We start from the raw sequence: 72,089 nt of genomic DNA on the forward strand, positions 1-72,089 counted from the left end.
AGATATTAATTTTCCATATTAATTTGGAATAGCTAGCTGCCCAACTATGTTTACATCCCTTTCACAAGGGTAATAACAATTAATGAAACATTCGCTGCATTCAATTTGATGTCGTTATTTTTAGTTCATAGTACCAAATTTTCATTTGTTATGTATATGTACTTGTATGAAAATCTATTGTCTTTCCATTCCCATGACAATTTTATGATTATTAATCCTCCTACTCAGTGAACTTATCAAACCTACTCTTTTTTTTCTTGATTCTAAAAATATTTACAAAAAATGAAATGAAATAGTCTATAATTTTCACGTTGACTATTAGAGTTATCATAACATATCTAAATTCTTATCCACAATGTTTCGATACAATCTTCACAAAGTTGGTTCTGACACCTTGCATTCACACATCAGCATATCACAATTCGTCCATATGTTTGAGCTATATTATTTCTACAGTTCTGTGGAGTTCTAAACTATCAAGATCTCTACATGCATATCACCTTATTTGCAGAGCCTTCACCTATATGATTGTTCATTCCTTTTCAAGCTGCTTTCTTCCCCATTTATGTACAATTCAAGAGGATGCTAGTAATAATCTTTATCCTACATGAATAAACAGATTCTCATCATAGAATGATGATTGTCCACTTAAGTATTGTTTTTCTTATTTGACCATTGGAGTTACTATACCTTTGACCTTGATTTTCTCGTTGACAGGTTTTTATTTTTATCTTTTATCTTTTATCTCCTCACCTTGAAAAATATTACTAATCCTCAAGTTTAATTATCTCAAATTTCTTTTGTGAACATGGAAATTGTTTACTGAATTCTCTGAAATTATGTGTAATAATCAACGGGAGAGAATTTATACTGGTTGATACTATTTTTTTTTCTTATCTCTCATTGTATATTTCGCACACCTCATGAGTATATTTTAGGTAGGATGTCTTCATTATTACTGGTAGGTTCCCATTACTTTTCATTGAGCCATACATTGTAGGAAACATGGTTCCAATGTCTTCTCGGCGAACCGACAATGATCCCCATGTATTACCCATACTCATTATTATAAGGGATTACGAATTTCCATTTACCACTTTTTATCCCACTTCAAGTTCTTGGTATTGGCTACTCTTGTTCCTATCCTCCTCTAGCATTAAGGAATGGTAATTCATATTTTTGTTAGAATTGGTTACATATCCATGTCATATTATCAACTTCCCCTCCTATTGCAAAAACGTTTTGGGCATCCTTTCTCTTTGAAGGTGCATACTTTATGTAGAACATTAGTTTAGGTGTCTTTCCTGCTCTCCAGCTTTATCTTTCTTACTTTACTTGTCTGAACCAATCATCTCAACCCCACTAGGAGATGTAAGTATTAATAACTTGGTAACACACCATTCCCTTGCTCTCATAAAAGGTTATAAACCACAGTCCTTAGTTACAGAAATCCTCAGTTATTACCTGTTTGCTTCCGCTTTTGGCTTAATTCTAATTTGCATTTCCTTTTCTTTTAATATTGTTATGTAATATTCAATTGATAGGGAAGGGGTCAGCAATATTATACATTTGGGGGCTAAACTTTGTTGGAAGGAATTTTACTTGATATATCTCCGAATTTCTTCATTTTTTACTACAATATGCTTCAAAGTTTGATATATTCTTTCATAGATGAGTTATTTTACAATTTTAAGAAGCTAATCCACTTTTAACTTTCCCCATGGAAACCATTGTAGGATCATCATTATTTCCCAATGCTTAATTCCCACTGAGTTAGTCTAAGAAATCGGGGCAACTGTTGTGATATTGTTTCTATTGTGGCCCATTTCCTAGAGGCAATTAAGCCGTAATTATCAGAACTAGTGTCCATAAACCAAGTTTGTTTCATATGTACTAGATCATAAGAAATCGGGGCAACTGTTGTGATATTGTTTCTATTGTGGCCCATTTCCTAGAGGCAATTAAGCCGTAATTATCAGAACTAGTGTCCATAAACCAAGTTTGTTTCATATGTACTAGTTCATTGACTCACGCTGAAATCTTCACTTCCTCAAAAATACAACATATCCTTTTTCATTAACGGTATATATTACTTAACCATTCATTCTAATTGAAAATTACTTTGCAGAAAATTTAATTTACACATAATTAAGATTTCTTCCATACCCATATATATACTATCATATTATTTCGTCCTTACCTTGGCCACTTAGGTCCGAGAGTTGAGCATAGGCTCTGATACCCTTGTCACAACTCTCTCTTTGCAAGGAATTTTTTTTGTATGTCACGTCGAAATTTACTTTTGGTAATCTCAAGTGCCTCAATGATAATCATTATATACCTTCACTCCACGTGTAGGGTACTTAATACTTCCAAGTTATATAGAGACATGTGCTTGTTCTTATCTATATTAATTCATTATTCCCCTAGGACATCGAATGCTCAATCTGTATGCCACCATTGCGCATACATGATTCACTATTTTCCTTGCTTCCACATATTTATGACCTGTTGTTTGTGTAGCATGATTTAATTGATCCATAACATATGGTGAGGCCACCTACTACAATATTGTGGGAATAATTCCCAAGAATAGAATCCTGTCATGATGAACATCCATTGCCAATGACTTATTGTTAATGGGGACCGCACATGGACAATGTTTATTAAAATCTCATAAACCTCACAGCGTTTATGGTTTGAAACTGGTCACAATTTGCTAGCTATTGTATTCAATGAACCAGTCATAGTTGTCCAATATCCCTTTTGTATCTAACCCCATCATTCTTTTTCTTCAAGAATATACCTTATATCCCTCGATTGGTATAATCCAGTATATGTGTGATGTGCGACCCTCTCTTCTTCCTATAGCGTGATTAATGTTCTTTCCTTCTTACGGCGTGCTATTATTCGAGGTCATCCACTATATTTGGATGTATAGGTTATAAAATGTTGTTTAATAATGTTAAGCGACATTTACACCTCTGTTTACTTGCTCCCTGGGGAGTCTAACCACCCAATTACCTATCGCCACACTTACCCCTATCACATTTGCCATGTGACTATTGTAACTGTGAATGGACCATTAAATATTATAATTCGGCTGTGGGAATGAGTTATTGCCAACCATGTGGTTATAGTGGCTCTCAAAACCTTTACCCTCTTTTTTCAAAACATGAGGTGATTATCGAGGCACCATTCTTCTATTATTCTATTTGTAGGATGGTATAGTCGTGGCGCTCTTTTCTTGTGACTTAACATATGGCTGTAGGTGCTCCACAATCATGAACCAGTAGTGGATATCCCAGGTATTCATCTGTGATTCTCTCAATATATTAGGTATTATTTTTTTCCTTCTCCTCTGTAGGTTTTTACTCCCCTGCATTTATAACCTTTTTATGATTAACCCTCGAATTCTTTACTGCAAATTTCAATGTGCTGCTCTGAGTCGACAAAGCGAGATTTTCTTACTAGAGTCATGCCTCTCTAGGAAAATCTATTTCACTCTAGCGGTCTCCGTTCAGGTTGATTTTTTTTTTCCATACTATAATGTGCATTTTCTTACGCCTTATCAACCACCTGTACCCTCCTATACAGAGAATTCCAAAGTTAGGAAGGAAGGTAGGGAAATTGAAGACAAGGTCACCATTGGATAAATGGTACTACCATGACTGCCGCCTGCGAAATTTCCAATGACAACTAATAGTATTCAGAAGAGGATGATCCACGAAGTGCTTCAGTACTTCATTTGCCTGACATGGTAGAAAACTTCAGACAAAACTCCCACAGCCGTATTTAATTGACCCTATTCGATACAAGGTCTCTTCAGATATGGAAACTCGTTTGAGGTTAGATGTTTGATGAATTAGGGCAAGCTTACTTCCAAGGACTTGAACACGTGACGTAGTGCACGTCACTACACACCCTCAAATCCATCTCATCTTCATCGATCTACATACCTAAATTCTTGTATCTTTGTCTCACAGGTTACTTCCATGGGTTGGCTTGCAGATAGGAGCGCTCACCGAGGCAGGCTATCTCAGTTATGTTAGCAATAAGTTTCATGGGGTGTTCCCTTTCTTAGTTTCGGTAATACTAGTTATATCCTATGCGGCTCACATTTCCCTTTGCCTCTATTTTGTAGGTCCACATGTCCCCATACTTAGAGTCTCTAACGAAGTCATTCGTACTGATGTGCTCAACGAGCATATATAACCTCCAGAAACTCTAGGTAGATTCAATGACTTCTCTTCCCCATTTGGACTGGTTCGACTTCCCGATGGGGATGTTATGTGTTAGTGTGCGCATACCCTTCGTGAATAGTCCAGAGGATAATTTTATCATGAATTGGGGAACTCTATAGTTAGTTGGTTTTACATCTTTGCAAGGTTGCTTCAGTTCCAGTTACTCCCATTTTTACATTGCCTCCAAGTTATTCCCTATGGAATCCCTTCATCCATTTGGTCACGGAATCCATATCGTTTGATAGTAGGATTTAGATTGAAATATCCATTGGAGTTATGGACGGCTACTTATTTGTATTTTAGATATAATAACACAACCTTCGTTATTTTTCAATTCACATTATATGCTTCTCTGAGGACTATAGTGTCACTTTTATATATATATTTAATTGTTGTCAATTCTAAGTACACATCAAAAGTAAACAGGTCTTCGTCAACAGTTTGAACATATTTAACTACGCTTATAACAAATGTTTAGTGTCGAGTTCTACATTTCGATGGTTTAGTTTTATAATACTTCTTCATCTCGTTAGAAAATACGTATTCACATGTATCCTTCTTAAATTTGTAATTTTCTCAATATGTAACAACTCCTTTGAATTGCCGCTAGGCTCACTCACTTCATTCTGAATTGAATTTGTGGTTTTCATTCCAGGACCTGCAAATACCTAGTCTAGGCGAATTTGTTTTTCTTTCTGATGCTCATTGTTCAAGGTATAACTCTTCCCTAGAAATGTGTTATGTTGTCTGATGTACTCAACTTATTGTTTCCCATAGTTACCCATTTATACAATATAAACGGAAGGATAGCTAACAATAACAAAGGGATTATAAGAGTGGACAGGATGGTGTCCATTTATTGTTGTTAACTATAATAGTTGCATGTTATATTTCACTAGCAACAATTCGTTATATGTTCCGATAAATTTCATTCACCCCTAATCACTAGACAGTAGAACAACCTTTACTCTGCCCCCACTGTTTTTTTTTTTCCTAAAAGGATTCTCATCGCTTTATTCTTGTACTTCCTAGTAAAAGGGGAATTTTAGCGTGATCCTTGCTATTCAACGTAGCTTCTTCCCATGTCTAGATGGGTACAGGTGTTATAGATTTGAATCTAGGTGCTTGGTAGGTGCTACCAACATCTCCTTTACGGCCCTACTCATGTGATGGGCGCCAACATTAATAACATATTGACGAAGTTAGCTATGTCCTAGTAGGGAAGCGACTTCTGAATAAATATACCCACGTACTTTTCTCTAAATAATCCGAAAATATATCTATAACATCTACCAAGTGCCCCACCCAAAACACAACCTGTCACAAAATTTTCTATCATATTTCCATTAATAGGGACAAAATTGCTAATAGGAGTTTGCCTATATTATGGAAAAAAAATAATTGAATTCACATAGGTACTCTTCTCTAGCATACCGTCTATGCATTCCATAAAATTTAATATTTCAATGATGCAACATAATTAGATTTTCGAGTTACTAAAATACCCCATTCCCTTTGGGTTCAGGTACTCGTAGTACCTTTGTACCAATGTTAATACCACAAACTAAAACCTCTTATTATATCCATAATAAGAGTCTACGACCTAGTACTATATTCATGGAGTCTACAAAAATTTATCCACGACGAGCATATTAATAAACTATTGTTTAACATCTAATTGTACAAAACATGTTAATTCCACAAACTAAAACCTCTTATTATATCCATAAAGAGTCTACGACCTAGTACTATATTCATGGAGTCTAGAAAAATTGTATCCACGACGAGCATATTAATAAACTATTGTTTAACATCTAATTGTACAAAACATGTTACTCAAAGATGAAGGAATAACCAACATATTTGTTTACAATTATTAATCGTATAGTAATGCACAACATATTATTTTTCAGTGAATAAACCTGTATCCATCATATGCATTTCAAACTACATCAATTAATGTACCACTCTATGCAACATAATAATCTACAACACTTTGTTAGGATATTCCAACACATAGGATATAGTTAAGTTCAACTTGGTCTAGTATAGAGTTAGGTTAGAGTTACGTAAAGTGTGTTTCTTTACCGTTGTACATTTTGTAACTTACAATCCGACGGTCACGATATGTAGTGATCCAATGGTTCACTCTCACCTCGGTATTACCGACACTTGATCCGTGGCTTGACACCCGATTGGTCCATGAGTTCTATTTAAAGCGCATAGAGGGTCATTGTTCGGGTAGTCCGTGCATGAGAGAAGCTTATGTAAATTTTCATTCTTTGATTAATAAATTGCCTGTAGTACCCACGTTGGGACAAGCCGTGGACTGTTTCCCTCCTTGCACTTTGAGAGTTTTAACCACGTCAAAAATACTGGTGTATTGATTTGAGATCTGGTTGTGAGCGGTGTCCTTTTGGTGTTCTTTCTGAGGAACTTACCCTGTAAATTCCTACATGGTATCAGAGCTATTTGAGGGCCGCGTCCGTTGGTGATCCAAATCTGAAGCCGGTAGAACTGCATGCGGCTGTTGTTTCCTAGATCTGTTGTTTCTGACTGCTTTCGGGCCGAGAGGACTGCTCTGTTGCGTTCGGAGCATCTGTTCCAGTGAGGAACCCCTTTCGTTTCACGCGAAAAGGTTTCCGGTAGCCCTAGCTGCGTCATTTTTCAGATCGGGAGGTATACAATGTTTTTTTTGCAGTTTACTGTTATTTTCTCTCTGCTTATTTCGGTCTCAGTTTATTTAGCCTTTTTTTTTAACTGGATCTATACCTTTCATTTCTGCATATGCTCTTTGCCCTGCGACTCTGTGCGATCTGGGCAAATCAGAAACAGAAATGAAGGATTTTTCTCATGCCTATGCTCTTTTCCCTGCACCTTAGTGTGATCTCGGAAAATCAGAAGCATTGAGAAAAATATTTAGTTTTTCAGCTAAAGCTAACTTTGAGATTTTTTTTTTTAAATTTCTAGTCTTTTGGCTAAAGCTAATTTTGAGCCGCAAGGTTCGTTTTTCTTTGCATATTCGTGTTGGGTTTTTCGTTTTGTGTTTTGTACGGAAAAAGAGCTTTCTCAAGGCAAGCACGCAAACCAAGGCCCTCCCCCCCCCCTCTCTCTCTCTCTCTCTCTCTCTCAAATTTTTTGTATAGATCAATTGGTTCAAAGCTATTTTAAGAGAGTAGAGGTCTTGGGTTCAAGTCTCCATTTTGTGGGGGCGGATTTTTTTCATTCCCGCACATTCGCGCACTTTGCTGGCAACGTCAACAATTTTTTTTCAAACAGCCATAACTTCTTCATCCGGAAGCCTTTTTCAGAGCCGTTTTTTTTAAAACTGCCTATTTTTTCGAGATCTATCCATTGGAACACTTACTTTCAGCATCTTCAGCTTCAGTTTTTTTTTAAAAATGGAAAGTCCATGCCAAGTCATTCTTGACAGCACTAACTACTTCCAATGGGTAGCCTACATGGAAGATTTACTTAGAAGTAAAGGTCTCTTCAGAATAGCCACAGACCAAGAGAAGAAACCAAAAGATGAAGACAAGGTTGCAAAATGGGAAAATAGACAAGATCAAGCACGTGGTTTGATAGGGATGTTTATTTCTCCTGATCTTAGATTCCACATTGCAGACCTTGAGACTCCTCATGAAGCATTAGAAAAACTCGCTAAAGTTTTTGGGATTAAAAATGAAATTAGAGCCCATCAACTTGAAAATGAGCTGCTTACTTTGGATCCTAATAATTTTTCTTACATTGAAGATTTCTTGTCCAAATTCAAGACCCTTAGATATCTCTTGGAAGGTGTTAAAGTTAAGAAAGAAGATGGTAACTTTATTTATTCCGTCCTTACTAAGTTGGGACCAGCCTACTCTGTATTTGTTTCCACTTTCCATTCTACAAGGGAAGCTTTCATTTGTCAAGGAAAAGACTACAAGGCCCCTTCCTTTGACTCCTTTTGTGATTCCTTAATAAGAGAACAAGAAAAACTCTTACACCTTGGTCTTCTTAATCTTGGAAACTCTTCCACGAAAGCGTTAGACGCCCAGCAGCAACCAAATTCAAAGAATCCTAAGAAGTCATATCCTCAAAGGAATGGTCCTAAACCATCTCAGCCTCAAAATGAAAGATCATTTCAGCAAAATGATAAGACCAATAAAAACAAATGGAAGAAGACTGATAGACATTGTAACTTTTGTAATCGAGATGGCCACTTAGAATCTAAATGCTTTAAGAAGATGGAAGCCTTGGAAGCCGCAATGAAGAAACATAACATCCATGTGGAGCCTACTTCAACTTCAACTTCCGGAATGGCACTTTCTGCATGTCATTGTCAATCATCTCAGTCTGGTTATGCATTAAATGTATCTTCTTCTTCTTCTCATTCTCATGAGTGGCTCATTGATTCTGGAGCCTCTTGTCACATGGCCAAAAACCAAGCCATGTTTTCTTCTTTAAATGATTGTAACACCAAAAATATATATGTTGGTGATGATAGATCTCTTAATGTTGTAGGGACTGGAACTGTTCATCTAGACAATGGTCAGTTTAATGATGTATTATGCGTTCCAACCTTATCCTGCAACCTTCTATCTGTCTATCAGATAACTCATTCAGGGGAAGGTAAAATTGTTGAATTTTCACCTCATGATGTTGTAATCAAGGATCTAAAAGATCCTAAACAGATTCTAGCTACTGGTCTTGCTGATGATTCCAAAAGGTTGTATAAGTTTCACAACTTTGGGTCATCAAATCTTCCCTCAGTATTTATTGCTCATAATGATGAAGTGAGCAAACTTTGGCATGAGCGATTTGGTCACTTAAACTATCGCTCCCTTCAGCATCTATGTAAAGAAAATATGGTGACAGGTCTTCCTATGGTATCTTGCAGAGATGGTGTTTGTTCCGGATGTGTACTCGGAAAACATCATCGGGACAGTTTTGACAAACGTGCCTCTTGGCACGCCTCAGCCCCTTTACAGCTTGTGCACAGTGATTTATGTGGTCGTCTTCCTATTGCTTCATTCCTTGGCTGCAAGTACTTCTTAACTTTCATTGAGCGAAGTATTTAACACCTTTTTGGCCTTCAAAGCCTTTGTTGAAAAACAATCTAGACATCAAATTCTTAAGCTAAGAACTGATAATGGTGGAGAATATGTTAAAAACACATTCATCAACTTTTGCACCGAAAATGGAATTCAAATGCAACATACTGTTCCATACACTCCACAACAAAATGGTGTAGCTGAAAGGAAAAATCACACCTTAAAGGAAATGGCTAATTGTATGCTGCAATCTAAAGAACTCAGTCTTAGTTTTTGGGCCGAAGCAATTAATTGTGCAAATTATATAATCAATCACACTCCTACTAAGGTTCTAGAGAATATCACTCCAGAAGAAGCTTGGAGTTCCATTAAACCAGATGTAAGTCACTTTCGTGTATTTGGAAGTGAAGCATGGGCCCATATTCCATATGAAAAGCATAAAGCTTTAGAACCTAAGAGTGAGAAATGTACTTTTGTTGGATATTCTGAAGATGTAAAAGGTTATAGACTTATTCCATTTAAGTCCAAAAATGTTATCATTAGAAGAGATGTAAAGTTTGATGAAAATAAATCGGCCTGCGAGCCTAGTCCGGCTGATGTGCCACCTCTTCCTATCTCTTCTACTTTTGAAAACATTTCTTCATCAGATGATGAAAGCGAGGATGATAATCCTCCCCCACCTTCTCAGGATCCTCAACTTCCACGATGGGTCCGTGCTACTCGGGATGCAGCAGGTGATCTTGCCGGTGATCCTACAGATCAGCGACGTACACGTTCTCAGTTTGAAAGAGCCTCTTCTTTACTGGCTCAAGCTCCAGTAAATCATGATCCTGACACTTTTGCAGAAGCTTCAGGCCATCCACATTGGGAAGCAGCTATGAATGAAGAATATCATTCATTGATGACAAATGATACATGGGATCTTGTTCCTCTACCAAAGGGACGCAAACTTGTTAGATGTAAATGGGTTTACAGAACCAAGTATGGACCAGATGGGAAAGTTGATAAACATAAAGCTCGTCTCGTTGCTAAGGGCTTTTCACAGGTTGAAGGCATTGACTACACTAAAACCTTCTCCCTTGTTGCCAAAATGAACTCTGTCCGCCTTGTTCTTTCCCTTGCTGCCTCTTTAAAATGGGAAGTCCATCAGATGGATGTTAAATCTGCCTTCTTGCATGGGGACTTGCAGGAAGAAATCTATATGGAACAACCCATTGGCTTCATACAAACATACTCCAGCCTTGTTTGTCGACTTAAGAAATCCCTTTATGGCCTCAAGCAAGCTCCTCGGGCTTGGTATGCCAAAATGGATAGCTTTCTTTTAGAATCTGGCTTTTCTAGGTGTCATTCTGACAATACTGTCTACACCAAGAAAGTGGGCAACTCTCTTATCATCCTTGTTCTTTATGTTGATGATCTTATTCTTACTGGTAGTGATCCCAACCTTATAAACCATGTCAAGTCCAGCCTTAAAAAGAAATTTGAAATGACAGACTTAGGACACTTACACTATTTTCTCGGTCTTCAAGTCTTGCAATCCCAGGAGGGTATTTTCCTTTCCCAGTCCAGGTATGCTTGTGATATTCTTCGTCATTTTCACATGGAAGACTGTAAGCCAGCCCCTTCTCCCTTTCAGTCTGGAGTCAAACTTTCAGTCTCTTGTACTTCTCCTGAAGTTGATGCTACCTTATACCGTCAACTTGTCGGAAAACTCTTGTATTTAACCCATACTCGTCCTAATCTTTCCTTTGCTGTTGGCCTTGTTGCTCGTTTTATGCAAAACCCCCGTGAAAGTCATTGGAAAGCAGCTAAAAGAATACTTCGTTATGTTCGAGGTACAGTACAGTTTGGGATTCATTACAGTGCCAAAGCAGCTCCTCTGTTAGTTGGTTTCACTGATTCTGATTGGGCTGGTGACCCTGATGATCGGAAGTCTACTGCTGGTTATGTCTTCACTCTTGGTTCAGGACCTATTACATGGGCTTGTAAGAAACAGGCTGCCATTTCTCTTTCGTCAGCAGAAGCAGAGTATCGTGGTGCCGTGGAAGCTAGTAAGGAAGCCTTGTGGCTTCGTCAGATCCTATCAGAGTTTGGCTTTGAGCAGCAGCATCCAACCACACTTTGGTGTGATAATCAAAGTGCCATTCAGCTATGCAAAGATCCAGTCCAGCATCAGCGCAGCAAACACATTGAACTACACATGCACTTCATCAGAAAGCTCATTCATGACCATGTTCTTGAAGTGCAATATTGTCCAACAGATGATCAGGTTGCAGACATCTTCACAAAGGCTCTCACAAAGGCGAAGTTCACTAAACTTCGATATATGCTTGGAGTTCAGGAAGTTGTCACTAAGGGGGGATAGGCTCTAGTGCCTCCTTCCTTCTCCTATTGTGTCATATTTGTAAATCCTTCAATCCTATCCCAAGTTGTTCTTAAGGGGGGATGTTAGGATATTCCGACACATAGGATATAGTTAAGTTCAACTTGGTCTAGTATAGAGTTAGGTTAGAGTTAGGTAAAGTGTGTTTCTTTACCGTTGTACATTTTGTAACTTACAATTCGACGGTCACGATATGTAGTGATCCGACGGTTCACTCTCACCTCGGTATTACCGACACTTGATCCGTGGCTTGACACCCGATTGGTCCATGAGTTCTATTTAAAGCGCATGGAGGGTCATTGTTCGGGTAATCCGTGCATGAGAGAAGCTTATGTAAATTTTCATTCTTTGATTAATAAATTTCCTTTAGTACCCACGTTGGGACAGGCCGTGGACTGTTTCCCTCCTTGCACTTTGAGGGTTTTAACCACGTCAAAAATACTGGTGTATTGATTTGAGATCTGGTTGTGAGCGGTGTCCTTTTGGTGTTCTTTCTGAGGAACTTGCCCTGTAAATTCCTACACACTTAATGGACATAATTTTTTTTTATCATAAACCAAACGAGAGACTTTAAGATATTGGCTACATGGAAACTTGCCCCAGAAGACATTATTCTCTCCACCATGAACTACCTCCAGTTCTCTCCTGAGTTTTATTGCATGTTCCAAAGAATCAGCGATCTCTTGGTGATCTCCTTAATGGGTATTTAATTCTCTTTTTCCGGATAATGTTTCCAATTCAGTGGTGTCCCGCTTTTGTAGGCTTTATTGCTTTCTTTCTAGGTTTCTGCTTTTAAAACCCGCTTTTCTCACCCATTATACTTTAAAAACAAACCTTTTCTCGAGCAAAATTGTTTTTAAGGGACTTTATCTCCATCCCTTGATCTTATCTAGAATCTTAAAATAATCTAATTATGAAGGCTTTACAATCTTATCTATATTGCTAAGGGACTTTATCTCCATCCCTTAATCTTATCTAGAATCCTTAAAGATTCTAATTATGAAGACTTTATAATCTTATCTCTAATAACTTATGTATATACATAATTTCTTCAATTAATTATTTCTTTTATAAATAGATTATTTAAAATAATCCATTCAATTAATTATTTATTTTATAAATCAATTATTTACAATAATTAATCCAAATGTTTGGCTCTATTGCCATTTATTACGCACATACAGATAGTAACAGCACTTAATAGGGGATGTCACATCTATCCTGCCAAACAGTTTTGGATAACATCGTATAGCCACCCCTTGGCTGACGCTGTTACTGTATAGTCGGTTTTTTTTTTTTTTTTTTTAACTTCATTCTCACTGCAAATCAACCAACTGAATCGCCATTGAGGTTGGGTCTAAATTACAGATGATAGGATTTTTGGTTTCACATCCGCTGAAATCAGAAAAATGAATGTTATGGCCATTGCCAAATATTTTTGTTTTGGGGTTAGGGACATGGAATTTTCCGTTGGTGTTTCGATGTATGGAGTTCTTGCCAGAAGCTGCAACATAATAATCTACAACACTTAATGGACATAATTTTTTTTTATCATAAACCAAACGAGAGACTTTGAGATATTGGCTACATGGAAACTTGCCCCAGAAGACATTATTCTCTCCACCATGAACTACCTCCAGTTCTCTCCTGAGTTTTATTGCATGTTCCAAAGAATCAGCGATCTCTTGGTGATCTCCTTAATGGGTATTTAATTCTCTTTTTCCGGATAATGTTTCCAATTCAGTGGTGTCCCGCTTTTGTAGGCTTTATTGCTTTCTGTCTAGGTTTCTGCTTTTAAAACCCGCTTTTCTCACCCATTATACTTTAAAAACAAACTTTTTCTCCAGTAGAATTGTTTCTAAGGGACTTTATCTCCATCCCTTGATCTTATATAGAATCTTAAAATAATCTAATTATCAAGGCTTTACAATCTTATCTATATTGCTAAGAGACTTTATCTCCATCCCTTAATCTTATCTAGAATCCTTAAAAATTCTAATTAGGAAGACTTTATAATCTTATCTCTAATAGCTTATGTATATGCATAATTTCTTCAATTAATTATTTCTTTTATAAATAGATTATTTAAAATAATCCATTCAATTAATTATTTATTTTATAAATCAATTATTTACAATAATCAATCCAAATGTTTAGCTCTATCGCCATTTATTACGCACATACAGATAGTAACAGCACTTAATAGGGGATGTCACATCTATCCTGCCAAACAGTTTTGGATAACATCGTATAGCCACCCCTTGGCTGAAGCTGTTACTGTATAGTCGGTTTTTTTTTTTTTAACTTCATTCTCACTGCAAATCAACCAACTGAATCACCATTGAGGTTGGGTCTAAATTACGGATGATAGGATTTTTGGTTTCACATCCGCTGAAATCAGAAAAATGAATGTTATGGCCATTGCCAAATATTTTTGTTTTGGGGTTAGGGACATGGAATTTTCCGTTGGTGTTTCGATGTATGGAGTTCTTGCCAGAAGCTGCAAATAATTGTATGCATAAAAATGGTGGTGTATCAGTTGACTGATTTAGACTGGACAAATGTTTATTTCCATGAAGTCATTTAATGAGGTAGAGGAATTGTCTGGACGGTTAAAAGTGGCTGGGCAAAAAAAATTCAAAAATCCTGTAAAGGCAGTGTGTGAATCCTATTTTTGATGGTGAAAATAAATTCAGTATCATCAAAAACGTTTAGGAGACTTAAAATTTTGAAGTTTAACAATTATAACTTGGATTTACAAAAAGACTTCTCAAATTTTCTTTAAATATAACCAGAATTTCCATAACTTTTCGGGCTCTCAAAAAGGCAGCATCATAATTCAGTGGAGTGCCGTTATTCTGTTTTCAAAGGTGAAGTGGATTTTTTAATTTCATAAATCGCATTCAAGTGGACTACGATTTCAATCGCAATTTCTGAGTTTGAACGGGCGGTGGCTTAAATCCGAGAGGCTGCATGATGACTAAAGGAAAGGGAAGGAATAGTCGATGGTTTCAAAGAGATGAATTCTAGGGTGGATTTTTGTTCGATGGTAAAAGCTCAAATTTTAACATAATTATAGATTTTAATATTATATATGAGTGCATTATGTTTAAATTAAATGGCAGAATTATTAAAATGGCCATGTGATCTGGAAAGTGGAATGTATATATTTTTTTAAATGGTCGAAGAAATGCCCCATAAAATATAAACCTTATGGTATTAGTCATGGTGATGTGGGAAAATGTATATATTTTTTTAAATGGTCGAAGAAATGCCCCATAAAATATAAACCTTATGGTATTAGTCATGGTGATGTGGGAAAGTTTAAATTTTTTTTTGGAGTCCAACAAGTTATTATGTTATGTAAAATTACAAAAATGATATCAAATTAAGAAGTTGTGAATGTAATGGAGTTATTAAAATGGTGAAATCTTGCTTTAAAAAAAATAAGAAGAAAAATAGAGAACGAATCTTAATGTTTATGATATAGACTTAATGTTTATGATATAGATTGAATGCCAAATCAAAATTAAGTTAGGGTGAAAGACATTAATGTATTGTATTTTATTAGATGACAATAATAATAATAAATTAATGGTTAATAATAATTTATTAATTAATAATTTATTATTAATTAAAAATAAATAAATTATTAATTATTAATTAATTATTGATAATTAATAATAAATAATTTTTGAAAGAAAATGTGCAAAGGATTTTATATAAAATCTTATACACAATTTCGTCTCAAAAAATTTCCAAATATGAATAGATATAAAATCATTTAGTCTTTCAATAGTTAATATAAATATAATGTAATTTAATATTAATATAATAATTAATGAACAATAATTAATATAATCGCATTCTCTATAATCGCAGGCCCACAATATATATATATATATATATATTCTGAGGCGGCAAATCATATAATCGCAGAGACTCGGTTATATATAATCACATTCATATAATCGCAGAAGTTGGGTTATATATTCGCATTCTCTATAATCACAGATAGGTAGAGAATATTTTGAGGCCCGTAGATCATAAGTAAGTGGTATACAGTCTGAGGCTCGCAGTATTCCAGAAAATTGCAATGATTCTCGAGAATATTACTCCCAATCCAATCAGGTCTACAGGCTGTGGTGGGCACAGGCGATCTTGCAGTCAGGTTTGCTGACATCAAGTGCACACATTCCTTATCTTTTTCTTTTTCTATTCAAGTATGAATATTTTACCACAGCTACCAAAGATTACCAAAGGCAGACCTAGCACAATCACTCTACAAGGCCTTTATGACTACATAAAATCTTTAGAGAAACGTAGAGAAGAAAGAGAAGCCAAGCTACGAACAAAATTAGAAGCCATGTTGGAAAATAAATTTTCATCTTTTGAAGACACGATCCAAAAACAAATAGAAAATAAAATAGAACTACTGGAGAATAAAATGGAGGCAATGGAGAATAGGTTGCCGGCTATAGAAAAACAAAACCAAGACATTAACCAAACATCCCAGCAAGGAGATGTTGATACTTTAGAAAGTATTAAAATGAAAGACATGATTAAAGAACTAGAAAAAAAAAATTAACCTAAATAATGTTGTAGATAAATTAGATATCAAACCAATTAAAGTTGAAATGAAAAAATTCATAGAATTAGACCACGAGTGTAACAAAAGGGCCTTGAACCTTATAATCTTCGGTTTCAAAGGGGAAGAAAATGAGGATACTTTAGCCATAGCCCAGACAGAATTACATAATAGATTACAAATTGAAACAACGTGTCTCACAAAAGCAACAAGGTTGGGGAAATTAACCATGAATAAATGAAGACTAATCAGAATAAAGGTGAGCTCTAATGATAATAAGCACAACATACTTAGTAAAACCTCAAGTCTAAAAGGAACGGGAATATTCATAAATGAAGATCTCATTCCAGAAGATCAGGCAGAATTAAGAAAGGAGGTTCAAAAGGTAAAAGAAGCTAGAAAGGAAGGAAAATGGGTAATAATCAGAAATAGAAAAGCCTTTATTCAAGATAGAAACCAAAAAGATAGTAATAAATAGCAATTCAACATGCTCCAGATCCTTTTTTGGAACTACCAGGGCTTTCCATGGAACAAAGGCCCCAAGCTAAGTTGGATCTCAAATGATGTTGATATTATTTTGCTTGTTGAAACTTGGGAGCATGAAGAATCTAAGGTCCCTAACATAGATGGCTTTATGCTATGGTCTACTTGGATCAAGCGATCCTCCCATAGAGGCATTGGGGGAATAACCTGTTACATCAGGAAGAACATCTCCCCGCATGCTACGATTTATGAAAACGACCCTCACAACCAATATAGTTGGATAGAGATCAGTGACATTAATAATAAAAAGACCTACAAAGAAATATTTTATTTCTCCCCATTAATTCTAACTTCTATAAGAAGAAGAATCTAGATAAAAATAACCCTTACAATGGTTTAGAGAATGATATTTCTAGCCTAAGGAATGAAGGTAATATCCTTTTAATAGGTGACTTCAATGCTTGAACTTCAAGAAACCAAGCTATTATTCTATGCAATCATTCCAACCCTAATCCTCTTTGGTTAGAGGAAGACCCTACTCTGGATAGTAGGTACAAAAGGAGCTCTGAAGACCTCAGGGAAAATTTGATTGGGTCGGAGCTAGTCAAGCTCTGTAGTGCTCAGGATCTCATAATTTGCAACGGTCTAAAGAAGTGGCCCAATTCCAGAAAATTGATGTGCATCCATAGACTTGGCAGCAACGTGGTAGACTCTGTTATTTCTGTTCTCCCGTTATACAACGAAATGATAAATTTTGATATCTTAAACAACCACAAGCCTGACTGTGATCACAGGCCTTTATTTATAACTCTCAATTTTGTCATGCATAGGGATCCCACAGAAAATAATCCTTATATCTAAAAGAACATAATATTTGATAGAAATAAAAGCGACCTCTTTCTAAATGAGTTAAAAACTAATTTGCTTCCTTTATCTAGTATAGACAACATAGAAGACCTCTATCATAATTTTACTACAACCCTCTAATATTCTATTAAGAAGTTTTCAATTGAAGTTTCAAATAATAAAAGAAATAGCAAAACCAACCCATGGTATGACAAAGATTGTAAAAGTGTGAGGAGAGCAATTGAGGAAGTCGTTGATGAATCTCTTAAAATGGACAAGATAAAAAGATACAAAGCCCTAACTAAAAGGAAAAAGAGGCAGTACATTCGTCAAAGATAGGAGAATCTCTTATACCCCTCTAAGGTAGCTCCTGAGAAATTTTGGAGGCAGATTCTGACTAGGAAAACTAAAGATAATAGTAAAATTTATCTTCACAATTGGAATTCCTATCTTAAAAAGCTTTATGAATCTCCAAATGTCATCGATAACTTGGAAACCCTGCTCACAACAAAAGAGGTTTTCTCTTTACAAGACATTGAGCTTGGGGTTAATTACCTGGCTAATGGGAAAGCTACGGACATTGAAGGCTACCAGATAGAAATCTTAAAAATTGGAGGTCCTGTCCTCATCCCCAACATCCACAAGCTTTTCAATCAAGCAATCAAGCAAGGGTTCAATAAACCTTTGAATGAGAGCCTTATTATCCCTATTTTTAAAAGTTGGGATACAAATAACCCCTTTAATTATCGGACAATTATGATCAACCCTCTCTTAGCCAAGTTATATGGTAGTATTTTGGAAAAGAAGTTAAGCATATGGCTTGAAAGTGAAGGTAAGTGCGGTAAAGGCTAAGCAGGTTTCAAAAGGCATCACTCGTCAACAAACCACCTCGTTATGCTTAGGATCATTGTGGAGGAATGTCGCAATGATAAATCCAATCCCTTGTGTTGCTTTGTGGACTTTAGAAAGGCTTTCTATACAGCCCATAGAAGCAACCTTTGGAATAGATTAGAAGAGCTAAAGGTTCCTTTCGAGTTGAGAGTTGTCGCTATAAGGTTATACAAGAAGGTAATTGCCAAGCTAAAAAGAAATGAGGGGTGGTCGAAAGATATTAAGTGTAATATCGGAGTTAAATAAGGATTCCGCCGCTCCCCCACCCTATTTTACATTTACATCGACAAGCTCGAAGGCTATTGAGAGGAAGCAGGATGTGTTGGCATGATCTTCGCTGGAATAGTCATCATCCTTCTTCTCTATGTTGACGATATTGTTCTTCTCGCAAGGTGCCCATCTGATCTTGATGAGCAACTCAGGCTTCTTAAGGATTTCTTCTCTACCATGGGTATGAATGTCAACATTGACAAAACAAAAGTTATGATTATCAAATCCAAGGACACTTACGCTAATTTTATGTATGACAATAATTACTTGGAGGAAGTGTATTCTTACAAGTACCTAGGAATTGATATTCATCAGAAGCTCAACTAGAACTATAGCACTGAGAAAAGGATTAATGGAGGGTGGAAAGCTTTTTTTGGTCTTGAAAATAATTGTAAAACCACAAACCTCGTAATGTGGGATAAAAATAAATTCCTCTTTGAAACTTTAGTCACTCCAGTTATTTTATATCGATGTGAGGTTTGGGGTTGCAGCATCTCTAGAGAATCCTAGAGAAAGATTGAGCAAATCCAGAAGCGTTTTATAACGTATAGCCAAAAAATTAAAAGTAATATACCCTATCATATTCTCCTTATAGAACTAGGTCTTTCCCATATCGAGAGCCTAGCTATGATTAGGATTTTGTTGTACAAGCACAAACTCAATAACATAGGAGATCATAGACTTCTTAAGCTAGCTTTAAAGTCCAGCCAAAACCACCTAAGGCTCAAATGGGGGTGGTATAAAGTCACGAGGGCCTGGTTAAACTATTGGGAGATCAACGAGAATGATGCATTGCAAAACATTAATAAAATTAAAGATATTGTTACTTCTAAGTTCAAAGAAAAAATGTGGCATGAGAAAGATTTAGCAGCTAAAAGAAAGTTATGTTATTGTAAGAAGGTCATCAACCCCACCCTAAGAGATCAGAAGTATCTCTCTATTTTAACTACCTCAAAGAAGAAAATTAATACAGCGAAGATTAAAACAAATTATCATGAACTCCATAGTGAAACAGGTCATTGGGCAGTCCCTAAAACACCATGGATGGAAAGGATGTGCCATCTATGTGAGAATAGGAACATTGAGGATGAAAACCACTTCCTCTTAGAGTGCCCCGTGTACAACCACATTAGAGCTCAGTTTCATAATCTTTGTCACAACAATGAGCTTTCTAGCCTTTTATAACGTCAAAATTATAGTGAGCTCGGGAGTCTTCTCTCCAAGCTTTTGAGCATAGAAATAAAATCTTAAATCAAACTAAATAATTTTTTTCTTTATGTCCGATAAACCAAAATTTGGTCTCAGTGGACATTAACCATCATAATCAGAAACTAATAATAATAATAATTTTATTAAAATAAATATTTTTGTAATATTAATATTATTTAAATTAAATATATTTATTAATATAATATTAATATTGTGTTTTTCAACTCCATTTATTAATATAATTATATAATTATGCATGTAATTAATTTAAACCTATATCAACCATATTAGTCTTTGTAATAAAGTGAATGAAAGCTCCAATAAAATTGGATTCGAGATGGTTGTTTCCGTGTCTGACCAAGCATGACAAGAAACCACCATAATTGTTGACGTCACGGAGGTTATCCTAGGCACATAACCATGTGCATCCTCAGCAGATTGATCAGGATCGAAATAACACTGGCCATCCCAAGGCGATCTTTAGAGGAGATAGTGTTTCATTTGCCATTTGAAGGAATTATTATTATAATTAATAGTGATATTATTTCGTTCCATATGATCACGTCATTTTCCATCTGATGGGCTATAAAATTGATAGCGATCGCAATAAAGGTGGCCATTCGAAGGGGATTGTTAGGGGTGATACTGTTTCATTTCCCATTGGAAGGCGGTGTCATCAACATTATTATTATTAGACGTGATATTATTTTATTTGTGGCAGCCATGACGATCAGACATTTTCCTGTGCTTTACCTCTAATGTTACTACTCGAAGTGGTGAGCGCGCATGCAAGTGCAAAGTGGAATCCCATTCTATGGTACTATGGGAAAGCTACTCGTAATTCTGGAATAATAAACGGCACAAGGCGACGTGCGTAGACTCAACCTTACCCATAGCTCCATACGGGAAAGCAATCTGCACTACACTTTTGCAGCGACCCCATCGTTGTTGAATACGGTGACTACTGTTCCATTCTCTACTCTATTCTTCGATCCTCTACTCCGTGACCACTACACTCTGTTGTTAGTGTAGGATGCTAACGTAAGATTGAATTCTTACCGTAAATTATACCTGAATGGAGTCATTATATAAGAAACGTGGTTCCTTGCCATATGGACATGCACTTTTTTGTAAGCTGAGGTATGATTCCATTAAAAGAGAAATAAGAAAACTATGTACATATAAATGCCGTCACCTGCCCCGAAGGGAAACCAGGTGAGCTTCAAAAATAACTCATGTCCAGGCCAAAGGAGATATATGTTCAAGTTGTCTAAACAGGAAAGAAAACCCTACTATTCAACCTTAACATACTAAACAAAGCTGCAAAGACTGAACTGAAATGAAAGCCCTCTATGATAGCAAAACTACAAAAAAGAGTGATATAAAAAACCGTCAGACGCTACTGCTTCATGTCCTCTGGCTGGATATCAGGTTCCACCTTAACAATGCCACCATCTTTGATCAGCTGGACCAACTTATCGATCTTCCTGTCCTGCATCATGAGAGTAATTTGAAGATTCTTCAGTTCTTTTTTCAGATTCTCTTGGGCAATCTCCACCATTTCCGCTGCTACTTGTTCCATGGACTTGGCAAGCAGACGCTTCAGACCCCAATATACATGCAGAGATTGTTTATATAGGGACATCCGCCCTCTGGTGTGGCCAGGGTCAGGAAGATAATGCTCCCAATCAGCCATCTCCGGATCCGATTGTTCCTGCAGCACCTCCTCCTCCAGGTGATCAACAATCCTCCGAACATTAGGATGGGTTTCCTGCATGTAGGCGCTCTCGGCTTCCTTCAATTTGCGTCGCATATCCCTCTTTCCTCGCCCCCTTCCAGGAATCTCAGTGCTGCAGCCTTCCTCGCGAGCTCGGGCCTGACCACGACCGCATGCACGACCACGGCCCCTTCGGCCTCGACCGCGACCGCGACTTCCATAAACCACCTCGTCATCATCATCCGCTGGACTACTATCATCCTCCGCAGCATCTTCATCCCCGGCACCTACTGAGCTAGAATGCCGCATCCATTTGCCAACCTTGCCTCCCGAGGTCGGCCGTCGCAACTCTGCTCCAGAATTCTCCCCGATATCTCCTGCCTGGTCATCCGATTCCTCAGAGATATCAACCTGTATAGAACGCAAAGCTTCATCAGCTGCATGTTTCCCCTGCTCCTCCAAAGTCACCCCCTGACTACGCGTTCGTCTTCCCTCAGAGCGGACTGCAGCCATTGTTACAGACAGCAGTTGCGCAATCCGTCTGGACGGCAAACCGAAACTAACCCCCCTCACGAAATAAAGCTGGGACAGAGAGAAACCAATTCTTCTACAAGCATGGAAGAGGAAACCGGTTGCATGGAGCCTTATACCAGTCGACCACCTTCCGTCGTCATTGTGAGGTAGCGCCCAAACTTGGTCATTATTACACGTCGCGGGATGAAGGTGTTGATGTGATGAGCACTGTGTCCTCCCGATGCCACCGCATACCCACAACAATACCAATTCTGCCGTCGGCCTTGGGATGGGCAGTTCGTCGCATGTCTGCATTAAATTATGCTGCCAAATGGGAAGGTGTGCGGATTCGTACCTGATCCCACCGCAGCGTTCTTTATGATGCCGCTCCTTTCGTCCCCGGATCATTATGTGAAGGGTGCTAAACGGTCCTGTCGCGCCCGATGGCATCATCATTATCCTGGCGGATGATGGCTGCCAGCTCAGCCCAGCGTGGATCCTCATGTATCAGACCCCAGCTACCATCCAACACCCGATCCGATTCACCACTTGCCCAATTGGCGAGATAATCTGCCGCCCGATTACCACGGCGCAGGACATGGGTAAGTGTTATATAATCAATCTGCCGCAGCTGTCCTTCAATATCCTGGATAATGGCAGCAACCCTCCAGCTCTTGGCGACGTGATCCCATGGTTGTCCCCGCTGCAGTTTCCGGAGCATGTCAATGACGATTTGGGAATCGCCTTCTATAACCAGATTGCGATAGCCATTCCTTACCGCAATGCGAATGCCATGGTAAGCCCCCCAGAGCTCCGCCTCGTTATTGGACATCTCCCCCCCCCATTCCGCATATGCCCAACGCGACCTCCCTCTGCTGTCGCGGAAAATCCCACCCCAGCCTGCCTCCCCAGGATTACCCTTTGACGCACCGTCGAAGGACAGTTTAATTTGATGATCGCCTGGGAGGCGAAAATAATTGGGGCTCTGCATACGCTGTGGACGACGCCGATCAGTGTTTGGGTATAACATCGTAAAATCGATGTTCAATTTGGTTAATATTCGCTGCTCTTCCACATTTAGTTTCCAGTCCTCCTCTTCCCAAGATTCAGAGAGGACGGTTTCCTTCATCGACCGACATATCACCTCCCATATGCCTGCCTCACAGCAGCTGCGTCCCTGGAAAATTCGCCGATTGCGTTCCTTCCACACCTCCCAAATGATAAAACCCAACGATAGACTCCATAGCCTCCTGACAAGTTTGCTGTGAAAATGCCCCACTCCCCATTGTAAAATGGTACCCCTAAGACTATCAGGGTCCCTATTCAAATAACCAAAGAGACTCCGAATTTCCTCCCACAGGCTTTGGATATACAAACAGCGACTTAACAAGTGCTCCTGTGTCTCAAATTCCTTGTTACATAAAGAACACCAGGAGGGACCAATCATACCTCGTTTCTGGAGATTATCCCACGTCAAGATCCTACCTCGGCACACCAACCATGCAAAAATTGTAACCTTTGGCCACCATTTTGCTGCCCAGAGTTTTTGCCAAGGCGTTGGGTCAGCCATTGCATCCTCCTTTGTTAGCCAGTAATAAGCCTCTTTCACTGTAAACATACCTTGCGGTGCTTTCCCCCAGCGAAGGATATCATTGCCTGGACGTATCCGAATTTTGCGCGAGTCTAATTCTCTGATATACAGTTGTTGAATCTCCATAGTTATTCTCGCATTCCATTCAGGAGGTCTCTTCCATGCACGCCATACTTCATTCAGCCCTGACGGGCGCCAATAATCCTTAACATATTCTAGTCCGGCCTGCTGTGCCCCAACTTGAAGGTCATGTATAGTTGGATGGCTCTCCAGCTTGTCCCGTTGTTGCCAAGCATCCGTCCAGAATCGCGCTAAATTACCATCACGGACTTCCCAGAATGCAAAGTCCCGAACCAGAGTTTTGTTATTTCTTGCAAGCTCCCAAATGTGCGATCCACGTGGGGTTTCTTCTACCCGGAGGCGGCCTGCTACTGAACGTGGCATATTGTATTTGTGAGTCCAGATTCTTTTCCAGATATCCATACCCCCCTGCACCCATCTCCACCATAACTTCGCCCCTAAAACCTTATTAACAAACTCCAAATCCCTGATACCAAGACCGCCCTCCTCTTTCCGTTTAATTACTTGTTGCCATGAGACCAATGTCCATTTTCTTTGCTGATTGGCCCCTTCCCAAAGAAATTTACCGAAGATTTCCCTTAATTTACAGAAAACTCCCTTAGGAGCAGGCAGAATGGATAAGGGGTAAATAGGAATGGATAACAAAACTGATTTTAAAAGGACAACCCGACTAGCGAAATTCAATATTCTAAACGACCAATTTTGCAGTCGTTTTCGAATCCTATCCACTAGAGTTTGCCAATTCTTTATACGCATTGAATTAATATCTAATTGAATGCCTAAATACCTGGTGGGTAATTCACCCTGCCGGAAGCCTAGCACACGAGTTAAATGGGCCTTAACAGCTTCAGGTGTATTGAAAATAAAGGTACAAGATTTATCATTGTTGATGGCCATACCTGAAGCGGACATAAAACCCTCTAAGACTCGCTTGAAGCCCCTTACCTCTCTGAGCGATGCTTCTCCAAACAACATTAAATCATCAACAAATTGCTGATGTGTTATGATAAGGTCGGCTCCCCATAAGCGAATGCCTTTGAGTCCTCCTGTCCTGATCTCCTGCTTAATTTTCCTGCTTAATCCTTCCATAGCCAAGATGAATAAAAAAGGCGAGAGAGGGTCGCCCTGTCTGATACCCCTTGTGGCCTTAAACGGAGCCGAAGGTATCCCATTAATCAATATGGAGAAATTCGGAGTGGAGACGAGGTTAATGATCCAATCTATCCATCTATGGTCAAACCCATAAGCTTCTAAGACTGCTCGTAGATAATCCCAATGCAGACGATCATATGCTTTCGATAAATCCAGCTTCATGAGCATCCCTGGTCGCTTCCTCTGTTTTAAAGAATGTATCACCTCCTGGGAGACCACAATTCCATCCAAAATTTGCCGCCCCTCCACAAAACCTGTCTGCTCAGGCGCAATCAAGGTGGGTAAAAGAGGTTTCAACCTTTTCGCTATCACTGTAGATATAATCTTATAAATGACATTACATAGGGCTATTGGCCTGAACCCCTGGGGTTCATCCGATGTCGTAGTCTTTGGGATCAAAGTGAAGAAAGTTGAGTTTAGAGCTGACCATACTTGCTGTCGGATTCGTGATTCCTCCACCACTGCCAGGATGTCTGGCCCTAAAAATTTCCAACTGGCCTGAAAGAATTCAATGGTATAGCCATCTGGACCCGGAGCCTTATTTTTAGGCATGTTCATCACTACTTCTTCTACCTCTTCCAGAGTAACTACCCGCATTAATGCCATATTCTGGTCTGCTGTAACAGTTCTTGGGATATCTCTACATATATTATTAATAGCCTCCCGGCGATCCCGCTGAGTTTCCGTGAGTACCCCCCGAAAATAGTCCACTAACGTCTTTTCAATACCGGCCTGCTCCACCTCTCTTTCCCCCGCAGCATTCTTGATAGAGAAAATCCTATTCCGCTGCCTATGTTGAATCATGGCTTGATGAAAAAATTTTGTATTCCTCTCACCTGCTCTTAACCATCGAACCCTAGATTTTTGGCGCCATAAAATCTCTTCCTGTTTGCGACGTTCCTCTAACTGGCTTATTAGACAGCCCTCCTCGCGACTGGTAGCTTCATCTCGACCTTCCAATATTATTCTTTGCTGTAAAATCTCCAGGGAACCTTCCAACCTCTGCTTAGCCTCGTGAATATTTCCAAACTCTTTGCGATTCCACTCTTTAATTTTTTGTTTGAGTTCCTTAAGCTTCAGCTGAATTGTATGCATGCTTCCATTGCCGCGACTAGTGCATTGACTCCACCAGAGTTCCATTTGCTGAACAAATTGGGGATCCCGCAACCAAAAAGATTCAAAACGAAAAGGCTTTCTCCCTTTGATTTTCTTTATGTCCACCTCCAAACGAATGGGCCAGTGATCTGAGCCGATGCTAGGGAGAATGGTAGCTTCAATGAAAACATCTCTATTTAAAATTGGCTCAGACAATAAGAAGCGGTCCAGGTGACAGGCAATTTGGTGCTGTCCTCCACGCCGGTTATTCCAGGTATGTATACCATTGATGGTATTTATGTCCACTAATCTTAACTCCCTGATCAAATCGTTAAACTCCTCCATAAGTGAATCTTCTCTCCTAACCCCGCCTCTTTTTTCACCTAAATTACGAATGAGATTGAAATCCCCCCCAATCATCCAAGGAATATGCGGAAGAAGGTTCCTCATAGTATGGAGGTTCCTCAAGAACACCTGCCTATCTCGATGAATATGGGGCCCGTAAACCCCTGTAAACAGAATACGTTCCCCCATCCCGACTAACCGAAACACCCCTGAAAGAATTCTTGGAAGAGAATACCAATGTTCAAAAATTACCTCCTCTGGGTTCCATAAAACGGCCAATCCCCCTGCTGTTGCTATTGCATCGAGAGCCATAACCTCATAGCCAAGTTTCAGTTTCTTAACTATTTCGTCCAGTTGTTGACTTTCCACTTTCGTTTCCTGAAGTACCAAAATACAGGGTTTATCTCTCATTACACGTTCCTTCAAATATCGCTGCTTCCCTCGACTATTAAGTCCCCGTATATTCCAGCTTAATACTATCATTTAAAATTTTCGAGGGTTTGGGACAAATACCTCAGACAGAGGTATCACCTTTCCAGAGTTTACCAGATTCTCACCCACTGCTTGAATGGATTCATTCAACGTGCGTCGCCCTTTCTTCCTACCGATCTTACCTAGACTATCCCCTTCCTGAGCGTCGTGTATCAGCCGCGAGTCTAAACAACCAGCCGTCTTCTCCTTGTACCGTTGAAAGGTTTCCTTATATAATTGTTTCTCATTCTCTGGGATGAATCGTTCATCCAATTTTTTCCACTCAGTAAGCAACTTTTTGAGAATGGATTCTTCCTCGATACCCACGACCTTTAGAATTTCCTGCCCCTCCGAAGTTGGAGCGATAGTCTTATCATCGCGAGCTTTGTCTTCGCCTTCCGATTCCCGACTTGGACTTCGACTCTTCCTCTTGCCATCCTTGATAATTTCCATCGGTGCACTGACGTTGCTTTCCAGGTCCTGTCCAAGGAGGTTGGTGTCCTTACCCTGAGTTCCTTCGGCGACCTCTGTTTGCAGAATAGTATACGGATTGTGACTTGCAGGGATGGTATTTCGAGCGGGGTTGTGGACTTTAATATTCCCAGGAGGTGGTCTCCTTTTCCGCTGCACATCTTGAAAGCCGGAGGCTTCCCCATTTTTCCTTTCACCTGGTTGAGCAGCCTCAGACGTATCCTTTGTGGCCATTGGTTGATGACTTTGGAGGTTAGTAGTCAGCGGTTGTTCAGTACTCTGGGGGCAATCCCTGGCAAGGTGACCGTAAACATGACAACGTCGACATCGAAACGGGATGTGCTCATAATCAATAGGTTGCTGCCAAATTTCGTCCTGATACTCCAGCTCAATAAAGTCTGGTAAGGGAGCTGAGATGTCCATATACACACAAATTCTTGCGTACGAGGTATATTTACCCCTCTTTGTGGTCTCAGCCACCTTAACAAATGAACCAATTGAGTTTCCAATCCCTTCTAATATTTCTGGATCCCAAAATTCATCTGGGAGCCCAAAGAGATGAACCCAGAGCGGTGCAGCTTTGATTTGCTTAGCCTCCGGATTATACCTGTCCTCCCAATACCGTATAAACAATCCTGCATTATTCATAAAATAAGGACCCTCTTCAAACACCGCAGCCTTGTCCTGTAGATTGGCAAAAATGAATTAGATAATATGAATTAAATTATCAGAACCATATTTACGCAGATAGGTGTCTCTTCTACTGGATTTGGGTATTTTAATATATTCGTTAATTAATCCTTTTGATCGGATGATTTAAGTTGAAAGATGCCGGTATATTCTCCCAATTTATTAATCAATGGAATTAAAAATGATAACTTCTTTGCATATCTAAATCAAGTGTTTAAACCATGTTTAAAATAATTTTTTACCAAATCTTTATTAAAATTTTACTCTAGGTCATTTATAGCCATTTATAAAGATTAATAAACTTAAATTTAAAATAATTAAATATTATCTATGGAGCTGAAACAAATATCTATTTTGGATTACATGACTAGAATGGACAATTTTTGGACTGGTAAGAGCTAGGGTTTACAGGAGCAAAAGCAAGCGTTGGAAACCATGGATGGGTGTAAGGGGGGAGCTCCACTCCCTTCTACAGTCAGGTAATCTCCAGTCGCGGCAAGAAACTGCTGGAGGCTGTAAAAGATTTTTCAGGAGAAGGAAAACATGACAACGGAGACACACATGAGCAAAATAATAGGTGGGAAGAAGACAAAAGAGAGACAGGAATTGAGAAAAATAATCAGAATGTAGAAACCAAAAAACAAAATGGTCCATGTAAGCCTACGACTACTATCACACCCAGTGTAGTATTAAATGATCCAACACTGTAGGCGCACAGGGATCACATGACGACTTACGCAATCATTTGTAAATTCATGGGGTTATGTCCAATAGAGAAGGTGCTACAGACATGGATTAAACATAATTGGAAACCTAAAGGGCATATAGATATACACCTTGGGTGAAAGGGTTTCTTCACTATAGTTTTCACTAACATTGAGGATAAAGACAAGGTGTTTGAAGCTGGGCCCTACTTCTATGCAGTAGTAGGTCTCTATATGCGGCCTTGGATGATGAATTTTGTCCCGGAGCAGGAGACTTTCACTTTGGTTTTGGTTTGGGTATGACTCTACTCCCTACCTCTAGATTACTGGCAACCAGAATCATAATCAGCGATAGGAAACAAACTAGGGAGTTTTGTTAAAATATCTGAGGCCAATAGAAAGGGAAAGTACACTTCCTTTGCACGCATATGTGTGGAGATGGATCTCTCTAGGGCTCTACCAGATGAAGTGATCCTAGAAGTTTTTGATGAAGAATGGGTACAAGCAGTGGATTATGAACATGTTCCTTTCAGATGCCGCAAATGCCACGAACATGGGCATCTATTCAGGAACTGCCTTCTCAACAACACATAAAGCAGAATGAAAGCCACAGTAGGGAAAGAAACTGATAGCTTTCTCAAATTGAGAAATAAAGGTAAAGGAGGGAAAAGGTTACAATAAAAAACAATGAGGGAAAGCAAACAAGCCAGAACATGTACAAGCTACTAGAAGAAGAAGAGGAGTTAGAACAGGCAAATCAATCTATTCAAGGCAGCCCAGGGGAGAAGGAAAAGGTGGAAAAGATGGAGGAGATACAAAACATTATCCAACAAAAGGAGACTATGATGAGCAGCATGGAACTTGATAAGGACCAAGAGATGACCCCGAGTGAGGTGGAAACAGAAGATCATGAATTGCAGGATATTCTCAAAAGAAAACATCTAGATCTGGAAAAATTCCTGAAACAGGGGACCACGGAAAGAATGGATTAAGTACCTCAAGAACAGTTCAATAGAGTGCAACAACTATTTCTGTGGAGAACTCAGACAAAAGGGTCGGGCGGGAAAATTAACCTTGAGAGTCAGGGCAACAAAGGGGTGAAAACCATGAAAACCATAACAGGACTTGTTGCTAGAAACTGAGGCAGGAAAAGGGGTAGAAAGAAACAAAACGGGTTACTGATAGAATGTGAAAAATTGATGATAGATTCAGGTAAGATGAAAGATCTAACTAGCTATGTGTTTACAAATCTTTCTGAATGAAGCTCACATCTTGGAATATTATAGGTCTTGGAAGTAAAAAGAAACAAAGAAATCTTAACAATAGAATGAAAGAAGAGAAACCTGATATGATTTTCATCTACGAAACTAGATGTTCAATAAAGAAAGTAAGAGAAATACATAGCAAATGGCTTAGTAAATATGAATTTCTAGAAGTCAAAGCAGACAAAACAGAAGGAGGTATTCTCACACTTTGGAACCCTCAAAGATTAGGTATAGTGGATGCTAAGTCGTCTAGGAATTATTTATCAGTGGTTATTCAGCCTCTAGGAGACATGGAAATTTATTTACTCACAAATGCTTATGGTCCATAAAAGCCTGATGATAAACTCAGATTACTGTCCTCACTAGAAGATCTGAGAGAGACATTTAGGTATACCATGGATTTTGGGAGGGGACTTCAACATGATCATATCCCTATCAGAAAAAAAGGGTGGAAGCAGAACAGTAGGCGGAGACTCTATAACATTTCAGCATTTTATAAACAATATGAAGCTAGTTGACATGGATACAAATAATGGCCTCTTCACCTGGAACAAAAAAGGAGGATGATAGCCTCAAGTAGCCTCAAAGCTTGATAGATTCATAATCTCAGAGGACCTTATGCTCACAAGACTGGAAATGACAGCGAGGATTCTCCCCTTTGGGGGCTTGGACCATTGGCCTGTGAAAATTGAGGCGTCCTGTATAGGAACCCTAAAGAGTAGACCTTTTCGATTTCAAAATATCTGGCTCTCCCATCCAAACTTTATTAGAAACATTGAAAAATGGTGGAAAGAAGATTTACAGATTCAGGGAACCAGAATGTTTCTTTTGCACAAAAGATTGAAACATATCAAAATCAGGCTCAAATATTGGAATAAGAATGAGTTTGGGAACATTTTTGAAGCTAAAAAAGTTGTTGAAAGGAAAATACAGGAAATCAGTCAGACCCTAATCATCGAAGGTTTTGATGGGGAAAGAAATGCTTAAGTTAACAAACATGAACAGGAATGGGAGGACTTATGTAAGCAAGAGGAAGTACTTTGGAGGCAAAAGTCAAGAGTACGATGGCTAAAAGAAGGAGAAAGAAACACAAGGTTTTTCCACAGATCTACCTTGGAGCACAGATCTTACAAGAGAATCTCAACAATCAAGGATTGTAGAGGTAATCAGCTCAATACCCATCAATAAATAGAAGCAGTGTTGGTTCAACATTTTCAAGGCATAGCATAGGAACCTCTCATAGACAGATCACAATTTATTAGTGATTTCACAAAGCACATCCCTAAGCTAGTAACAAGAGAAGAAAATTATAATCTTAACAGGCCGGTGAATGAAGAGGAGGTCAGTCAAGTCATCAAGGATATGCAAAATGGAAAAGTGCCAGACCTGGATGGTTTCAATGTAGATTTCTTTAAAGCCTATTGGGGTATTGTCAAGAAAGATATATTGAATGTAGTGAAGGACTCCAGGAAGAACATAATTGTGTTAAAGGCATTCAACACATCCTTCATTTCCTTGATTCCTAAACAGGACAATGCTACGACACCAGACAGATTCAGACCTACAGCTTTATGCAATGTCGTGTATAAAATAATTTCCAAGTTAATTGCCAATAGGATTAAACCCCTCCTACCAACGCTGGTTTCTGTGGAACACATGGGATATGTGGAGGGCAGACAAATTCTCAACAATATCATTCAAGCTCATGAGGTGTTTCACTCTCTGATAAGTAAGAGGAAGGCTGAAATGATTATGCAATTGGACCTAGAAAAGGTTTATGATAAGTTAAATTAGGCCTATATTAGGAAAGTCCTTCTAGCCTATGGATTTGACCACCACTGGGTGAGATGGGTAATGACCCTTGTCACTACCTCTAGTTTTTCAATTCTGGTCAATGGTTCTTCATCAAAGATCTTTAATCCTTGAAGAGGCCTTTGGCAAGGAGACCCTCTCTCCCACTTCCTCTTTATTCTTATGATGGAAGGACTAGGCCGAGCTATCAAGTCTGCTAAAGAAGATGGCAAGATCCAGGGTATCAAACTATCTGGGAACAAACGGGCTTTAACCCATCAACAATTTGTAGATGATACCATGCTATAGGGCATTCCTACAGTCAGGGAAGTGCTAGCTTACAAAAAAATCTTGTGAGACTTTGCTATGGCTGTGGGGACAGAGGTAAGCCTCTCCAGATCAAAGATTATTTTTTTCAACACTAACATTGCTACTCAAAGAAACATTTCCAGAATTCTAGGTTTTTAGAGAGATATGCTACCATCCAAATATTTGGGATTACCACTCATAGACAAACCTATGAGCAAGATAGTATGGGAGCCTGTGATTAATAAGTTGTAGGACAAGACACGAAAATGGACAAGCAAGTCTTTGAACTTGGCAGGAAAACTGGTGCTTACAAAAGTTGTTCTTCAATCAATACCCATCTTCATGTTTTCAGCCCTTCCAACTCCAAAACGGGTTATGCAATAATGCAGAAATATCCAAAGAGATTTTCTTTGGGGTAAACGGGAAGAAAAGAAAAAATGGCCCTTAGTATCCTGGGAAAAGATATGCAAACCTAAAACACATGGAGGTTTAGGACTCGATGATCCTGAAGTGCTAAACAAAGTGTTCGGCGCAAAATTATGGTGGAGATGGATAAAAGATTCAGATGCCCCTTGGGCACAAATTTGGAACCAAAAATATGCAAATAATTGGCAAGACAAGGACCGCATAACAATGACTAGAATCATAAAAGGCTCCCACATATAGAACAAAGCTTGGGAAAATAGAGTCATAGTTCAAAAAAATAGTTTCTGGGAATAAGAGCTACAGATATGGTTTGGTTCTGGGAGGATAAATGGCAACAGGAACCTAAGCTATTAAGAGAAGACTTTGCAAATCTCAGGAATGATACAGACACCATAAAGTTACTCCGACTAAATGAAGTTTGGGATTATACAAACACCGAAGGAAAATGGAGAATCTGGGAAGAAATGGATTACAGGGACAATGCCCCCTTGAAAGCATAGGCTAATGCTCTAAAAGCCATCTTGGATCAAAGGAAGATCCTGATATCAGCTGATTTTGACCAACTAAGATGGGGCAGTAAGAATGAAGGGAAATTCAACATTAAAGAGGCTAAGAGAATAACCCTTAAGCTTGAGTCTACAAATCAGGAATGGGTTTGGGAAAAGCTATGGAAGAATAAAGGATGGATGAAAACCAAACTATTCATGTGGTTAGTGCATCATAAGAAGATTCTGATATGGGAAAACATCCGGAAAAGGATAATTTCTGGCCCATCTAGATGCCAGCTATGTGAATCACAAGAGGAAACTATGGAACACCTTCTCAACCTCTGTATATTTACTTCCTCATTGTGGAATGGGATTGCCTCAATATTCAGACAAATAGATAGGGACAGAGGAAGCATCACCAACACCCTAAGGATTTGGAGGAGAATCTTCTCTAACTATGAAACAGTAAACAAAGGTTGGCCTTTAGCTCTAAGCTTCCTAATATGGGATGTCTCGAAAGAACGCAACAAGAGATTTTTCAAAAATAAAAGGAGTTCCTCCCAGAGAATCATGAAACAAATTTTAAGATAGCTCAAGGAGACTGTTGGAACTTTAACGCAAATACCCACTAAGAACCTCCCTTTAGGTGCTGATGTGCAAATACTACTTCAGTTGGGTATGCAGGGGCTTATTCGTTAGGGAAATAATAGAATTGCAGAGCATCTAGTCACTGATAAAGACTTCTGGCATCCCACCCCTCAGGGATATATGAAATGCAACATAGATGGAGCCTCAAAAGGGAATCCGAGCATCACTGGTTATGGAGGAGTGATAAGGGATGAAAAGGGCTCTATACAATATATTTTTCATTGTAATCTGGGAAGAGCCACAAACAATATGGTAGAACTAATGGCCCTAGAGCAATGTTTAGAAATCCTGAAGAACAACAATTTGCAGAACATCATAATTGAAGCAAACTCTGAGTTGATTATCGATTCAGTTAAGCATATTTGTTGTGGTTCAGCTCCGGAAAAAGTCTCGAGACATTGGAGGCTTCTTCAGGTTTATCAAAGGATTCATTCCCATCTTCAAAATATGAGGACCTTAAGTTTCACACATGTACACAGGACCACAAATAAATTGGCAGACATACTAGCCAATAAAGGAGCTCTCTGTACTAAGAACAGTAATAAGTATAGATGGCATGAGGTTCCCTAAGGTAGATTGACGGATGATTGTCTTAGCCAAGCGAATGCGGATCAAGAACTCTATCAGAACAAGGGATTCTAATAATTCATAGAAGTTGGGGTCTAGTAGATATACTATCAATATGCAATTGTCGTCTTGGTTGAATTTCGAAAAGGGCATTCAGTCCCTGGTCAGCTATTTTAGTCCAGAGCAGCTCAGACCCAGGGTTCAGGGGAGGTGATGATCTAAAGCAAGAGGGTTTAAAAAATGATCCTTCACTATAGATCAACTCTGCTTTACACTGGAGGGAAATGGGGTGGAGAGCTTTCAGTCAGGAGGAACAGGGGAATTCCTATCATAGCCATGATACAGGGGTGCGTTCGAGTCTCTCCGCTGATTGGCAGGCAATGCGTGCAGAAAATCTATGGTATTTTGATTCATACCATGACCGAGGTGGTTTACGGGTTTCGGACGGCCCCAACATGCGAAGTGGTTTTCTAGAAATGAGCCCAATGCCACTCATTGATCGACACATGTCTTAGGAAGGAGAGAGAATACCACCTTTATCGGGCGGGTATTCCTCAGGCTTCTCTTCTACCAGATATCCATTTCAACCGTTGGATCGAGCAGAGGAAGATCTATGGCTGAGATTCATTGTGCATGTTGGTGGGTCCAGGGTTTATTCGGGGCTTCCACAACAGACCTGAATTCTTCTTTTTACTAAATCTAATCCAACTTCAGGTCCATCACTTTTCATTTTATACCGCCCTAAAGCTAGTTTTCGGTTCATCAGGTGCCCTCAACTCCGACAATGGTTTTCTACAAATGAGCCCGATGCCACTCATCCCTTGACACGTGGCTCCAGTAGGAGAGAGAATATCACCCTCATCAGGCGGGTATTCTCACGACTTCTTTTCCACCCGATATGCCTCTCAACGATTGCATCTAGAAGCAGTGGATTGAGGGCCTAGGTTCACTGTGCATGTTGAGGGGTCTGAGTCAAACTCCAGATGTCCTTAGCAGGCCAGTAATGTTGCTTTTTGTACACACTGCTAGTCAGGAAGGGACACATATTTATTGTTTCATTTTTTTCCCACTTGTTGGTTCTTACAAGAAGGGTCAAGAGATTTAATAGTCCCTTGGCTCAGGTTTCGAGCTGTCGGCTCTCAGATCTAGGCACCTAGAGATGGCCATTTCTATGGTCTTTTTCATCCCTAGGCCTTTGTATTTTATGTAATTAATTTCTTTTTACAAATTAATGAAAAGAAAGATCGACTCTTGCTTAAGCAAAAAAAGAAAAGAATGTGTATTTAAATTCTTAAACTTATGGTAGTTAGAACATGGAGGAATAACTCGTAAAGTTTCTTCTGGGAGCATCTCATATACTTGACGTCATCTCGATTTAAATTCTTAAACGTATGGTTGGTAGAACATGGAGGAATAACTCACAACGTGGATAAATAACATAAATTTTCTTCACGGAGCATCTCATAAAGTTTCTTGGGCATTTGCATTTTCTCCCTTTTCCTGCTATCTCTTCTTGAGCATCTCATAAAGTTTTTTGGGCATTTGAAGTTCTTTCTCTGCTTGCCAGGAGGGCTCTGCTCATGAGCCGAAAGAGGGTCATGACATTGGAGAAGGTGGGCAGTTCAAGTCAGAATTGAGAGCGTGCATAATTCAAGTAATTATATGGGATCCACTGTTGGGGTCGTGTCATGGACTATTTCTGCTTTTCAGTCCCGAGACCATTTATGGTGTAATCAGTTGGCTCCCAGAACTGTGGCCTCAACATTTCATCCTTGAAGCCTTTATCGGGGTAACCTTGTCATCTTGGGTTCAGTTTGGAGTTTTTCTCTTCATTTTTCTTGTGAAGTGCTGGAATTTTATAGCCTTGAAGTCCTTGACACTCGGGTTAGTGCATGGGAGGATTGTGTGTGTGAACGGCCCCATTCTTTCATGCGTAGATAGGGTGGTGAGGTTTACATTCCCCATGTTAATTTTTTCTTTCCTTAGTGAATTTGAATTTCTTGGGTCTTGGGCTCTTCCTATTCCAGTAGCTATTTTGGCAAGAAGCAAGATGCATTCACTGGATTTTTTGGTTATTTTACTTCTTTTGTGGTGAGCTCTCTGAGGGCACTAGTTTCTTCGAGTTTTGTCTATTTTCAACATTAACGGCTCACCAGACACTTCTCTTTTAGCTTGGGTGGGTGTTAAGCACGAGCCATGGCATTTCTGGTGTCAGAGAAATTCCATCAATAAAGGCAATTATGTTGGTGTACAGGTTTCGTGCTTGTTGCTTCAAGCATGGATGATCCATCAACGAAGTCATCCCTGTAGAGGAGGTGGCCACAGGGGCATCAAAGAGCTTGCGTGGAGAGGGCAAGTGAGAGCAGTGGCGACGAGCAAGGTGGCATTGAAATCGAGGGAGAAATTGTGCAAGGCCCTACCCTTTCTCTTGGTCCCATAATTCAACTTTATTTTCTTTCTCAGCTGGATTCCAGATCAGTTGAGAGATATCCAAACCAACCTATATATCCTATGTGAACACTTATATGAAGATCAAAATGATCGTGTCGGAGTATATTAATGATATTTAATCTTTAATCTATTTTTGTTCTGTGTATTTATCATATATTTTTTCTAATTTAATAGTTACATAGTACCATTTTTAATTAGGTATGTGTTGAAAATAATAATAACTATTATTTCTCTGCTAAGATAAATTAATACAACATAATAATTAATTACGATCTAATTGTTTTTGTTTCTTCACCTAAATAATTTTTTTTTACATACTTACTCCTCCCCCTCCCTGGCCAAAGCAACACTGGGCTTGTTGGAAACATCCGAAAAAGAAAAAAGGAGCATGAATACTAGGCTTGAACTTGTCATGCCATATCAGACCGCACTCTAAAAGCCAATAGACTTCCACAAGGTCCCATCCATTTAGCAAACACCTATTCGATTTGAATTATTGAATTGAAGGAGTTTATTTGGAGTTTTTTGTTCAAATAGTGGAGTAGAATGCCAACAATCAAATGTTTCATGATTAAATGAGGAGATAATTGCATGTGCCACTTTGCATATAGAAGGAAAATGGTTTATCCAGGGGAGCATTGGAATACTTCAAGATGGGGCTCCATGGTCAGCCAGTGAATAACACACCAATTAGTTTCACACACTCATTATATTTTAACCAAACTTTGCATACAGATTCTCAAATGCTCTCAACTTTGTTAGCGCCATCTGTTCTCAACTTTCTCACTTTCTCTGGCAAGCATTCATAGTGAATGTAGAGTTTTGCATAGTGAAGATACAGAGAAACAAAACCAACCAGGAATGGTTCGATAATTTTTTATATCATTACTAAGAGTTTCACTCATTTTTGGGTATCCCTAATTTTCCATCAAAGTTCCACACCAATGTTGCATAGACTAGATAATCTACAAAGGCATCGTGTTCCTGATATCCAAGGGAACCTGCTATGGTTTTTTTGCATGTATAAAAAACATGCCAAGCTTCCACGCACAAAATTAATTTGAATGCACAGATAAAACTAGAATGAATCAGATTTTTGATATCTAAAGAATGGTTTTAATTTATCTAATATTTGATTTACACGATCTAGCAACAAAATATATTCCAAATTTGAGTACTTTAGAGTGTACATAATCTGCGAGAAACTTTGAAGCTTCCCAACCAATTTAACCATACAATCATCCCATCCTTTCATTTTACAGAAACTCGTTTACTCAATTCCATATTTTTAATTTGAATTACAAAAAAAATTACAATTTTATCATAAACTAAAAGCTTAGAAAATACCAAAATGGTTAAACCCCATGCTATTGATATAGATATACTGCATCATGTTCTTTCGCATTTACGACATATTGGAAAAACTATTTATTTACACCACGTAACAAAATTTCCAAACATTTCACCATAATATATGAATAATAAATATGAAAACATTTTCTATAAGAAAACCCCCTTTCTTCCGCGTTCACAACATTTTGAAACACCTATTTATTTACAGCACTTAACAAAGTTTGAATAAGAAATATGAAAATGTTTTCTATAAGAAAAACCCTAACTTTAATTGAATTAAGGGAAAGTTTTCCAGACATTTCACTTTTTAATTTGAATTACAAAAAAAATTACAATTTTATCATAAACTAAATGCTTAGAAAATACCAAAATGGTTAAACCCCATGCTATTGATATAGATATACTGCATCATGTTCTTTCGCATTTACAACATATTGGAAAAACTATTTATTTACAGCACGTAACAAAATTTCCAAACATTTCACCATAATATATGAATAATAAATATGAAAACATTTTCTATAAGAAAAACCCCTTTCTTCCGCATTCACAACATTTTGAAACACCTATTTATTTACAACACTTAACACAGTTTGAATAATAAATATGAAAATGTTTTCTATAAGAAAAACCCTAATTTTAATTGAATTAAGGGAAAGTTTCCAGACATTTCACAATAACATATGAATAGTAAATATGAAAATATTTTCTATAAGAAAAACCTTAATTTTAACTAAATTAAGGGAAAGCCGGGATGCTCTAACATATCATTAATATATGTGATCTCCACCATTTACAATTTGAAGTTATTAAATATTTAAAAAAATTAACATGAGTTATTATAAATATTAAAAATTAACATTTTAAATATTAGTTATTATAAAATTCTAATTTTATTATTATAAAAATAATTATCATTAATAATAATGAACTTGAAACAATATTATTAATTAAAAAATATTAATAACACCATTAATACCATGTTTAATAAATTTCTTATCTGATTAATATTAAATACTATAATTAATAAAAATTAACATTTTAAATATTAATTATTATAAATATTAAAAAATTAAATATTAATTATTATAAAATTTTTAATTGATATTATTATAAATAAATAATATACTTTAAAAATATATACAAATAAAATTTATGATTAATAATAATGAATTTGAAAACAATATTATTACTTAAAAAATATTGATAACAGTTTTAACACAATATTATTCATGTTTAATAACATTTTTTCTTTGATTAATATTATATACTTAAGTCATTAATAAATCTAAGGATTTAATCTCTTAGGTTTATTAATTCCATAATCACCATAATCAATGTTCTAAAATTATGGTCAACATATAGTCAACCATATTTATTTTAGTTAAGTAAGTTTATTTTAGAGTTTATAATTTTTATTTTAGGATTTATATATCTTAGTTTTATAATATCAATCTTTTGGGTTTGTATTCCTACCGTTTAATATTAAAACTAAATTTCACATTAACATATGAATAGTAAATATGAAAATATTTTCTATAAGAAAAACCTTAACTTTAACTAAATTAAGGGAAAGTCACGATGCTCTAACACATCATTAACATATGCGATCTCCACCATTTACAATTTGAAGTTATTAAATATTTAAAAAAATTAACATTAGTTATTATAAATATTAAAAATTGACATATTAAATATTATTTATTATAAATTTATAACTTTATTATTATAAATAAAAATATATAAACAAAAATTATCATTAATAGTGATGAATTTGAAAACTATATTTTTAATTAAAAATATTAATAACATCATTAATACAATATTAATCATGTTTAATAACATTTCTTATTTGATTAATGTTAGAGATTAAAATATTAAAAATTAACCTTTTAAATATTAGTTATTATAAATATTAAAAATTAAATATTAGTTATTAGAAATTTATCGTTTTTATTATTATAAATAAATAATATATTTTAAAAATATATACAAATAAAATTTATCATTAATAATAACGAATTTGAGAACAATATTATTAATTAAAAAATATTAATAACATTGTTAATACAATATTAATCATGTTTAGTAACGTTTCTTCTTTTTTTTAATATTATATACTTAAGCGATTAATAAATCCAAGGATTTAATCTCTTAGGTTTATTAATTCCATAGTCACCATAATCAATGTTCTAAAATTGTGGTCAACCTATAGTCAACCATATTTATTTTAGTGAACTAAGTTTATTTTAGAGTTTATAATTTTTATTTTAGGATTTATATACCTTAGTTTTATAATATCAATCCTTTGGGTTTGTATTCCTACCATTTAATATTAAAACTAAATCCAATGTACTGGGGGTTCTATATATAAATTGCAATAAAAAATTCATAACTAAAATAAAAAACTCATATGTCATCTCTGCCATTTAAAATTTTAGGTTATTAAATATTTAAAAAAATTAACATTTTTAATATTAGTTATTATAAATATTAAAAATAACATTTTAAATATTGGTTATTATAGATATTAAAAAATAACATTTTAAATATTGGTTATTATAGATATTAAAAAATAACATTTTAAATATTAGTTATTATAAATATTAAAAATAACTTTTTAAATATTAGCTATTATAAATTTATAATAGTTATTTTTTTTTCTAGGTCAAGACTAAACTAAGTACCCATGGGGAATTGAACCAGTGACCTATCGCAAGGAGTGCCTTAACAACGCACCCATTCACCGTCAATCCAAAGCCCCGTGGGCAAATTTATAATAGTTATTATTATAAATAAATAATATATTTTAAAAAATATATAAATAAAAATTATCATTAATAATAATGAATTTGAAAATAATATTATTAAATAAAAACTATTAATAACATCGTTAATACAATATTAATCATGTTTAATAACATCTCTTATTTGATTAATATTATAAATCTAAGTGATTAATAAATTCAAGGATTTAATCTCTCCGGTTTATTAACTCCATAGTCACCATAATCAATGTTCTAGAATTGTGGTCAACCCATAGTCAACTATATTTATTTTAGTCTTTATAAATTTTATTTTTGGATATATATACCTTAGTTTTATAATATAAATCCCTTGCATTTAATACTATTTCCTTGGGTTTACAATATCAATCCCTTAGGTTTATTAATATAAGGGTTTGTATTTCTAGTGTATAATATTATTCATAAGGCTTATAATATTAATCCTACTATTGAATATTAAAACTAAATCCAATGTACTAGTAGTTTTATATATAAATTGCAATGAAGAATTCATAAATAGGATAAAAAATTCATATCTGATCCCCACCATTTACAATTTTAGGTTATTAAGTATTTAAAAAAATTAACTTTTAAAAATTAATTATTATAAAATTATAATAGTTATTATTATAAATAAATAATATATTCTAAAATATCTTTAAATAAAAATTATCATTGATAACAAAGATTGTCTCAATATGAAAATCAACCATGGTCAACCATAGTCTGACGTCCCATTGTGCCAAAGATTGTCCCAATATGGAAACGAAGCATGGTCAACCATGGTAAACCATGTCTATTTTTTGGTTTATAATATTTATCTTAGGTTTTATATGCCTTGGGTTTATAGTATTTATCCCTTGGGTGAAATATTATTCCCTTGGGTTTTTAGTATTAATCCCTTTGGTTTCTAATATCAATCCCTTATATTTATTAATCTAAGGATTCTTATTCACAAGATTTAGAATATTAATCCTTGGGTCTAATATAAATCCCCTTCATTTATGATCATGGTCAACCATGGTCCAATGTCACATTGTGACAAATATTTTCTCAATATAAAAATCAACCATGGTCCAACATTGCATTGTGACAAAAGATTGTCGGCATATGAAAATAAATCATGTTCAACCATGTTGGAACGTTGCATTGTGAAAAAGATTGTCTCAACGTGAAAATCAACCATGGTTAACCATGATAATTTTAAGGTTTACAATATTTATCTTAGGGTTTATATATCTTAGGTTATTTATCCCTTCTGCGTAATATTATTACCTTGGGTGTTTAGTATTGATCCCTTGAGTTTATTAATCTAAATGTTCATATTCCTCTGGTGTACTATTATTCATAGGGTTAATAATATTAACCCTTGGATTTACTATAAATCCAGCGGATTTCGTTAATTAAATTGGATTGATAATATTCATCCCTTTGGTTTAATATTACTCCAAACAATAGTCAATGATAGTCAACTATAGTAAACCATATTTATTTTAGTCAACCATGTTTATTTTAGGGTTTATAATATTTATTTTAGGGTTTGTGTACCTTCAGTTTATTATATTAATCCCTTGGATATAATATCATTGGTCAACCATGTTGCAACGTCGCATTGTGACAAATATTGTCTCAATATGAAAATCAACCATGGTCAACCATCATAATTTTAGGGTTTACTTCCCATGGGTTTACAATATAAATACTTTGGGTTTATTAATCTAAGGGTCCATATTCCTCTGCTGTACTATTATTCATATGGTTCATAATATTTATACTTGGGTTTAATATAAATCTCATTGATTTAATTAATTAAATTGGGTTGATAATATTCATCCCTTGGGTTTAATATTACTCCCAACCATATTTATTTTAGTCAACCATGTTTATTTTAGGGTTTATAATATCTATTTTAGGTCTTATATACCTTAGGTTTATACTATTAATCCCTTGGGTCTAATATCCATGGTCAACCATGTTGCAACATTGCATTGTGAGAAATATTGTCTCAATATGAAAATCTACCATGGTCAACCATGATAATTTTATGGTTTACAGTATATATCTTAGTGTTTATATACCTTAGATTTATAATATTTATCCCTTGGTTGTAATATTATTCCCTTGGGTTTTTAGTATTGATCCCTTGGGTTTATTATTCCCATGGGTTTATAATATAATTCCATTGGGTTTATTAATCTAAATGTTCATATTCCTAGGGTGTACTATTATTCATAGGGTTCATAATATTAATCCTTAGGTTTAATATCAATTCCATGAATTTCATTAATTAAATTGGGTTGATAATATTCATCCCTTGGGGTTTAATATTACTGTCAACCATAATCAACCATAGTCAACCATGGTGAACCATAGTCAACCATGTTTATTTGAGGTTTTATAATATTTATTATAGGTTTTATATAACTTATGTTTATAATAGTAATCCCTTGGGTCTAATATAAATACCCTAGGTTTATAATCATGGTCCAACATAACATTGTGACAAAGATTTTCTCAATATGAAAATCAACCATGACCCAACATTGCATTGTGACAAAAGATTGTGTGCATATGAAAATAAATCATTGTCAACCATGGTCAACCATGTTGCAATGCCACATTGTGACAAAGATTGTCTCAATATGAAAATCAACCATGGTCAACCATGATAATTTTAGGGTTTACAGTATTTATCTTAGTGTTTATATATCTTCAATTTATAATATTTATGCCTTCTCTGTAATATTATTACCTTGGCTGTTTAGTATTGATCCGTTGGGTTTATTATTCCTGTGGGTTTCTAATATCAATACCTTATGTTTATTAATTTAAGGGTTCATCTTCATAGGGTGTACTATTATTCATATGGTTCATAATATTAATACTTCGGCCTAATTTAAATCTCATAAATATCCAAACAATAGTCAACCATGGCCAACCATATTCAACCATAGTCAACCATATTTATTTTATTCAACCATGTTTACTTTAGGGTTTGTAATATTTATTTAAAAGTTTATATACCTTGAGATTATATTATTATTCCCTTGGATATAATATCTACGGTCAATCATGTTGCATCATCACATTGTGAAAAATGTTGTCTCAATATAAAAATCAGCCATGTTCAACATTGGTAAACCATTGGGTTTATTCATAGGGTTTATAATATTAATCCTTAGGTTTAATATAAATCCCCTGGGATTATAATCATGGTAAACCTTAGTCAACCATGGTCCAATGTCACATTGTGACAAAGATTGTCTCAATAAGAAAATGAACCATTGTCAATCATCGTTAACCATGGTCAACAATGGTAAACCATTGTCAATCATCATAGACCATGGTAAATCATGGTTAGGCATCGTCCTATGTCACATTGTGACAATATCAAAATCAATCATCGTCCAACGTCGCATTGTGACAAAGATTGTCTCAATATGAAAATCAACCTTGGTAAACCTTAGTCAACCATGTTTATTTGAGGGTTTATAATATTTATTTTAGGGTTTATTTACCTTCGGTTTATAATATTAATACCTTGGGCTTATTAATCCATGGGTTCATATTCCTAGGTTATAATATTATTCATAGGGTTTATAATATTAATCATAGTGTTTGATAAAAATCCTTTGGGTTTATAATCATTGTCAACGATGGTCAACCATGGTCCAATGCGTCATTGTGAGAAAGATTGTGTAAATATAAAAATCAACCATGGTCAACCATGGTCCAACATCACATTTTGACAAAGATTGTCTCAATATGGAAATCAACCATGGTCAACCATGGTCAATGATGGACCAACATCGCATTGTGGCAAAGATTAACTCAATATGAAAATCAACCATGGTAAACCATTGTAAACCATGTTTATTTTAGGGTTTATAATATTTATCTTAGTGCTTATATACCTTTGGTTTATAATATTAATTCCTTGGGTTTATAATATAAATCCATTGGGTTTAATATTATTCCCTTGGATTTATAATCCCTTGGGGTTTTAGTATTAACCCCTTCGGCTTATAATATCAATCCCTTGGGTTTAATAATTTAAGGGTTCGTATTCCTAGACAAAGATTGTCTTAATATGAAATTGAACCATGGTCAGTTGTTGTCAACAATGGTAAACCATTGTGAATCGTCGTCAACCGTGGTCACTCATGGTAAACCATGGTCCAATGTCACATTTGTCTAAAAAATTTTCAAGCATTGCATTGTGACAAACATTGTTTCAATGTGATAATAAATCTAATAATGGTTGTTGCAATGTTATATTTCATTGAAATTTATTCAATGTTGTAATGTGACATTAGAAAATTGTGGTTTAATATTAGGTTTCTAATATTGTGTTTAATATTAGATTTATAATTTTAGAGTTTAATATTGGGATTATAATATTAGGGTTTTTATTATTGGGTTTAATATTAATCCTAGGGTTTGTAATATTAATCCTACTATTTATATCAATCCCTTGGGTTTATTAATCCCCTAGGTTTATAATACTAATACCTTGGGTTTATTAATCTCTTAGGTTTATCAATCCCTTAGGATGATTAATTGCTTGGGTTTATGATATTGAGACAATATCTTAGGCTTATTAATCTCTTAGGTTTATTAATCGCTTAGGTTCATTAATTGCTTGGGTTTATTATATTGATCACTTGGGTTTATTATATTGAGACAATATTTCTCATTGTGAGAAAGATTTGTCTGAATATGAAAATCAACCATGGTCTACCATGGTCAACCATGGTGCAACATCACATTATGACAATGATTGTCTCAATATGAAAACCAACCATGATCAACCATGGACAATGATGGTCCAACGTCACATTGTGGCAAAGATTAGCTCAATATGAAAATCAACCATGGTAAACAACAATTAACCATGTTTTTTTATAATATTTATCTTACTGTCTAAATACCTTGGGTTATAATATTAATCCACTGGGTTTAATATTATTCCCTTGGGTTTATAATCCCTTGGGGTTTTAATATTAGTCCCTTGGGTTTATAATATCAATCCCTTCGGTTTATTAATTTAAGGGTTCATATTCCTAGACAAAGATTGTCTTAATATGAAAATGAACCATGGTCAAGTGTTGTAAAATAATCAACCATGGTCTACCATGGTCAACGATGGTGCAACGTCACATTATGACAAAGATTGTTAGTCATCGTCAAGCATATTCAATCATGGTCAACAATGGTCGAAGGTCACATTTGTCTGAAAATTTGTCAAGCAGTGCATTATCACAAACATTGTCTCAATGTTATAATCAATCCAATAAAAATGTGATATTCAATGTTGTAATGTGACATTAGAAAAATGGGGTTTGATATTAGGGTTTTAAATATTAGTTTTCTAATATTGTGTTTAATATTAGATTTATTATTTTAGAGTTTAATATTGGGATTATAAAATTAGGTTTTTTATTATTGGGTTTAATATTAATCTTGGGGTTTTAGTATAAATCCCTTGGGTTTATTGTTCCTTTGGGTTTATAATATCAATTGCTTGTGTGTATTATTCCCTAGCCAACCATGTTGTGTTATGAAGTCAACCATGGTCCAATATGGAATTGTGATAAGGATTGTCTCAATATGAAAATCAACGAAGGTCAATCATGTTTATTTTAGCGTTTATAATATTTATCTTAGGGTTTATATACGTTGGGATTATAATATTAGCCCTTGGGTTTAATATTATTCTCTTGGGTTCATAATCCCTTGGGGTTTCAGTACCAAAACCCTTGGGTTTATTATTCCTTTGGGTTTATCATATCAATCCCTTGGGTTTATCTTTCCCTTAGGTTTATAATATCAATCATGATCAACCATTTCCAATCATATCCAACCATGGCCAACCATGGTTGAATGTCGCATTGTGACAAGGATTGTTTCACCATGAAAATAAACCATGTTTATTTTAGAGTTTGTAATATTTATATGAGGATTTCAAATATTAGGTTTCTAATATTGTGTTTGATATTAGATTTATTATTTTGGATTTTAATATTTGGGATTATAATATTAGGGTTTTTATTACTGGCTTTAATATTGATCCTCAGGTTTTAGTATAAATCCCTTGGGTTTATTGTTCCTTTGTGTTTATACTATCAACTGTTTTGGTGAATTATTCCCTGGCCAACAATGGTTTTTTATGAAGTCAACCATGGTCCAATATGGAATTGTGATAAGGATTGTCTCAATATGAAAATCAACGATGGTCAATCCTATATATTTTAGTGTTTATAATAATTATCTTATGGTTTATATACATTGGGTTTATAATATCAATCTCTTGGGTTTATTTTTCCCTTAGGTTTATAATATCATTCATGATTAGTCATTACCAATCATAGCCAACCTTGGCCAGCCATGGTTGAATGTTGCATTGTGACAAAGATTGTCTCACCATGAAAAGAAACCATGTCTATTTTAGAGTTTATAATATTTATATTATGGTTTACCAATGTTGGGTTTATAATATTACTGTATTGAGTTTAATATTATTTCCTTGGGTTCATAATCCCTTGGGGTTTTAGTATTAATACCTTAGGTTTATGATTAACTTGGCTTTATAATATTAATCATGGTGAGCTTTATTAATCTCTTTTGTTTGTAATATCGATCACTTGCGCTTCTTGATCCCTCAGGTTTTTAATTTTTATCTCTTGGGCTCACTAATTCCTTGGCTTTATAATATTGAATGGTTGAGTTTATTGGTTCCTAGTGTTATAATATTAATAATCGCTTTGGTTTACTAATCCTTTGAGTTTAAAATATTAATTCGTAGGGTTTATTAATTCAACCATCTTTATTTTAGTATTAATCCCTTGGGTTTATTATTCCTTTGGGTTTATAATATCAATCCTTTGGGTTTATCCCTTAGGTTTATAATATCAATCATGGTCAACCATTGTCAATCGTAGCCAACCATGGTCAACCATGGTCAACCATAACCAACCATGGTCAATTGTTGTAAGTCATGGTCCGATCTCGCATTATGACAAAAATTGTCTCCACATAGGGTTTATATACCTTGGATTTATAATATTAGTCCCTTGGGTTTAATATTATTCCCTTAGGTTCATAATCCCTTGGGGTTGTAGTATTAATCCCTTGGCTTTATTGTTGATTTGGCTTTATTATTCCCCAGTCAGCCATGGTCAACCATGGTCCAACATGGAATTGTGATAAGGATTGTCTCAATATAAAAATCAATGATGGTGAATCATGTTTATTTTAGTGTTTATAATATTTATCTTAGGGTTTATATACATTGGGTTTATAATATTAGTCCCTTGGGTTTATTATTCACTTATCACAATTCTAATTATTATAATAATATAATAATAATTATATTATATTATTATTATAATAATATAATGATAATATAATATTATTATCCATTATTATTATTACTAATTAGTATTAATATTATAATATTAATATAATAATCATAAGAATATGGTTCTTATTATGAATTAATATTAGTATTATAATAATAATATAATATTATTAATATAATAATACAATAATAAATATATTATATTATTATAATAATAATACAATATTATTATTATTATTCTTATTATTATAATATTAATATAATAATCATATAATAATATATGCTAAATATATAAGAATATGGTTGTTATTATTTATATAGTTATTAATAATCATCAATAGTTGGTGTTTAAAAAAATACACATAATAAGCATTAATGTCCTTGATACAAGCCTATCGTTGTATATCAACCACATTGGAAAATGTGGTTGTATATATGCTTCATATACGCCTATCGGCGTATATCAACCATATTGGTAAATATGGTTGTGCTAGTTACCAACGTAGTTGATATAAGCTTATATATGAAGCATATATACAATCACATTTTCCAATGTGGTTGATATACAAAGATAAACTTATATCAACCACATTAATAATTATTAGATGTGTTTTTTTAAACACCAACTATTTATGATTATTAATAACTATATAGATACTAACAACCATATTTTCATATATTTATTATATGATTATTACACTAATATTATAATAATAATATTATATTTATTATATATTTATTATATTAATATTATAATAATAATATTACATTATTACTATAATAATATTATTATATTATTACTTTAATAATAATAATGTTAACCCATAATGTAAATTATTTATGATGAAGAATTAATTATTGGGCTTCAAGATTAGCTGCAATCTGAATTAGGGTTTCACATTAGGGTTTTTGTCATTGATCACCATGGTAGGGCATGGAGGACGGAGTTCAGCTCCCTCCTACAATCAAGTGGTTGCAGAGAGAAGCAAGGGATATGGATTGCATCGCTTCAAGAAACCAATGAAGATGGTAATAGAGGCTACGAATACATAGAAATCAGATACCATCAGACCTCAAGGACAGGAAGAGAATCATGAGGCAGCTAGTAAGGAGAAGAGCACATAGGTTAGGAGTAAGAACGTTGCTCCTATGAGTACATCAGTGGTTTGTAAACCCAAGTTGACCACTATTCCTCGAGTCGTTTTAAGTTACCCAACAATGTAGGCGTACAGAGAACAAATGGCAGAATATGTTGTTATCTATAAATTTATGGGGATTTGGCCGACGGAGAAGGCTTTGCAAGCATGGATAAGGAACCACTAAAGACCAAAGGGGAAAATTAACCTTCACCTTGGGTCCAAGTGCTTCTTCACGGTGGTGTTCACAAGCTTAGAGGATAAAGACAAAGCGTTCGAGGGAGGACCCTATTTTTATGCTTCTCCAGGCCTTTATAAGAGACCATCGGTAGTGAACTTTGGCCCAGAACAGGAAACTTTCAGCTCGGTGCCCGTATGGATAACACTCTACTCCCTTCCTCTAGATTATTGGCTGTTGGACTCTCTAAACGCTATTGGTAACAAGCTAGGGCATTTTATAAAGATCTCGGATGAAAATACACTTCTTTCACTCGGATATGTGTGGAAATGGACTTATCTGGGGCACTTCCAGATGCAATCATTTTAGAAGTGTATGGCAAGGAATTGATGTAGGCAGTGGACTATGAACAAGTCCCATTTAGGTGCTTTAAGTGCCATGAACACGGGCACCTATACAGGGACTACCCATTGAACAAGATGGAGAGTAGTACGAAAGCTGCTACAGGCAAGGATCCCAAAGGTTTTACTAAGGTTGGGGGTAAAGGGAAAGGAGGAAAGTGATAGAAAAAGAAAATTAATGAAGATGGGCAACCGAGCCACAATAGTTTCAAGATCTTAGAAGAGGAAGTCGAAAACAACGGGACAAACTAGGAATAGGAGAATATTCCCACTAAGAAGGAAAGGGATGCTAATATGGAGGATATACCAGAAAACAACAAACAAAAGGATGATATGCTGAGCATTATGGAGCTCAGTAAGGACTGCGACATGACCCCAAGTGAGGCTAGAACGGAAGACCATGAACTGTAGGAGATTCTAGAGAGGGAGAATCTAGATCTAGAAATGTTTCTGGAGCATGGAATCACCAAAGCGGTAAACTCTATGCCAAAATAGGAGTTTGACAGTGTTCAACAACTCTTCCTATGGAGATCAAAAATGAAGTGTTCTGGAGTCAAAAGAAACCATGATATCCAGGATAACAGGGGAGTGAAAAAGATGGAGGATACACCGATGCATTCTTCCAATAACCCAAGTAGGAAAAGAGGAAGGAAAAAATAGAATGAACTGTTGACAAAATGTGGGAAACTTATGATTAACTCTGGTAAGATGAGGGATCTTAACATTTACTCCTTTACAAACCTTTCTTAATGAATCTTACAACCTAGAACATTAGGGGTCTAGGAAGTAAAAGGAAACAAAGAACTCTTAGCGGTAGAATAAGAGAAGAAAAAACAGATATGGTTTTTATTTAGGAGACAAAATGTTTGATGGAAAATATCAAAGATATACACAAAAAATGGTTAATCGAGTATTAGTATCTAGATTTTAAATCGGATAACTCTGTGGGTGGGATTCTTACTCTATGGGATCCTCAAAAACTTGGAATCCTAGATGCTGAAGCTTCTACGAACTATCTATCGCTAGTGATTCAACCTTTGGATGATAAGGAGATCTACATGATCACTAACATCTACGGTCCTAAAAACCTAGAAGACAAACTTAAGATTCTCACCTCCCTTGAGGAGCTAAGAGAGAGACATATGGATATGCCCTAGATTCTGATAGGGGATATCAATATGATCAGATATCTTACAAAGAAATGAGGCAGTAACATAATACTAGGCAGAGACTCCACTTCCTTCCAGAACTTCATGAATAACATGGGGCTAGTGGACACCGAAACAGTAAATGGCACTTTTATGGGGAATAATAAGAGTGGAGGGGCTTCTCAAGTCTCCTGTAAATTATATAGATTCATAATCTCAGAGGACCTCCTTCTCACAGGCCTTGATATGTCATCTTTAATCCTTCCTATTGGAGGTTCAGATGACTGGCCAGTCTAGCTTGAAGCTACTTGTATGGGTACACCGAGGAATAGACCTTTGCGGTTTGAAAATTTTTGGCTCTCTCACCCTAACTTCACCAACAATATTGAAAAATGGTGGATGGAAGATATGCCTATTCAAGGCACTAAAATGTTCATGTTGTAGCAGAGACTCAACCACATCAAATCTAGGCTTAAAGATTGGAACAAAAAAGAGTTTGGTAATATTTTTAAAGCCAAATGAGAAGTTGAGCAAACACTCTAGGAGATTAAGCAGATCATCATCTTAGAAGGTTTTACCGAGGAACAAAAAATTTAGGTTGACTCTCTTCAAAATGAATGGGAATATCGGTGCATGCAAGAGGAGATTTTCTGGAGATAGAAATTGAGGGTGCAGTAGATTTGAGAAGGAGAAAGAAACACAATTTTTTTTCATAAATCAACCTTGGATAACAGATCTCATAACAGAATATGAAAACTTAAATATTCTCAAGGGAAAAATCTCATATCTCACAAATAAATGGAATATTTCCTAGTTTAACACTTCCTTTGCATAGAAGAGGAGCCTCTCGTTGATGGATCTCAGTTCATTAACATATTTGCAAAGTTCTTTCCTAAGGTTGTAACCAGGGAAGACAACCACAATCTCAACAAGCTAGTGTCTTAAGAGGAGGTTAGTGAAGCTATCAATGAGATACAAAATGGGAAGGCTCATGGCCCTATTCGTTTCAATGTACACTTCTTCAAAGCTTACTAGAAAACGGTTAAACAAGATATCCTTGATGTTGTGGAAGACTCTAGAAGATCCAAAAATGTTTTGAAAGCTTTTAATGCCTGTTTCATAGCTTCAATTCTAAATTAGGAATAGTCTATGACACCAGACAGATTCAAACCCATAGCCTTATGTAATGTGGTGTACAACATTATTTCCAAAGTGATCGCTAACAGACTCAATCCTCTTCTTCTTGCTCTTGTCTCAGAGGAGCAAACTGTATTTGTGAAAGGAAGACAAATTCTCAATAACATCATACAAGCTCATGAGGTGGTACACTCTCTTAAGAGAAATAAGCAAGATGGTATGATCATGTAGCTGGACCTAGTGAAAGCTTATGATAAGCTAAGCTGGACTTACATCAGGGCAGTGCTAAGAGGTTATGTCTTTGACCACAACTAGATAAGATGGGTTATGGCCCTTGTATCCACGACTAGCTGAACTCCATTCTGCTTAACGGCTCTCCCTCTAGAAACTTTATGCCTTCTAGGGGTCTCAGACATGGGGATCCAGTCTCCCCCTTCCTCTTTTTCTCATGATAGAAGGGCTAGGTAGATCGATCAAAATGGAAAATGCTGAAGGAAGAATCTAGGGTCTAAAACTTACCTCGGATGATGTTGCTTCTACTCATCAACTATTCGCTGATGAAACAATGCTGCAGGGCATTCCTACGGTCAAGGAATCCAGAGCTTTCAAAAAAATTCTGAACGACTTTTCTTTAGCCACTGGTACAGAGGTAAGCCCCGAAAAATCGAAGGTAATTTTTTTCAACATTGCCATTGCTATTTAGAGGAACCTCATCATAATTCTCAGGTTTCAAAGAGATCAGTTACCTTCCAAGTAGCTTGGAATGCCTCTCACTAACAAACCTCTGAGCAAGGGAGTGTGGGAGCCAGTAACTAATAAGCTTATGGACAAATTCAGGAAATGGACCTACAGGTCTTTGAATTTGGTGGGGCATCTTTTGCTTACAAAGGTTGTCCTGCAGGCTATACCCATTTTCATGTTTTCAGCTCTTCAAGAGTATTCAATGAGATTTTCTTTGGGGTAAAGGGGAAGAGAAAAAGAAGTGGGCTTTGGTAGCTTGGGACAAGCTTCGCAAATGGTGGTTTGGGGCTTCATGACCCTGATATCCTCAACAGAGTTTCGGGAGCCAAAATTTGGTGGAGGTGGCTTAAGGAATCAACAACCCCTTGGGCCAAGCTTTGGAAACAGAAATATGCAAATAATTTCTAGGGGAGGGATCATATCTGAATATCAAGGCTCATCAAGGGCTCCCACATTTGGAAACTTGCTTGGGAGAATAGAGCCATTGTCCAGGACCATAGTTTATGGGAGATCCGAGCTGGGAACCTTGTACGATTTTGGGAGGATAATTGGCATGAGGAACCAAATTTGTTTAGAGAAGAAATAATCACTCTCAAAAATGACACTAACAACAAAGGTTTACTTATGGTAAGTGAGTTATAGGATTATGTAAGGGACAATGAAAAATGGAGAATGTTGAAGGATCTTCGTTATAGTGAAGAGAGTCCTTTGAAGGCCCAGGTGGATTCCCTTGCTCTTGACTTGGAGCAGAAGAAGATTTTGGTGTCACCCTCGTCTGACCAATTGAGATGGGGTCAAAACACCAAAGGCATATTTAACCTCAAAGAAGCTAAACACATGGCCCTAGGTTTTGATTATCCAAACCCTGATGAGGTTCAGAATGACCTTTGGCAAAACTCGTAATAGATGAAAATTGAGTTGTTTATGTGGTTGGTTCACCAAAAGAAAATTCTCACATGGGAGAATCTTCTGAGAAGGGAACTTGTTGGCCCATCCAAATGCCATCTATGTGGCCTACAGGAGGAGATGATCAAACATTTCCTAAACCTCTTCCACTTCACCTCTACCTTGTGGGATTGGATGACCTTAGTCTTCAGGTAAACTGATAGGGATAGACTCACCGTCACCAACATCTTGAAGAATTAGAGGAAAGAATTCTCAGTTAATGAAATCATTAATAAGGCTTGTACATTGTTTCTAGTCTTTATTATCTGGGATGTCTGGAAAGAATGCAATGGCAGGATTTTCAAGAACAAAACAGGTTCGACCTAGAACACCACTGTCTAAATTTTACGACAACTCAAAGATATTGTATGAGCCCTTATCTAGAAAATTTTTGAGGACCCTCCTTCACCCTAGGATTCTCACATACTCCTACAATTGGGTCTCCATTCTTTGGTTCCCTAAGGCACAAACAAGGGTGTGAGCAAAGCAACTGCTGGTAAAGATATCTGGCAGCCTCCTCCTCATGGCTTTTTCAAAATCAAAATATACAGGACTTCTAAGGGCAACACAGGGATGGCTAGATTTGGCAGTGTCATAAGAGATGAGCAGGGGTGCATAAAGGATATCTTTCACAGTCATTTGGGGATTGCCACTAATAACATGGCAGAGCTCATGGCCTTAGAGCAGTGCCTCGAAATCCTGATGGAGTCAAATTTACACAATGCCATCATTGAAGCTAACTTTGAGTTGGTCATTAATGTGACCAAGAAAATGTGTGATGGAATGGCACCTGGAAAAGTTTTAAAACATTGGAGGTTGTCACAGGTCTTTCAGTGTATTCATTCCCACTTGTGAACCTTGAGAACCGTAAGCTTCGTTCATATGCAAAGAAAATCCAATATGTTAGTTGATGATCTGGAGAATGAAGGAGTGTTGTGTAAGGAAAGATATATTTGGTACGATTGGGATTATATACCCTCTCGTAAGCCACGTGATGATTGTCAACAATAGGTAGCTAAAGATATGGCATACTTCCAGACCATGAAAAATGAGCAAGACAAAGACTAGCGGAAGTAGGAGAGAGCGGAAGTCCTTGAGCCTGGGTGAAGTGCCACAACAAATCTTAGCCGTCAATCCCATAGTCAATGCTTAAGTAATAGCTAACTACGGGGGATGAGTATTTGGTAAACAATGTGCTATTTGAAGGGTCGCAGACCACAAGTTTTGATGGCCTTGGTTATCGAATGGCTATTGGGTTTGAAAAGGGTCAGAGGTTAAGCCTACGAGTGGACCCGAAGATTTATAATTCAATGGTTTATAATATTTATCGTCTCCGTAAAGTTGGTAAATGTCATGCATGTTTTCGATCTGATATCATTGAGGACCCTTGGATCAAAAGGGTCTGGATCGAATGGATATCGGGTTTTAAAATGATTGGAGGTTAATTCTAAGAGCGGACCCAAAGTTTTATGGACCAATGGCTTATAATATTTATCAACCTGAGGAAGCAGGTAAGTGTCGTGCAAGTTTCTGGTGCAATATCATTGAGGAACGTTAGATCATTTGAGTTCTTGACTGAAATGATTTCGGGTTTTGAAATGGTTGGAGGTTAAGTCTATGAGTGGACCTGAAGTTTTATAGGTGAATGGTTTATAATTTCTTTCAGCTCCATGAAGTGGGTAAGTTTCGTGCAAGTTTCCGATGCAATATCTTTGAGGACATTCAAATCAACTAGGTTCTTATTGAATGGCTATAGGGTTTTAAAATGGTCAGAGGTTTTGTGTGTAAGGTTTTGGCTTTTGTTGAACCTGGTGTCTATTAATTATCAACGGGTTTGTATTTTGTTGGTCTTTACACTTGCAAAGACGTGTACCATATCTAATCTTTTTATCGGTTAATTGAAGGCTCCACTCTTACTTGACCAAAAAAATAATAATATTAACTCATAATAACAACCATGTCCAATAATAATTATAATTATAGTTGTGATAATCAAATTATTATTATAATAATAATATAATAATTATTATTTTATTATAATAATAATATAATCATAATAATATTATATTATGGTTATAATAATATAATAATATAATTAATAATTATATTATTATAATAATAATATTATAATTTTTTTCCCAAAAGAAAAATTGTAATTTTATTAATGAAAACAAAATTACATATTGTAGATGCTCATATGCATTCATAGGCCGGTCAATGACTACCGATAAGAATTTGAAAACAAATAATGTACATATGGGGAGAAAAATCATGCTTTTCTCCTTTTTTTCTTCTCAATCTTGCACCACTCGTCTTGAGTCAACATCGAAGACACAAGTGCAAGCGAGGTATTACCCGCAGGTTGAGAGTTTTCTTTATCAGAATCAAAGTTGTCTTATGTATGTAGTCATTTGGATCCACTAGTAGCCATTGTGTCTGGTATCTTTACCGGTTGTGAGTACATTAGAAACTGTGGATGTAATTCCTGTGCTTCTGGTTCTTTGTTCATCTCATTTTCCTCATTAGGTATGGGATGTTCCACATCAGCTTCCTCATCCTCATCAGAGACTAATGGGGAGAATTTCCATCCTTTGGCCTATTTCCCTCTTGTCTTCTTTCTTCGGGTATCTTTTTTGGCTTTAGTCTAGGTATGTTGTAGATGCCCTATTAGCCGGCAGATTCTCCATCTAAATGCTATATTTTCATAATCTAGTATTTTTGTCCAGTAGCATTGTTTGTGCTTCAGTTGTATGCAGTCTGGCAAGCCTTTTCTGAGATCTAATTCCACACAAATTCGTGCGAATGTAAAATTTTTTTCCTCCATTATTTGTGTGTCCATTTTAATGTATCGCTCGATGGTGTTGCCAATGCCTACAAGGACTTGCTGGTTCCAAAGATGTAATGGAATATTGTCCAAACTAACCCAAAATGGCATCCTAGAAATATCCATAATATTTGCATCAAATTCTAGAAATCGTGGTGTGATGAAGAGACCTGTGGATCCCTAGAACCGTGGTCCTTCTCGTAATATAATATCTCTAACCTCTATTGAAGGTAAATTCACAATGAACAACCCCTTGGAAGAGAGGTGAATATCACAATGAGTAGTCCAATTTGCGAAAATCTAATGAAAGAGCTCAACGGGTTTTGGCGAGTAACAGTTGAATCGACAGATAATAACTTGTTTTTCAAAAATATTACAATGTTTGAATCTGTTTCTGGTATATATACGTTTAGTTCTGAAATATGATTCAATTGATCCACAATATATGGACTGGGTTCGGTTCTGGCTTGCTTTGTTGTCGTTGATGGTGTAATTTTCCCTTGGAGGATGTTATTGAAAGATAGACCTCCATTTTTGTGCTTTTGATGTCTTTCTGTATTTTTTGTTGAAATGCTCCAAAAGCCTCCTCTTGTATGAGTTGTTTTGTTGTAGTCTGTTGCGCTTCCTCTCAGCCTCAGATTGAGTATTGTAGTCTGTGAGAGGTCTGGGATCCTAGAGAGCTTTTCCCCCAAAAATCAAATATTGTAATCCAGCAGGGTATCCAAAATGATGGGAGATAAGGTTCTTCAAATGAACATACAATCCGTTGTATGAAACCAAACCAATAGTGACATCCTCGAAGGGGTTTTAATAAAAATTTGAAATCGAAGAGAATTTACTAGTGGTGATGATTCCGTCTGGAGGTGGCTAGGCCAAGAAGCGTCAGGTGTGCCACATTGCATTAGGGTCTTTGTGGGCTCCTCCAAGAATCTGTTGCCCTGTTCCCCATAGCCAGTCTCCTTCTTGGCTTTCTTTGCCACCCTGCAGGCTATCCTGGGGAGAGACTTCATCGTAGCCTTCGGAGCGGCAGTCTTAGTGGCTGCAGCTAGTTCCTTGGCATTGAGAGCCACCACTATTGGTGTCATGGGTTTCACAACAATATTTGGAGATGTAGCTTCCTTTTTTGATGCAGGCACAAACTTCTTCGGTGCCTTGGGAGGGGCCTTTGCAGATGCCTGCGTAGCATGTGCGTTAGGCTTCCTGGCTATAGGTTTCTTTTATGTCTTAGGCTTGGGTACATTGTGCTTCTTTTCTTTCTTGACAAGCTTATAAGAGCCTTTCTCTTTGGTTAGCTTGTTGGGATTTCTCAACTTCTAGAGATGGACCTTAGATTTATGCTTTTTGCTCATGAACTTCACTATCGCATATGGGCCCGAACCACTGTTCTCCTTGAGAGCTGTAATGATTTCAGAGATCCTCTGTAAATGAGGGTGTTGTGTAGGTGTGAGCTCCGAACCCTTGTCATCCGTCGACTTCTTTTCCATATGGGATTTTCCCCTTTTCCCCTTTGACGCCTTCATGGGCTTTTCTGCAATGGGTATGGCATCTTCATTCGCCACAGGCTCAGCCGAGATGAAATCTGCAGTAGGATCAGTCAAAGCCATGGACAAGTCATCTCCAAACCCTCGCAGAGTTCCATCGTTCATCCTTGTTCACCTCTTCATAATATTATATTATTATTATAATAATAATATTAACTCATAATAAGAACCATGATCCAATAACAATTAGAATTGTGATAATGGAATTATTATGTGTTTGTTTCTAAAGACCAACTATTTATCATTATTAATAACTATATAAATAGTAACAATGATATTGTTATATATTTATATATTTATTATTATTATAATAATAAGGTTATAATATTATAATAATAATATATTATCTCATCGCGACGATGAACCACACTTGCTAGTTCGAAATGTGTCGACAAACGAATTTTGATGTGATTATCGCCGAAAACCTGTCTAAAAAATAATTAGAATTGTGATAAGGGAATTATTATGTGTATTTTTTTAAAGACCAACTATTTATTATTATTAATAACTATATAAATAATAACAACGATATTCTTATATATTTATATATTTATGATTATTATATTAATATTATAATAATAATATTAATATTAATTAATAATAATAATAACATATAATAATACTATAATAATATTATTATATTATTATAATAATAATATATTACCTTATCCTCATGATGAACTAGACTTGCTGGTTCGAAACACGTGGACAAATGAATTTTGATGTGATTATCGCCGAAAACGTGTCTCAAAAATTTGATATGGATCACAGAAGCCTCAATTCAATTAATAGTTATTATATTAATAATAATAATAATAATTATTATTATTATTATTATTATTATTATTATATATTGTTATCATTAATATAATATTATTATAATAATAATATAAAATAATAATAATAACAATTATATTGTATTATTATTATAATACTATAATATATTTATTATATTGTTATTATTATAATAATACTGTATTATTATTACCCAAGTTATTATGAACCCAACGTTATAATTTAGACAAAAGGGACTAATATTATAAACCCAAGGTATACAAACCCTAAGATAAATATTAAAAATACTACAATAAACATGGTTGAATTAATAAAGCCTAAGAATTATTATTTTAAAATCAAGGGAATAATAAACCAAAGGAATTATTAATATTATACACCCAAGGAGCTATTAAACCCAAATATTTAATATTATAAACCTAAATAACTAGTGAACCGAAGGGATAAATATTAAAAGCCAAAGGGATCAAGAAGTGCAAGGGATCAATATTACAAACACAAGATATTAATAAAGCTAACCATGATTGATATTATAAACCCAAGTTAATAATAAACCCAAGGGATTAATACTAAAACCCCAAAGAATTATGAACCCAAAGCAATAGTATTAAACCCAAGAGACTAATATTATAAATCCAACATAGGTAAACACTAATATAAATATTAGAAATAGTAAAATATAGAACCAAGAGATATAAGGAGAGCAACGAGGACACTTCGCATCAAGAAACTAGACATAACTGCACTTGTTTCACGGTGCGACAATCCTTTTCACAACGTGACATTCAACTATGGCAGACCATGGTTGACCATGATTGATATTATAAACCTAAGGGAATAATAAACCCAAGGGTTTGATATTATAAACCCAAAGGAATAATAAACCCAACAGATTAATAGTAAAACCCTAGGGGATTATGAACCCAAGGGAATAATATTAAACACAAAGGGATGAATATTATAAATCTAATCTATATAAACCCTATGATAAATATTATAAACACTAAAATAAACATGACTGACCATTGTTAATTTTCATATTGAGACAATGTTATCACAATTCCATGTTGCACTAGGGTTGACCATGGTTGAGTTAATAATAAAGCATGGTTGACCACAGAATAACAAACCCAAGGGATTAATATTATAAACCCAAAGGAACAATAAACCCAAGGGATAAATACTAAAACCCCAAGGGCTTATGAACCTAAGGGAATAATATTAAACCCAAGGGGATAATATTATAAACCCAAGGTATATAGACCCTAAGTGGAGACAATTTGTTTCATAATGTGAGATCAGACCATGATTGACCATGGTTGGTTATGGTTGACCATGTTTGATATTATAAACCCAAGTTAACAATAAAACTAAAAGATTATGAATCCAAGGGAATAATATTAAACCCAAGGGACTATTATTAAAAACACATTATTGGTAAACCTGAATATAAAACACTAAAATAAACATGGTTTATTTTTATGGTGAGACACTCTTTGTCACAAAGAGACACCGAACAATAGTTGACCATGGTTGGATATGATTGGAAATGGTTGACGATCATTTATTTTATAAACCTAAGGGAATAATCAACCCAGGGAATTGATAATAAGACCAAGGCATTAATACTTAAATACCAAGGGATTATGAACCCAAGGGAATAATATTAAACCAAAGGGACTAATATTATAGACAAAATATTGGTAAACCCAAATATAAATATTACAAACACTAAAATAAGCATGGTTTATTCTCATGGTTTTACAATCCTTGTCACAATGTGACATTCAAACATGATTAACCATGGTTGGCTATGATTGACAATGGTTGAAAATGATTGATATTATAAACGTAATGGAATCAAGGGGTTATGAAACTAAGGGAATAATATTAAACCCAAGTGGTCAATATTATAAACCTAATGAGCCTCATCATTGAGTAATTATATGGGTCTTAATTCACCTCCTAGCTTAGTGAAACCAACTATTCTCACAACTTTTTGCATACTTTTGATTATATTTTGTTTATTGGATGAGTTAGAGTTGGATATTTCGCTTTGTGGTCTAATGTGCATTTAATGCAGAATTAAAGGATAAAAGAAATGAATTTTGGCGAAGACCTTGGTCAAAACTCGAATTGGACAAGGGAGAGGAATTATCGAAGGTAAATCCTCCTCATTTACTACCCCTCGATTCAAATATTCCTCCATCAGCTTAGAGTGCAAACAACCAAATCATGATGACTAGAATGTAGTCGAGCAAGTGAAAGATAAAGCACCAGTTTATCTCGAGTTTGGGAGTCAAGCATCCCTAATTTTAACGAAGTCATTTGAGATCTCAGATGCATAAATAGAGAGGCCTAGGACCTCAGTAGGGTTTGGATTTTTTATTGTAAAACTCTAATCTATTTTCGAGCTGCAAGACTTGTGACAATTTTTTATGTAATACATTGTTTTGATAATAAGAATGAGTTTTGTTTTGAGCCAGGACTAGGTTAACTTAGAGGGCTAAAGCTCTTGGGTTAGATCCCAACCCTAACAGCCAAGGCTCCTCTTTGTTGTACATGTATGCTAGCATAAGTTCATAGTTTCATTGTTCATTTTCTTAGTAGTTGCATTTCCATTACAACAATGTAGATTATATTGGTTGTATGTTAGTTTGCTTCCATTTGCGACTTCTTTCAGTTAGCACGTTAGCAAGGAGAAAAAAGGATCACCATAAGGATTTCAATAGGTGCCTCAACCTCACTTCCTCCCTCTACAACCATGAATTGAGGAAGAGACCCTTCAGCAACCCTAAAAACACAGATTTCTAGTTCTTGCATGAGCTTTGGAGTTCGTTATCTTGAGTCAGCATTTGGTTCATTTCATTGTCAAATTTCTCCACTACTCCATTTCTGCAATAATATATCACTCATGCTTTCATCCCCTTCATCCACCCTAACCATCTCTTGTTCCACCATCACACTCACCATTTTTTATGTCATTTTTTCATTGAAATTCCCCAAGATACATTGAGTGAATCTACCCATCTCTAATCTTGTTTATTGACCCCTGAGTGTTCCTAGTCCTTCCAACGCACCATCACACTCATCACACATCTTCTCCAAGCTTCCCAACACCTCAAACACCTCACAATTAGCTCTTGGTCATATCCTGTAGGTTTCTAGTACATCTTGTAGGCTTTCTTGAAATAGCCTCCTTTGAGGCCGAATTGATGAAGAACTTTTAGGAAGTAACAAAAAGCCTCCTAGGAACCTTCCACACCATCCAAACACTCCATAAGCCCTTTAGCCATCCTCAATCAACTTCCATCCACCTATCACATCCACAAGAATAATTAATTTGCATACTTGATTTTGCCAAAAAAAACCAAAAAAGTGAAAACAGATTTAGTTTAGTTTTCTTTCTTGCACATTAGTATGGTTTGATGATATTTACTTATGTAGCTTAAATAGTAGCATTAGGTTAGTGTTGATTTAGCAACTCTCCTTAGCATAGATGTTTAAATGGTTAGTTAGGATATGGTGCAATTTCAGCATTACATGTTCTTTTCTTCATTGCTGCAGTAGAGTAGCTCGCTTAGAATAGATTTTCTCTTCTTCCATCAGAGAATCAAGCTTCTTATGACTCTATAGAAGTTTGGTTTGGAATCCCTAGGGTCTCTCACTAGATGAACAGTGACAATAGGCACGACCTTCACTTTTACGTGTGCATATATCACTGTCACTTCAAAGTTTGTACGAACCCCGGGTTGATAAGTAAAGTTGGTATCCCAGGAGTTGCGGCATCCTTGCTACGATATTGACACTCATCACTTTTTGGTGCCATTTCTGGGGAGGTGTCTGAGTAGAACATGCTTAGTACTTTATTTTCATCTATTTCTCATCGTGAATTTTCTACCATTAGTTTATTTCTACAAAGGTAATCTAGTATCTTCCTTTCTTTCATTTGTCATTATCTTCTTTCCTTTCCATTTTGCAAGTAGAATTTCAATTCACCATGTACCTTTTTCATTTTGTTGGTGATTTTCATTCAATCAACAATTTCATTTCTGCGAAGTACTTTCGAGCCTAAAAAATTTACAAAAACCAACCCAAAAACATTTCCGTTTTTGCCTCATAGGAATAGGGACAACTTAGGAATTTTTTGGCTAAATACCCCCACTGCATCCAACAAGGAACCTTCTCTCTTCTTTGGTGGCTGTGAACTGGAGGATCCTTTAGGTGAGCAACTTGGGGCATATTTTAAGAACCTACAGGAGAGGAAGAAAAAGAGGAACCCATTCCTACTGAACCAATAGATGAAAACCAAAATGAAACAGGGAATAGAGAGAGAGTTGAGGGTGCCTTCTCCATCAGGGAAACCAATGGGGACACTAAGATGAAGAATATAAGCCACTCTGCCCTACCTCATTTCCATGGCCTGAGCATAGAGGACCCCAACATTTTACTTTTTGATTTTTCTATTATATGACGAACCCATGACTATACAGATTATGAGAAAAAGTTAAAACTATTTCCATCTACCATGAAGGATGCAACATTTCACTCGTTCATGGATTTACCTAGAGACAGCACCACAACATGGGCTCAGATGCAACAATATTTCAAAAACAAATATTAGGACTACTGTAGGTCAAAGGATACTAAAGAAGAAATTTTTAGGATGACTATGGGCCAGGATGAATCCTTAGAAGACTACAAAGACATGTTCCAGCTTAGTTACAACAGGGCTAGGTGCACAGTTGACCCTGAGTCCCTAAAGCTGGTCCTGCTCAGGGGAGTAAGAGAAGACCTTATGGATAGCTTACACTTGTTAGTAGGAGGAGATATCTACCAATTACGCTATAAGGATATCAAGACTATCTTCAGAAACCATTCTAGGGTAGCCAGGAAAAAGGGTAGGAGTAGTCAACCTATGGCCAGTACATCATCTTCCAACTCATCCATCAAGGGTGAAATTGGAAATATGCTGGAAGATTTCAAAAGCGAGATGCTGCAAGCCCTTGCCTTACAATTTGACACCATGAACATCAAAAAGAAGTAAGAGGAAGCAAAGAGAGCCTTCACCATATTTTGTCCTAGATGCGCTGGGAGGCATCCTAGGAATGAATGTCCATTGAAGTGTATTAAAATATTCTCGTTCTGTGAAGAAAACAACTCCACAGACAAGTGCCCTCCTTTACCAGGACTCAAAGTTGACTATGAAGGAGCTGAAGGTGTCACTGAGTAGCTTTGCTACATTAACCAAAGGAGGCCTCTTGGGCCTAGAACATACCAGCAAGGCATGCAAGGGTCATCCCATGTATATTACAACCCTAACCAGAACACAATTAAACCTTCTTGGGGACCCCCTACTTATTCTTCCTAGTCTACACCCCCTCCTTCATCCTATGCATATGAGTATCATTCCCAGCCAGCCAGCCAATCATTTCACCTTAAGCTCTGCCGCAACCTTAGTAGAATACACCACTCTAAGGGTGGAGGCCCCAATACAACAATGCTCGAGCTCTATTTCCTCCACCACCTACCCAACCACAACTCCTACACTCCTCTCCACTGAGGCAACCCCAGATGCCTGCCCATCCAAATCTAAACCTGAACAATAGGCAGGCTCAGCAAGTATATAGTGGAGAGACATCATATCCAGCTTATGTTGTGGAAACCCAGGAGATTAACCTGAGATCTGGGATATTCCTCCCCGATAACCAACCTCCCCCTCCACATACGGAGGTTGAGGAAGAAAGAGAGGAAAGCAACCTTAAATTAAATCCAACCTTTCCCGAGAGATTAGCCCAATCGCTCTAACCTACCCCAAAAGAAACTAAATTTCTCAGAGAATTGAAAAATCTATTTGTAAAGATCTCCCTTCTCCAGGAGATAAAATATGTTCCGATTTACAATACATTGATTAAGGCAAAATGCTTCAAGAATCCAGGAAGAAGAAAAAGGGATGCCCCTACCATTAATGTCATTGGGCAACTGTCCGACTTAATGCTGGGGCAAGTAATATGTCCAAAATGTTTGGACCCTGGAAACCTTGTAGTAGATGTGCATATCAATGGCATAATTGTCCCACACACTCTGATCGATCTTGGGGCTACCATTAATGTGATGACCAAGGACACCATGCTCAAGCTCATCCTCCAAGGGTCATTGAGGAAGACCACAATAGTTATGCAACTTGTAGACAGTTCCACAGTCACCCCTGAGGGAATTGTGGAGGATGTGATGGTCTCCATGGAATCCTGGGAGTACCCTGTAGATTTTGTAGTTCTCCAGCCTAAGGTTAAGTTTACTAGTTACCCTCTCATCCTTGGGAGGCCATGTTTGGCCACAATTGATGCTTACATTAGCTGCAGAGCTGGGAATATGACCATCAATAATGGGCATATGTCCAAGGAGTTAGTCCTATACGCTCCTGCTCAACCTTCCCTAGAGCATGATTTACCTTTATGGTTGGAGGAGGAGGAAGAAGACGAGGTTTATTCTGCCCAACTTTATGCTTTAGAAGCAACCATAGGAGGAGGATAGCAAGATGAGGATGACTTGATTAAACACCTTCTCCAAAGTCCAACACTTATTTCATTACCATTAGAAGAAGAAGTAAGGGAAACCCAAAACAATCATCCAATTGACTTATCCTTGGCCGATTCCAACCCACTCCGTGTCAAAGCTATAGAATTCGACTGAGAGAAAACCTTGAAAGTTAATCCATCTCTTTCTGCTCTTGAAGAGGAAAGGCTATGAAACATGTTAAAAGAAAACCTAGAATCCTTTTCTTGGAGTTACAAGGAAATGAGGGGAGTACACCCCTTAGTGTGTACTCACCACATATACATCAGAGAAGGTTGCAAGCTGGTCCAACAACCACAAAGGAGGATGATTCTAGCTCTTAAAGATATAGTTAAAGAAGAACTGCAAAAACTATTAGATGCAAGATTCATTTGCCCTATCTCTGACAGTGAATGGGCCTCTCCTTTAATGTTAGTTCCCATGAAAAATGGTAAGTGGATGATTTATGTCAATTATAGGGAGTTGAAAAAAGCCACAAAGAAGGATCATTTTCCCCTACCCTTCATGGACTAAGTGCTAGACGGCCTGACAGGGAAAAAGTTTTTTTTCTTTCCTAGATGGATTCAGTGGGTACAACCAAATCCAAATCTACCCAGAAGTCCAGGATAAGACCACATTCACCTGTCTGTGGAGTAATTTTGCCTATAGGGTCCTTCCCTTTGGCATATGAAATGCTCCTTCCACTTTCCAAAGAGCAGCATTGAGTATTTTCACCGAATTAGTACATGATGCGGTGGAAATTTATATGGATGATTTTACACCTTATGGTTGTTATTTTCAAGAAGCCTTGACTAACCTAGGCAAAGTAATACACAAATGCATTGAAATGAACTTGTATCTTAGTCCTGAGAAATGTGAATTCTTAATGACTGAAGGGACCGTGCTAGGTCATTCAATATCTCAGCGAGGACTGCAGGTGGACCTGAACAAAATAGCCATCATCAAAATGGCCCCACCTCTGCAAAAGCAGAGAGATGTCAGGAGTTTCTTGTGGTTAGATGGATACTAACAAATGTTCATAAAGGACTTCAGCAAGTTGGTGTCTCCTTTATTTGGGTTGTTGGCCAAAGATTCTGACTTTATATGCTGTCAAGAGACCTTAGAAATTATAAAGGGTAAGTTAACCACTGCACCAATTCTTCGAGGCCCAAACTGGGCCCTCCCCTTTCATATGCATGCTAATGCGTCACAAAAATCCATAGGAGCAGCCCTGGGACAGGTAGAGGAGAAACTGCCCTATGCCATCTATTTTATTAGTAATTGTCAAAGGCTAAGCTAAATTATACTCTGAATGAAAAGGAACTCCTCATCGTTGTGAATTCATTAAACAAATTTGGGCATTACATTACAAGGTAGCAAACATTTGTGCATACTGACCATGCTGAAATGAAATATTTAATGAACAAACCAGATGTGAATGCTCGAATTATAAGATGGTTGCTTTTATTACAATTGTTTGATCTAGCCATTGTTGATAAAGCCTGCTAAGGAAAATGTTGTTGCAGACTTTTTATATAGGGTGAATCTACCTGCATGTGAAGAAGTAGTCGTGGATGACCAGTTACAAGATGAGCACTTGTTTGCTATTTCATTTCTCTCCCCATGGTTTGCTGATATAGCAAACTATTTGGTATCAACATAGTTCCCACCAAACTTGCCCTCCAAAGAAAAGAGCAAGATAGTTAGGAAAAACACTCCCTTCACTTAGTTTGGGGGCAATATTTTCAAACTTGGCTGAGATCAAATTTTGAGAAGGTGTGTAAGGGAAGAGGAAATTTTTGACATCCTTCTAACCTGTAATGATGAGCCTTGCAGAGGTTTCTTTGAAGAAAGGAGGACAACATTCAAAGTGTTACAAGAAGGCTATTATTGGCCCACTATCCATTAGGATGTGAAAAAGTACACTAGTCAGTGTGATCAGTGCCAGAGGTTGGGAAAGCCTACTCCAAGAGATGAAATGCCCCTACAGCCTCAAGTGACTTTTGAGCCCTTTGAAAAGTGGGTCATGGACTTCATTAGGCCTATCAACCCTCCTTCAAAGAAAAAACAATACATTATTGTGTGCACTAATTATTTGACTAAGTGGGTAGAAACCAAGGCAATCAAGGTAGCAATAGAAGAGAAGGTGGCTAAGTTCTTAAGGGAGAATGTACTCTACAAATTTGTGTAACCTATAGAGCTAGTCACAGACCAAGGCATCTAGCTTATCTCGAACATGATTGAATAATTACTCAGCCATCACAAAATCAAGCATAGGACCTCCACTCCCTATAATCCACAAACTATTGTGCAAGTGGAGGTGACTAACAAGGCATTGGAGGGCATCTTAGCCAAGGTAGTGAGTAGCAGTAGGAAGGATTGGGCAAAGATACTATTTGAGGCCACCTACACCTATAATACCACATGGAAGACTACCACTAAATTTACACCCTATGAGATGGTCTATGGGAAAAAGGCCTTGTTGTCCATTGAGTTTGAATATAGCACATTGAGGATGGAAACCCAACTAGATTTGGACCTCAGTCATTCAGAGAAAGAGAGATTGTTCCAATTGAATGGCTTGGATGAATTCAGAATGTAGGCCCTCCTACATACATAGGTAGTTCATCTTCAAAGGAAGATCTGGCATGATAAACATATTAAGGAGAAGCAATTTCAGGAGGGTGACTGGGAATTGTTATATGATTATAGGTATAAAGACTTCAAGGGTAAGCTAAGGACAAGATGGCTCAGACCTTATGTTGTGGAAAGATGCCATGATAATGGTTCAATGCAAATCAAAACTATAGATGAAGAAGCCATTCCATTGCTTGTTAATGGGCACCGATTGAAAATGTATAAGAGACATTTATGAAAACAAGAGCTCATTGACAATATCAATAAAACAGTGATGATGGTGGAGCAAGTTCCAGCTCCTCCCTCATCAAGTGATTGAAAAGGAAAAAATAATAAGGAATCAGGTGAAAACCTCCATGAGGCACCCGAGTCCCATATTTGGGTTGAAAACCTCATGAGGTGGCCCAATGATGAAAAAAAAGAATAGAAAAAAGACTTTGAAGATCCCTGGGTCAAAACCTCCCTTGAGGCAACCAGGGAAAATAACTAGGGTGAAAACCTCTCTAAGGCAACCTAGCTGTTTTTCAAAAAAAAAAAGAGTGAAAAAGATTAAATTGTTATTTGTAGGTGGGAGAGAAAGACAGTCAAGGAACAAAAACAATATCCAAAGGGAACCCTACCACAGGCATATTCATCACCACCACTACTCACTATGCATCCCTCCATCATTTCTATCATTTTTTCACTTCATTGCTTCGATTTATGTGAAGACTGTGTTTTCTACAGGATCCCTTCAAAGCTTACAAGATGGTATTGTAGGAATTACAATGGCTTCAAAAACCTACAGAAGGAATTCGAGGGCACATGGTAGTTTTTTCAGGTCCCTAAAATTCATCCTAGGCATGATCTAACACCTCACCTCATCCACCATCATCATCCCTACACTCACCATTCAAAACAAGAAATATCAGTTTCAATAGTTTTTTCCAGTCATAGAAAAAAAAGAAAAATAGAAAAACAGAGAGGAGTAAGAGAATTACCTAACTGTTCTTTGCTCTACATACACTCCTACTCCCTCTTTCCATTCATTGCACCATCCTCACAGCCCCAGCCAGCAACATGATTAAAGAATTCTGAGGGAGAAGCAGCTATAGGACATCCTGTAGGAAATCCTTTAGTAGCCTATCCCATAGAATTCCAATCCGTAGCTAGAAGTCTTCACTAGGATGATTGAGGAGCTCAACAGCAGCAAAAGCATTAGATCTTCAGTCACAGATACTTGCAAAAGCCAAGAAACCATTAATAGATAACAAGAGGAGGAAGGAGAATGGCATGCAACAAATAAACAATGCAACACCTCTGATCTTCGACAACTGCAACATGGCATCAAAACCATAGGTAAGTATAACACTCACTCACTCATATGCATCATTTAATCAAAATTTGTAAGGGTGATGAGATAGTTGGTTTATAAGTGAAAAGGTGGCAAGTTAACTTGGCCACCCTCGTTCAGTCAGCACATGCAAGACTAGGTGTCCTCTCACACATGGCTACAGTTAACTCAAAGACAGAGGAGAAGTAGGAAAAGAATTTGGTAACTACAGATCTACAAGGTGGGCACTGATTATGAGTGGGAAATGACGAGGTGGTTGTGGGGACCAACGGTCCAAAAATGGCAATGTACCTCTGTTGCCAACACACCACCTCACTCTGAAACACCATAAAGGGAAATAAAACATCGTTCGCATGCATTCATGTATTCCACCTCCTTGAATCTCCCTAACTCAAGTTCCTCTCATAACTCTGGCTACCCACCAAAAGAAAGGATCCATCATTTTTCACAAGAATTCCTACAGGATATAGTCTACAGGATACACAGAGGCAATCTATAGGATAGGCAAAGAAGAGTTCAAGAGGGGATATCACGAGAATTTTCCACTACCACCATTCTAAAGAGGTAATCTCTAAAATTCCATCCCCATTAGAAGAAAATGAACCAAAAATACTCTAAAATCTAGTGAATTTAGAAAATGTGCGGGGTGAATTACAGGCACATTCAACTCTGTTTTCCTCCTAAATTAAAAAAAAAAAAATTGTGTCAACCCTCTCATTTTCTCCTCAAGCCTCACAAGCAAGATGACAGGAGGGTTTAATAGAAGAGAGCCCACAAACACTGTGAGGATACAACAACACCCCCAAGTGCTTGAAATCTTTACAAGACACAACTAGATGAGGTTTTTCGAAAAATTCACACGGTATGATGATTAGGTGGCTCAAGAATTTGCTCATTGCGTCACTCCACACAACATAATCCATGCCACTATTTTAGTTAGAGGGCTCATTATAGATCTCCCCCAGAGCTCATCAGTAGGGTCACCACACCTCCCCTAGAAATTCCATGGAGAAAAGAAGACAAAGGAGACAGTCAGGTGGCAAGAAGGAAATTCTTTTTAGAAGGTGAAGAACCCACAAAGGATAAAAATGGAGTAAGAAGGGACAATCTGCCACACCGATGGAGTGAGGTAGGCTACCAGCTCATCAAATATATCTAATGTGAGGGTGGATATAGTGTTGTTTATGACTACCATTTCACGATCCTTGAAGAATTAAGATTTGGGGTGGAAACACCAGTTCACCAAAGACTCAACATACCCTATTTCTTGATGCAATCACCCATAGACTCCAGCAACAACGTAGAGGAACGAAATTCCCTACAATTGGCTCACCATGGGTTGATTAGGATCATCATTGAGGATGCCCTCCAAAACCTCAGAATCCCTATAACATTGTCAATCTTCAAAGACATGCTAGTAGAGGATGACATCAAAACCCTCACTTATCATGTTAGTCCTTCTGTGAGTGAGGAGGAGGCAAAACAGGAAGAAGAAGATACAGATCTAGATCAGGATGAGATGGATGAAGAAGAAGATGAAACAAAGGAACATGATGAAGCAGAAGAAGAAGAGGGAGAAGAGAAGGAGGATGATGATGAAAGAGAGGAGGAAACTAAGGAAAAAACTAATGAAGATGAGGAAGAACCACAAGAGGAATAAGACATGAAAAATAAAGAGGAAGAAGGAGTTGAAACAAAAGGGAAAGAAAACAAGGAGGAGTCACTTATGGTGTCTCCAAAGGCCATTGAGATGGAGGCAGAAACTACCCTCACTACTCTTAGCACCCCAGTCAAGCAAAATGGAAAGAGAAGGAGGCAAACCCCCTATATTTCAGAACAAGAAAGAACACAACAATCAAACAAGGGAAGCCACAAACATCAACCAAAGTTCCTATTGAGATTGAAGATTCCCCTACTCAAAGATACAAAATACTTCCCCTAAGTCACCAATCACATATGTAAGGAGGCATAATACTAAATCAACTTCCTCAAAGGGCAAGGCAATCCTACAGGATCCACAACAAAACCTACATGAAGAGAAAACAGTCCTACAGGATACTTTGCTTAAACTATAGGAAGCACAGAAATTAGAAAGTAAGGTAGGGGAGTAGCAAGAAACAAAGGAAGAATACATGGAGACAAAGGAACCAAGCCCCCAACCTAGCCTGGACTCTTATTACCATTTATTGAAGGAGGCAGGGTGATACCTCAAAAATTTTCCATCCAATTGTTTTTCAAACTTGAGAAGGAAAGGGCCACAACCCACTGATGGATGCAAATTGCCAAGTCAAAGGGGGTGGAACACATTGGGCACATGGAAGAGAAGCTCAAAGAAATGGGCAAAGAGCTAAGTGGCTTAAGGGATAGAGAAGCAATAATGAGAGATTAACTTGAGAGGGAAAATGCATGGCTGAGGGTATCGCTGTAGGAAAGGGAGAACCAACTAGCATGTATGGCTAGCCTCTCCTTGTAGGCCATCCAGTGTAGGATGCCA

At 36.7% G+C, this 72,089-nt stretch overlaps 1 protein-coding gene across 1 annotated transcript; it reads right to left on the reverse strand.

Annotated features, from left to right (window-relative positions):
* Positions 1-22,601: 22,601 nt before the first annotated feature.
* LOC149170837 (uncharacterized) lies at positions 22,602-58,380 on the reverse strand. Its single transcript, XM_089425740.1, has 4 exons — positions 58,060-58,380; positions 57,574-57,909; positions 26,958-28,070; positions 22,602-26,822 (listed from the first exon to the last, which is right to left on the reverse strand). The coding sequence occupies exons 1-4, from the start codon at positions 58,378-58,380 to the stop codon at positions 22,602-22,604; spliced, it is 5,991 nt and encodes a 1,996-aa protein (XP_089281866.1).
* Positions 58,381-72,089: the final 13,709 nt, after the last annotated feature.

Source organism: Pinus tabuliformis, chromosome 4_2 (genome assembly GCF_031772625.1).
Source record: "Pinus tabuliformis cultivar Carrire ecotype Pingquan chromosome 4_2, CPIR1, whole genome shotgun sequence".
Taxonomy (NCBI): Eukaryota; Viridiplantae; Streptophyta; class Pinopsida; order Pinales; family Pinaceae; genus Pinus; species Pinus tabuliformis.

Excerpts from the sequence above, each read along its gene's own strand:
- LOC149170837 (XM_089425740.1), bottom strand. The coding sequence starts at position 58,380 with ATGAACGATGGAACTCTGCGAGGGTTTGGAGATGACTTGTCCATGGCT. Across the intron at positions 57,910-58,059 it reads GCAAAAAGCATAAATCTAAG|GCATCTGCAAAGGCCCCTCC; the intron begins GTCCATCTCTAG and ends CATGCTACGCAG. Across the intron at positions 28,071-57,573 it reads AGACGGAATCATCACCACTA|GACAAGGCTGCGGTGTTTGA; the intron begins GTAAATTCTCTT and ends GCCAATCTACAG.